Source organism: Dipteris shenzhenensis, chromosome 16 (genome assembly GCF_047967505.1).
Source record: "Dipteris shenzhenensis isolate YYH24624 ecotype China chromosome 16, Dip_SZ_1.0, whole genome shotgun sequence".
NCBI lineage: Eukaryota > Viridiplantae > Streptophyta > Polypodiopsida > Gleicheniales > Dipteridaceae > Dipteris > Dipteris shenzhenensis.
The window spans coordinates 9,571,296-9,643,384 of NC_141611.1; the positions used below are offsets into that span (position 1 = coordinate 9,571,296).

The following is a 72,089-nucleotide window of genomic DNA, read 5'->3' on the forward strand; positions in this document are numbered from 1 at the left end:
ATTACGCAAAAAGTTATCAGAGATCATCCAAAACTTTGTGGTGGACCTAGTACCATGCCTGCTGCCTTTCAAGATGAGGATTTGTTGGGGCCTGAGTCTCACACTATCAACCTTGATGATGCTATGGATAGTGACTCTAGTGCTATTGGTTCCTCTCATGCAGAGAAGAGGGCTAGGAAAGAGGGCATTGCTTTTGCTACATCCTCACCACCATCCACCACTATGTCTACTTCAAAAAAGAACCAGGGGACTTTATCAGGTGCATTGTCCACATAGTCTTAACAAAAAGAGTGGCAGCATTTGGCAAATATTGAAATTAGGAGGACTGTGATTGAATGCAATTTTGCTTTCAATGTCCTACAAACACCACAGTGGAAGAGGATGATCAAGGCATTGGCAGCTGTGGGAGCTACAGATACATGGACAGGTGTGACATATGGTGCGATGAGGACATCTGTGTTGGAGGAGGAGATAGGCAGAATTAACAAAGCTCTTGATCCTATCAAGGAGGGATGGAAGAAATTTGGTTGCAGCATTCTGTCTGATGGATGGAGTGATGTTAGGAGGAGGGGCATCATTAATATATTGGTATCCTCATGCCTTGGTACCTATTTTTTGAAAGTTGTTGATACAGGTCGAGGAGGTGCTAGCACTACAGGTGGTCATTTTTCAGCATATCCGAGTAGCTATCATCGAGATAGGGCATGAGAATGTGGTCCAAGTTTTTAGACAATGCAAGTAATTGTGTGAGGATGGGAGAGCTTGTGGAGGCAGAGTTTCCTTCCATTGTACGAACTCCTTGTGCTTCACATTGCCTAGATCTTCTCATGGAGGACATCAGTCGGCTCCCTTGGATTGCTAGTGTGATGCAGACTACTAGTACCATTGTAGCCTTCTTTAAGAAGAAGCCTAAGGCCTTGGCCATATTCAAGGAGCATAGCAACTTGGAAATTGTTCGGCCATCGAAGACACGCTTTGCATACATGCACATTGTTTTGGAGTGCCTTCTTGTAGTGCATGCAGCTCTTCAATAGACAGTGGTGTCTCGAATGTGGTTAGAGTGGCCTGACTCTACCAGGTCAGAGAGCATGACAGTACAAAGGATGTGCTTGGATCACTCACTTTGGACTGACATGGAGTCCATAGTGAAAGCTCTCCATCCTTTATTCGTTGTCTTGTGAGTGACTGATATGGAGGGAAGTACTCTTGGCTTGGTCCATCATTTCATGGAGCAGTTGTATGTTTCACTGAGTACATGTAACTCCCTCGCACCTGAGAGGTAAGGTTGGTCTATGTCCATTATATTAATAAGTAATGAATCATCACTTATCATAAATCCATTATCAGTGTTTATTATAATTTACAAATTATGTTGATATGTACTATGTAGATTGGAAGAAATAAGGTCTCTAGTGGATACGAGATGGTAGTTCATGTATAGGCCCATCCATGGGCTTGCAACACTTTTGCATCCACTGTTTAAGTCAGCTGATTTATTCAATAAGCCAGAGTTATTGGCGGATAGAGATGCCTACATAGGGAGGGTTTTTTCAGAGGATGAGCAATTGGAGCTGGACTTGGAGCTTTCTCAGTATCAGAATAGTGTGGGTGTTTCCTTCTCTAGACCCACGTCTAGAAGGAAAGAGATTTGTGTGAAGCCAGTTGAGTGGTGGGAGACATATGGCTACTCCACTCCTCGAGTGCGAAAGTTGGCTCTCCGGATTTTATCTCAAGTGAGAGCTGAGACATATATCTTTGGCATTTGCTATTCTTGGTTAGGTACTGTAAATGTAGATGATGATTGATCTTGATTCTCATTCCTTTAATCTCGATTTGTAAATGCCAATCGGGATTTGGAACCAAAAGGAATGTGCAACAGGAGCATACGAGAGGAACTGGAGCTCCTACTCTTTGATCCATACGAAAATAAGAAACAAGTTAAGCACAAGGCAACTCGAGCGCTTAGTATACTGCCGTGCAAACTTGAGACTTATAAGAAAGCTTAAAAACTTGGCAGGTCCAATGTAGGTAACATTGTTTTTACTTCAGCCCACATCTTAGGTCTCCCTCTTCCCCTCTCATGGCTTCCATTCTGAAATCTTGGTGCAACTTCAGAGACACTCTTTGGAGAGTTACACCCTCCTCTCACGAAGAAATAAACAAGCAGCCAGTTATGTGGAATGAATCCATATTGGATGAGCATGGTAGATCACTGGGTGTGTCCACTATTTGCAGTGGTCTAGATGGGAGAGGGGACCTGCTTCCACTACAAGTTCCTGGAAGTCTTTTAAACAGCTTCCAAAAGATCAAAGACTCTTATCAGTTGGCCACCTCAGAGGGAGTGCAGTCAGGATGTAATAGATAGAGGCAGCCATACCAGTAGAGTGGATAGATACATATGACTTATCGAGTCCACTTGGTTGGGAGCCTTTTTGGGGACAGGTGTTCCTTTACAAGTCATTGTGAAACCTTAAAGGTAATTATCTTCAACACAAATTCACCACCTAATCAATTGGAGAAGAAGAGCACAATCACACCACAAAAAAAACGACAGCATACTAGGTACAATCTCTCCCCCTAGATGAGTGGCTCACGCTTCCTCATCTAGAGTATTTATGATATTTCATAAAAGCACCAAGGAGCCAAAATTATCTATCTCTTCCAAAATGAGGGATTTGCTTTACATAGCCATCTTAGGCCCAAAAATGAATTATGTCCATTACAAAATACATTGCTCAAACTTGCAATAATAAAGCAAATACAAAATTGGCCCATGGCCATATATAATGCGTTGTGCGACACCTCGATTGGTACCCTCGCACTAACTCCAATCCTCGCTATGAGTTTTATCACCTATACTCAAGCTGCCAATTACATTAGTTATTAACAATCGATTGAACAAATCATCGAATCAACCAATCCCAACATAACTACGCTCAAAGCACAATAATCAAGCACAACACCAATAACACTAGTGACATCAGTATTAACATGGAATCACCCACAATACTGGCCATCTAGCATGGCAAAACACAAGCTAGTCAGGCGTCTCCAACTAACCACACAAAGTATCCATTAGGACCCTCGCCGCGTCCGGTGTGCTCCTATGGAGTACTTTGCCATAGTCACACGACTAAAATAATAATGTCCAAAGAAAGATATACCAGAAATATAATTTCCGTAACATCCCTCTTGCTTGGATTGTAACTGACCTCAGTTGCGTGTTTGATTATAGGAATTAACAAGGTCTGGAAATTTTCAAAAGAAGCATCATCTCTCGGATGATTCTTAAATTTGAGCAAGTATTTAGTATAGACATTTTCTTTTCAGGTCGAGGTCTATTGACGATCAATAATGCATTCGGGTTCTAGAATTTCTTCTTCATCAACAATCAATGGAGCCTCTTCATAAACATGATGAATAGGTAAAGGTCCTTTGAAGGGCTTTAAGAGGCTGATATGAAAATCATTATGTATTTTCCAATTATCAGGTAATTCAAGCCTATAAGCTAGATCATTGATTTTCTGAATCACCTTGAAAGGTCCATAAAAACGTGGGGACATCTGATTACTGGCCATTTTTCAACACTCTTCAATCTTTTTTTCTCAATCCGAAGAAGTACATAATCACCTTCCTTAAAAATCATGTGTTTTCATTTCTTATTAGCTTGTTTTGTGTACTTCTCTTGAGCTATTGCAATGGCTTCTTGAACCTCTTTGAGAATATTTTAATAGTCATGGGTAAATGCATCTGCTGCCTCCACTCTATGGGTCAATCATGTGATAGAAATAGGTAAAACCTTCCCATAGATAATCTCAAAGGGTGCTCTTCCAGTTGCAGAATGAGGAGTATTATTACAAGCAAACTGTAAGAGATGAATATATTTGTCCCAAGTCTTTGGTTGACTTCCCGCATAAGCTCTTATCATATCCAAAATAGTACTATTTGTAACTTCAGTTTGTCCATTCGATCCTAGATGAAAAGCTGATGAGAAATCTAACTTAGTGCCTAGATTATGAAATAATGCTGTCCAAAAATTACTGCAAAACTTAGAATCTCGATCAAACACTATAATCTTTGGCAAGCCATGATGAACAAAGATATGCTTGATGAATAAATGTGCAGCTTGTTGAGCTATTAAAATCTTCTTGCATGGGATGAAATAAGCTTGCTTACTAAAGCGATCTACTATCGTCCAGATCATATCATTTTGATTCGCTGTAGTAGGAAAACCTATTATGAAATCCATAGATATTTGTTCCCAAGGTTGCGTAGGGATAGGCAAAGGCATTAGCAATCCTGGGGTCTTTCCTTTGTAACTCTTGATCTTCTGGCAAGTGATGCATTTGGCTACAAACTTAGCCACATCTTTTCTTATAGTAGGCCAATGAAATTACCTTGCTATCACTTGTGCAATCACTCCCCTATGTCCCATATATGGTGGTTGGTGCATTTTCTCCATTATAGTTTGTCCAAAGGGTTGAGTGATGCATAATTTCTTTTGATAAAAGAGGTATCCATCATTGCATGATAGTCCAACATAGGATTCCAATTATTATTCTCTAATTTGTTCCATATATCGAAAAAGTCTGGATCCTCTTGATAAGAATTCTTCATACCTTCGAAAGGCTGGGTCTCTACAGTAGTGATGTGATTAATACTTGGCTTTCTGCTAAGAGCATCAGCAACTACATTTTCTTTTCCAGGTTGATACTGAATCATGGGCTGAAAACTTTGTATAAATGATGCCCACTTGATGTGCCTACCGGATATTAGTGGGGCTGAGTCAACAAATGCTTGATACTTTGCTGATCGGTTTTGATAAGAAATTCAACCCCCGTAAAATAATGTTTCCACATTCGTAAGGCATGCACAATAGCGGTTAATTCTTTATCATATGTGCTATAATTGCATTCCGCTGGTTTTAATTTTTGGCTCTCATATGCTATTGGATGTCCATCTTACATAAGTACGGCGCGAATTCCATATCCACTAGCATTGGTTACAACTACAAAGAATGGTCTAGAGAAATCGGGAAGTTGTAACACAGGAGCTTGTGTGAGCTTCTTTCAAAGCTATAAAAGATTTATCTTGACGCTCGGTCCATAAGAAGTGCTTAGCTTTCCTAAGAAGATTTGTCTATGCGAAATTCTTGACAACTTTATGTAAAAGCTATACAATCCCAAGAATGATCTTAATTCATGTATATCTCGGGGTTTAGGCCATGTGACTATGCACTCAATCTTCTTTGGATCTACTCAAATCCCATCGGCGGATATTATGTGACCCAAATACTCTATCTGATCTTGAAAGAAACTACTCTTTTCAGAATTTATGTACAATTTATTTTCTTTCAAGAGTGAAAAGACTAGCTTCAGATGTTCCTTATGCTCCTTAATATCTTTGCTAAACACCAGAATATCATCAAAAAATACTACCACACAATCTTGGTGTTTAAGAAAGATTCGGTTCATCATTCTACTAAAAGTAGCTGGAGCATTAGTTAGCCCAAAAGGCATAACTAGGAACTCATAATGTCCCGTTTGAGTTCTAAAGGCAGTCTTGTATATATCCTTTTCTACCATACGAACTTGATGATAGCCGAATTTGAGATCTATCTTACTGAAGACCTTGGCCCCTTTCAATTTGTCCAAGATGGACCATGCAAAGCATATCCGATGGGCACAACACTTTTTGTACACCTCAACTAGGTGGAATTGACTTACATGCAAAGTGGCACACGCATCCCATTAGTGCTTGATTGGATAACATACCTAGTAGGCTCATGTTTTTTTACGGATGTGCATGACACTAGAGCAAAAATAGTATTTATTTAATGCTTGATTGACCATGCAAAGGATAACTTGGCATGTCCATCTGATGAGTACTTGATCGGATAACTTCTCCCACCAATAAATTAAGTACTAATTAAAAATTATAATAAATGAGTAGATTATTAAAAAGAGACTAATATTTATGTAATTGTTGCTACTGCAGCTTGCTTGCGAAGGACTCTCACAAAGGAGATGGCTATAGATTTTGTTCCAGGGATGGATGTGATTTTATGTAGCAAAAGAGAAGTAGTTGCGTTTGCTACAATCCATGATAGTGATCCCAATTCAGTTTGCCACTTTCGAAGACTTGGCGAAGATAAGGTGGCAGTTACTGTATCAAAGATTCTTAGCGCACATGTTGAGCTAAAGTATAAATGTGGAGATATGGAAACACTTGGAGATGTTATGCCCTATAATACATCCAACAAATCATTTATAGCATGGGACAAAGATGAGACTTATGCAACAGACATTATCAAGAATACAAAGTGCACCACCTTGGATTTTACTATAGGGGACATTTTACAAATGAGATCATTAGATCATCAATCCTAGGGATTGGATATTTGTTATTCACTGTGATTTTGTTTAGTGCACGATAGTCTATGCGCATTCGATAGGTTCCATTTTTCTTTTTGACTAATAAGATAGGTGCTCCATAAGGAGAACTGCTGGGACTTATCAATCCTCTCTCTATCAGTTCCTCCACTTGCTTTTGAATTTCCTTTTGTTCTAGCTAGTTGACTCTATAAGGAGCTTTGTAAGGTAAAGTATTTCCCGATAGGATTTCTGTCCTATGATCTTCAGGTCAACAACATGGTAGTCCAGGCAGTAAATCCTCTAAGAAACAATCAAAAATTTGAGAAAGAAACTTTTGGTGTGTAGGCTTAGTGTTTGGCTTAGTAGCCGTTACCGTATTCACCAAAATCTTATATGTCTTCTCACGTTTTCTAATTGCTCTTTTGGCTTGTGTGTGGTTGAGTAAAGGATTGATCTCAGGTTTCATTGAGCTTTTCAGACATATTTCTTGTCTGTCCTTCTCAATCCACATCTGGTGTGAATCGCAATCTATCTTAGGATTATATTGATGCCTCCATGGCATTCCTAAGTTGATGTCCACTCCCTGTAAGGGTGCCACTAGAAAGTCTTGTCTATCCTTATAGGGTTTGATTGAAATTTCAAGATTCTTGACTTCTCTAGTGCAATTGTACTTTGTCTTGGTAAAAGCAACTTTGACCTTATAGTTAGATGGGAAAGACTCTAGGTTTAGCTTTCCTAAGGCTCTTTCCGAAATGAAATCATGTGTACTACCATCATCATGCAAAATAACAACCTCTTTGCCATTAATGAAACCTTTCATTTTTAGGAGAGCATGACCATTATACTTACCTCCCTCTTGCTTGGCTGCTTCATCGTCGATCATGTGCACTTTCGCCGTCGGGGCCTTCTTTCTGTTGGGACATTTAGTGGCTATGTGTCCCACCTTGTTGCACTTGAAACACCTTATTTCTTTCTTCAGAAAATTTCGACCGTTCGGCTTCGAAGAAGAATCTGTCTTCTGTGGAACAAAACCATTTTTAGATTTAAAGAAGGGCTTTTTATCAAATCTCTTTTTCTTATGGAAGGGTACATGCCGTTCCAAATCTTTCCCTTCCTTTGGGATCCTATTCTTCCTCTCACAATTCATTGCAAGAGAAATCACAGAGTTCAGTGAGCGAGGATGAAACATGTTAATCTCGGCTCTCAACTTAGATTTTAGACCTTCCACATACTTCTTGCGTTGATCTCGCTCATTAACTTTCTCTAAGGACTGTAACTGGATCAACGTTTGCCAAAACCTATCAGTGTATGTGGAGATTGTTTCCTTATCGAATTGCCTGAAAGTATCCCACTAATGTCTGGCTTTTGCTTTGAAATGTGAGGGAAGGAAATCTCTCTTGATGAGCTTTTGAAAGGACTTCCAAGATTTTGGTCGTCTTTTACTGTGCTTAGTGATGTTCCACCAAAGTGTAGCACTCTCCACTAAATGATTTGCAGCACATTTAATCTTATCTTTTTCAGAGAATTTCTCCCTTGAAAAATAATCATCTAGCTAACTGATCCAAGACAAGATAGTGCATGCTTCTTTCTTTCCATCAAAATTTTGAAATGAGAAAGCTTTTCTACTTATCTTACTCTCCTTTCTCGAATTATGTGCTCTCATTGTGCTTTGATTGTCCTGATAATAGGATCATCGTCGGAATCATCGTCAAATGAATGCCTCTTCCTTTTCTTACCATTGATTTTCTTTTCCAATCTCTCCCTATGCTCACGCTCATCGGCTAACTGTGCCTGAAGTGTGTCTAACTGCTCTTGGAGCATGGGTGGTTGTGGTTGATGCACCATGATAATGCGATAAATACAAATAAAGCGAAGCGGAGGGAAATAAGGATAATAAGTGTATAAGAATTAAACGGATGAGAGAAAAATGTGATTCAAGTGTATGGTAAGAAACGGATGGCGGAAGATACTAAGTGTATGAAATATAAAACAAAAGAAATCACTTATCTCACTCTTTGATCGGAGGTAGAAAAGGCTAGAGTGGGAGATATGTGACCGATGATGTCGCTCGTAGTCGTCTTTGCACTCGACCGCTCTCCAATTAATTGCACAATGATTTCGTGGTTCCAATCGCCTTCTTGATTCGAGCTTCTTCAGTTTTTGCTTTGTTCTCTTTTCTCTTTTTTTTTTTTTTGTACGCCTTTACTGGTCGGTGGAGTGGCCTCTCGCTTTTGTGTTGCAGATCACCAAAGGACAAAGTTTTCTTCTTTTTTAAAAATAAATAAATAAATATAAAGTAAATTATTTAAAGGGCCTTTGCAGAGGCTACTTCCCTAAGGGCGACGGCGCGGTGCTATAGAGTCTGCCGCTGTCTCCGACTTGTTGTCCCGGAGGGCAGAGGGCCACAGGCTTTGGGTTCGGAATTCAAGATGGCAGCTGAAGTACTGCAAGTCTGCAGACGGGGGCATGTAGAGGAAAACTCTGAGGTACAGAGGCGGCTGGCTACTTTAGTGTACTGCTTGAATGCATGTCTGCTCTGCAGGTGGACTCAGAGGCTTGGAGACGTTTTTTTTTTAAAGTTTGCACGGGTAGCGGGCTGCAACGGCTGCTAGTCTTGCAAATAGAGACTTCGATTGGCACAAACTCCCAGGGTTGCCTTGATGAGACGGCTGCCCAAGATTGTAGGTCTGCACTCTGCAGACGGGCACGTACAGAGAAGAGACTCCCGATGGTTGCTACGCAGACTGAGTTAAATAGAACCGCAGCCTCCCATGAGCGCCCTAGGCTCCTCTAACCTCCCCTTAGCTATTGCAGACTGCAGATAGGCTATCACGAGCGTCTGGAATCAGAGGAAAAAGGCTCGTGACTCAAAGTCTTGTGACGTGACACGTGGGCAGAGAGGAGTTAAAGGCTTTGGCCTTTTGTAGAGCTTTCGGCTTCCTTGGAAATTTTGAAACAAGGCACAATAGACGAGGCTTTGTTGGCCTCCAAAACACATGCACGTCCAATCTTTTTTTTGAGTTTCTTTCCCCACGAGCTCTAATTCTACACAGAAGTGAGCTCGTCCTCTTGAAATCTCCACAAGACTTCTCTTTCCAAGGTGTCTCTTTCTTCTTGAATCCCTCACGAAGGAGCTTCACTTTTTATCCTTTTCTTCCTTCACAAGAGCATCACCAAAGCTCTGATACCACTGAAACCTTAAAGGTAATTATCTTCAACACAAATTCACCACCTAATCAATTGGAGAAGAAGAGCACAATCACACCACGAAAAAAACGACAGCAGACTGGGTACAATCTCCCCCCCCTAGATGAGTGGCTCACGTTTCATCTAGAGTATTTATGATATTTTATAAAAGCACCAAGGAGCCAAAATTATCCCTCTCTTCCAAAATGAGGGATTTGCTTTACATAGCCATCTTAGGGCCCAAAAATGAATTATGTCCATTACAAAATATATTGCTCAAACTTGCAATAATAACGCAAATACAAAATTGGCCCATGGCCATATATAATGCGTTGTGCGACACCTCGATCAGTACCCTCGCACTAACTCCAATCCTCGCTATGAGTTCCATCACCTGTACTCAAGCCGCCAATTACATTAGTTATTAACAATCGATTGAACGAATCATTGAATCAACCGATCCCAACATAACCGTGCTCAAAGCACAATAATCAAGCACAACACCAATAATACTAGCGACATCAGTATTAACATGGAATCACCCACAACACCAATCATCTAGCATGGTAAAACACAAGCTAGTCAGGCGTCCCCAACTAACCACATAAAGTATCCACTAGGACCCCCGCCGCGTCCGGTGCGCTCCTAGGGAGTACTTTGCCATAGTCACACTTGACTAAAATAATAATGTCCAAAGCAAGATATACCAAAAATATAATTTTCGTAACACATTACCTTGCATGGTGCACATGAGGAGATCCTTGTCTTTGATGTTCAGTCGGGAGGCAGACTTCTCAGATCTTTAGATGATATTCGTTGCCTTCCAACCTGTTATGATTGTAGGGTACATGAAGTGGGGCACGGATTCACAGTGGTATCTTGATCTTGACCTCGTTCTCCGTGCAAACAATCAGCCACTTTGTCCCACTACGCCCCACTCCATCCGCGCGCTCCCGTACAAGCGATCCACCAATGCAATACTCCACCAATTAAATACTCCACTTCCCAACGACTATCGACACATGGCACAAATCCAATGACTATCGACATGTGGCGCACATCAACATTCTTCTTGACTCTTCCACACATGCAACCGTTAACCTTAATCTTAAAAAACTTACTCATTAATTAAACCCACACACCTAAGGCAACCCCCCACCCACACTCATTCTCCATAAATATATTAATATGGAATTTTTCTCATGGGGGGACCTACATAGATTGAGGCAATGGAAACTGTATACAAAGGGGGAATACACCAACAGAGGAGGTCCAAAATATTTTGAACATAGGGGAGGAAAAGGCCATAAATATAGCCTACAACATGCAGGTCAGGGCCCTATATAGCCTAGCCACCCAGCCCTAGAGGCTGGGCCAAACAACCCCCCCCAATAGCCTTGAGAAGGCCTCCAAATATAGCCTATCCTCACCATAAGGGTGGACACCTTGTGGGCACAACCTGTTGGAGATGGTGGCCTTCGCCCATCGAGCATGGTTAATTGAAGAATTGAAGAGGGGGCCTTGCGTACATTAACATGTGTGCTTGGAGAGAAATTATACCTTAAATCAATCTATAAATGTGGAGGCCTTCTATACATGGCCTGACTTGAAAGCCTCCTTATATCCCTAGTCGACCCTTTTGGGTACAAGGAGAGGCGTGGCTTTGGGGTGGATTGGGACATGCACCCGGCGTAGCTTATGACACATAGCATGCTCTGCCCATGCCAAGATGGTATCAGAGAAGGTTCACTGCCTGCGTGACTGTTCTGGTGGCTTTTGTGCACACATGTGGTGACACAGATAGCATTGGGCACTGTGGAGTCTGTCACAATCCACTATAGTAATTAAGCAACACGACTTAACGTTTCACAGTAACGGTGACTCTTCTCGATTTGTTCCATATGTGTGCCTCTCATGGACTATAGGTTGATCTTTGTTGGCTATGTGGACTTTGATTTGTCCCATGTGCCTTCTTGGCTGGCTCCTCCTTGCTTTGGTTGGGGGTCGCCTTTGGTTTCGTCATTGGTACCTCGGGGTTTGTCCACAGGGAGGTGTTGGAGATGGTGGCCTTCACCCCTCGCATGGTTAATTGAACAATTGAAGAGGGAGGGCTTGCGCGCATTGACACGTGTACTTGGATGAAATTATCCAATAAATCAATGTGGAGGCCTTGTATATATGGCCTAGCTTGAAAGCCTCCTTGTATCCCTAGTCAACCCTTTTGGGTACAAGGAGAGGCGTGGTTATGGAGCGAATTGGTACCTGCACCTTGTGTAGCTTATGACACTTGAGAGGCTCTGCGTCTGCCCTCACTCACTATGAGATGCATACAACTACAACACCCTCCCTTGCAGCTCATGGTGAGCAAGTCGATGAAGATGCGACCATGGACCCTCTAGCACTGGTATATTGGATTCACCTCGAAGAGAGCGCACCAAATGACCTAGATCCTCGAATGAAAATGCCACCTCGAGCAAACACGGAGCTTCCTCTAATGTGATTTCTCAAGTGAGTCTCAAAGAAGTCCCAGTGGGGTATAATGATCTGTGGTATCCACCATGACCTATATGCTCCAATGAACTTATCACAAACGAAACTCCAAACTTCGAAAGCTGGTGATGAGGGGGCACATTGGAGTTGGAGAGAAAATCACCTTTTACATAATTCTTTCTAGCGTCATAGCTACTAATGCTGGTTTAATGTGTCGTTATAATATTGGCATGGCTGCTATATGGATATTTAGTATTTGTTACTATCTACTCAAATTTACAACTCACAATGTATAATCCCAATTCAATCCGAACAACTTGCAAACATCTAATTTTGAGAACAAAATTCACAAACCATTGCATTCCCAAAAATGTTGCATTATAGATCTTGGGTTCAAACACCCTTGTTACAAAAAAAACTTTACGTAGTCTTGGGTTCAAAACACCTTGTCATTACATATATAAGTACTTACATAATCGAGGGCCCTACACGGGTGCGTCAAACACGTAAGCCAGTAGGCCGTACATGGGCGAGCAAGACATGACTTCAGCCAATGTGTATTCCAGTGCGAGCAGATGAAATTAATGGGATAAACTCAGACACACGCGGGATCGTGCTGCTGCTTGTCTCTACTCAGTCTCCATTAGGGTAAGGGGGCTGGTACTATGGAGGGCTAACTTTTTAACACTAATCCATGGCGGAAATGGCCTACCTAAAATCAGAATTCAGATTTGAAGCAATCGCGATCATCGAGTTGTAATAGGGAGCTAATTTTTATTTTCAAACTTTTCAAAAAAATTATGGAAGATAGAAATCACTGAGTGCTAGTGCTTGGGTCAAGTGAGGCCCAGTACTAAGGCACCGTGTGTCCAAAAAATGGTGAAAGGAGGGCTTGACACATCATCTTTTTCTATGAAGAGCACTGGGTGGCACCTGCCTCCCTATTGGGGGGCTTGATGACATTTTAAAGGCGCCCGCCTCTTTACTAGTCCCTTTACCCTACCACCGGTTCCTTCCGTGGCCTTCGATAGGCCCCAGCACTAGCCTTCGATTGGCCACATCTGCTTCCTGAATACTCGGCTCGTTGGCAGGAGAGTTCTCTTTGTACATCCCCTTGTTGTGCTGGTCGCTAAGTGGCTAGGTGCAGAAAGGTGCCACCATTGATTTCCATAGGACCCCTACACTAACAGTGACACTTACTTCCAATACTTTCGGCGGGCCTACAACAAGCTTGTTTCATATGCGTCTCACGCCTGCAACAAAAACCACAGACTCGTCTCTTGCTCCCGCTTCTTGGTTCTTCTCCCCTTTCCCAACTCCAATGACACATTCGGAATCCCCTGCACCAGCGACACAGTCGAAATCCCCCTCCATACACCGCGCCAGATGCTTGAGCTTCATAACGACTCCCCATCTCCCCTCCCGGCACCATCATTCTTGGCTATAAAGCCTCGTCACAACGCTGCACAGCTCCAATACCCCCCACTCCATCCCGGCGCCCCGTGCAAACGATCGGCCACTTTGTCCCACTCCGGCTCACTCCGTCCCGACGCTTCCACCAATGCCATCCTCCACCAATTAAATACTCCACTTCCCAACGACTGTCGACACGTGGTGCAAATCCAACGACTACCGACACGTCGCGCACATCAACATCCTCGACTCTTCCACACATGCAACCGTTAACCTTAGTCTTAAAAAACTTAATCATTAATTAAACCCACACACCTAAGGCTCCCCCCTACCACACTCACCGTCCACAAATATATTAATATGGGATTTTTTCTCACGGATGGACCGTGGATTGCATTTAGAAATTATCTTCAAATTAGAGGAGTGTGAAGACGTAGGCAAGGAGCTTGATACAACGAAAAATCTCATCCGGCAAAATCAATCCCCGAAGAACAAGCCCGACTCTCAAGACTAAGAGAGATATACCATTGTAAGACTAGAATAATTCAATTGTACAAAATTCACATTTTTGTTGTTCTAAAGAAGTAGACGTCTAAGAGAGACATTAAAAACTAGGATCAAAACCATAAGAATCAGCCTTGACAATGTAAACTATTACAAAATGAGGGATGCATTGCAAAGAACTTTGCTTAGCTCAGCAGCTTGCACGGGTTTTGAAAATGCATCACAACGCTTGCCAGCGGGATTAATTGTATGTGGACTCATATAATTCAAGCCACCGAACAGAAATACATATCCAGGTGGTCACGAATGAATCGAACATCCAACAAACGCTGGGATCCATCCAATAGTTAAAAGTAGCGAACGCTCATCGCTAGTGTATAATTAGAGTTGAAGTTTCAAAAATTAATGCATAGTGCAGCCTCAGCGCAAATCCTTAACCAGGATTCAAAACTTCGCCGGTTTGCTTCAAAAACTGCATATAACAGTAATCAATCTTATATCTGCGGCGAGCTTATCCAAGGATCTAATACATGAATCTGTAGTAACAGAATCGAAAACCCATGACCGCTTAGAAGGACTAGCCTTTTAGCTGCTATCAGCTCGGCCATGCTGAACTAAGTACTGACCAGAATGATTTCGACGTCAGAAGTTTGTGTGTTGGTAACTGCCTGGTGGAACAGTCTGCAAAGGACACTAGATTTACTGTCTGATGCACAAACTTATGTGGACTTGTTTGCAAGCGTAGACACGCAACCATCAAGGTGGCATTTTTTAATATATACAGCTTGAAATCTTTTGCATACAGACACATGAATACATATGTGTTAAGTGTGCATATTCACATTTGTGCATAATGTGCTCTAATGTGGTAGGGCCTTCATTAGGTTGGCAGAAGATTAATGTAGCTTGTTTCAACGTCATCCTCCCCTTGTTTCGTGTAGGAAAGTTAACATTTGGAATACAGGTTGAATTGCTTCGTGCTAGGAATGTAGGTGGAGACCCTTTATTTGGTGATGGAATGTCTAAGTTCTAATGGTGCACAAATTAGAGAAGAACAAAAACATATCCTATGAAATGCTTGTTTCATGTTGTCTTGCGCAATGTCAAAATACAAGTTTCAAGAGATCCCATCTCTTCGTTGTTATCCTTGTAATTGTTAACTTGAACTCTTAGTGTCTTCCCATTGATGCATTCTAACATTAGGATATTAGTCCTTCCAAGTGGAGGCCTTTGAAAGGCTCTCCCATGAAGGTACCTTGAAGAAATCCAGAATGTCATGATCTCTTTCAGCCTCCGAAACGAAGATTGCAAAGCCTTAGGGCGTCTATGGCACTAAGGCTACTTTTTGTAGCCTAGAAGTCTACAGTTAGCTGTCTGTACATACCTAGTCTTTGTAGTTTTTTTCTTCCTTTAATACAATTTTGGTTTTTCCGCAAAAAAAAAAAAAAAAAGCATTAGCATATTAGTCCTTTCTCCAGTTAGCATATTAGTCCTTTCTCAAAGGCCTTAAGCAATTGATCTGGAAGAAGCATAGATCTTTACACTACACCGCCTAGTCAGGCACTACTTTTTGTCAAATGCTCAAAGATGCAAAGTGGAATCTTAGTATATATCAAAGGCAGGCGTTAAAAGCTCAAAGCCATCCTTTTTAATCAAATATTGCAGGAACCACATGTCATTAAGCTAAGTTTGAAAAAGCATGGAAGACGTTTTTCTGGTGACGTTCATAAGTTGAAATTCAGACCTTCATTACGAAGAATGGTGAGCTGTGCAAGGCAATATAAGGTTGAATTGTTTTCCGCCTCTCTTTACTATGCCTTACGATACATTTATAAAAAGAAAACAAGCTAGGAACACAAATTCGTTTTGAGAAAATTGTGAGAACAGACTTGCAACATAGTACATATTTGAAAATTGCCTCTTATACCCAGTCGTAACATACAAGGCAAACAAGAGTTACCTAAATGCTTTCATATTTATACTTTTGAATGGTGTAGAAAAGAGCAAATATTAAAGCGATATACACATAACTCTGGCAATGCAAGTAAAACCCTGCTTCCCATTCATACCAATTAAATACACAGTTTATGTCAACCAGGATTCTTCAATCAATGTTTCAAGAAAAGTACATGAACAGCAACCACTACAAATTTGAAACTGATACAGAGCTTGAAGCATCAAGCTGTTTGAAGGCTCTATCACTACGCGACAAGGAAGGGCTGCAGAGCTTGTGCAATAAACAATCAACCAATGACTGTTCTATGGAAGCATATAAAGTTATTAACAGGAATAAGTGAAACCATGATCTTTCTAGAGAAGCTCTGATCATCAAGCTGCCCAAAGGCTCTGCCATCTATGAAAGGCAGAGGAAGGTGTACAATTCTACTTAAAGAATAAAGACCAGATAGTGCACCAACTCAAATTTTATCCACCGATCCAACTTAGAGCTTCATGTAGCAATCTTTCATCAACAAAGGGACGAAGAGACCACATCTGAGTGTAAGTTTGCAATCGTTCAGAATCTGTATCAAGTCCCAGATCTGCAACAACCATTTCCTTACAGTCCCAGAATAAGAAAATGATGTCAGAAATCAGCAAACTCAAGCAAGCTATGGCATCAACTCTACAGCACAAAATCAGATACAAATGTCAACTTCCATCTTTCAAGATACAGAAACTAAAAAATGAATATAGCTTGTAACCTGCATTTGGAGGTCTTTTTCCAACATACTCAAGATAACAGACATGATTATGGCGTGATCTGAAGTCTGCCGCTGTGGAAGGGTAAATCCTTCAGTATTTAGGTCCTGAATAATGCAAAGAAAAAAAAGAAGTCCATGACATTGGATGGGAGAAACATGACCAATCCCAATACACAAAAACATCTTGCAATTTCTTCTAAGCTCAGTCCTACAAAATCTATAGACAGTTTAGTTCATGCAGAAAGATTGACTTGAGATGAAGGAATGAGTATATCCAGCCAGTCAAAAGAGGGAATAATCGCTAAGATGCTTTCTTATTCTGTGAGTCATAAGAGTACATCCAGCCAGTAAACAATCAGAGATGCTTTCTTTTTCTGTGAGTCAAAAGAGATCTTTTGAAAGCTGAATACCAATAATCACTGCAAAAAATGGAAAATATTTATGCTATGGTAGCTTTTAAATTCACATTATTAAGTGGTTGCAAAGAAAGAGATGCAAATGCGACTCCTGTCCACATTGTAGTGATTTCCTTTCCTTCTTTTTTCTCTAAAAGATGGAGCTGTGTGGATGGGGGTTGGGCAAGGGGGGGGCAGCACAGAGGTAACCTGAGAGAGTGAGGTGGGGAAGCAAAGGGGTGGATGGGAACAGTCAAGGGGAGCTTCTAGAACTTCGGCAAGGGGAGGGAGCTTGCAGCTAGTAGGGAGCTCACCAAATCCACCATAGAAAAGTTTGAGCACATGCTGATGTGGTTGATGTCCCTATAAGAATTTAGTTCAGGAAGGATGGCAATCAGTGTGATGTCATTAGCATGCATGAAATCATGATTGTCAACCTTATGGGTGACTATCACAAGGTCAAAACTGCACTCTGTGTTTTCTTTCAGAGGACGACTTTGGGCATGTTCTTGGATTCACAGATATATCTCAAATCCCATTTGAGCTACTCATGACCTTGCTTCGATTAGGGGTACTCATTGTCCATAGCTGTACCCAAGGAAACTTTCTCAACTAGTTCATCCACCACTCTGTTGGACACAGATACTGGGAGGTCTCTCTGTATATGAGCATCCACAATGGGGGCATAAACATCTGCTCTCACAAATATACACACTCACACAAACATGAGCATCCATTTATACAGAGGTCTTTGTACTCAATTTCTGTTAGCACTCCAGAGGGGAAGGAAGACTCAGCTATGACAAAAGGCTACCCATAAAGGAGAAGCCTAGTCAAAAGTAGTCCATATATTCTTTTCTAAAGAGCAGTTCATGAAGTCTCTCTCAAACGAGCATTTGTATGCAAAAAAGCTTTAAAAAGGTAGTTGATAGGGCAAGGCATTGCTCCATACAGAAAGAAATATCACAATATCAGCAAGCCGCAACTTGAACTAAAACTTCAAAAGTGAAATCACTAATATGGCAAAAACGTATATTTAGATGAATCCAAGAAAATGCCCGATCTCATCTTTAGCAAAACAAATACTGCGGCTTTGATCTCATGGTAGTCACCCGCCAAATTGAATACTAGAAACTCCATCGCGCATTGAATATAAACAGATGCTCTCACCCATATGATGTCACATACACACATGTACACACATATCCACATTTTTGTTTTGAGAGATGCCTTTGTTGTGTAGGCACTTAGACCCACCAGACATCTCATGGAGAACTCTGCACATATCCACACAACCACGGAAACATGAGCATTTGTTATACAAACGTCTTCGCACTGAGTTTCCATCAACACTCCAGAGATGAAGGAGATGGCTACTCAAAAAACACTCCACACTCTCTTCATCTGAGCTAAAACTGCATGCACAGCAACACACCACTATAAATAGAAATAATTATCACACTATCAATTGGACCTAAACTTCACAAAGTGAAATTTGTATGTCCACTAATGCAATAGAAAAACATACCTAGGGACAATGCCCAAATTGAGAATTTGAAAGCAAAAGAAAATGCGGTTTCTACATCACGAAAGTGACCCACAAGGTTGAAAACCATAACTTCATCATGCATAGCATGGACTAGCTACTACGACATCCTTAGAAATGTTGAGATATGGTGCCATGTGCACATGAATTAGAGGCAAAGGTATGTGCTAAGGCATGTATTAAAGTAGCCACCCTAGGATGTGGACTACAAGATGTGGAGATGTGGATCAAGGATATCCACAAGGAGAGATGTGGATCAGAGGAACCCACATGTGTTGACTATTCAAAGGACACTCTCTATATAAGAGGCCTATCATGTATTGTTGACATAACACATTGGCAATAGATTGAGTGTTTCATACTTCCTACCTCTCTCCCATGGCTTTCCGTATTTGGTTTGATCCTTTGTGATCTTTATGCTCATTAAGTGATAGATTAGGCTAGTACGATCCGCACTTTGTCATGGTATCAGAGCTCCCTTGCCTTCCGCTGAGGCATTCCAATCCATATGAGAGAGATCGAGAGATTGTGAGCTTGAGTGTTCTCTTTCCTTGAGAGAACTTCATTCATTTCATGTGTGAGACTTCCATTCACTTCCATTGAGTGATAGAATTTCCGTCCATTTGAATAATTTTTCCATTCATTGAGTGTTCATTGAGAGACTTTGAATTCCGCTAAGAGAGAGAGTGAGAGTATTCATAAGTCTTTGAGAGAGATCTTTTAGAGAATTCTCTCCATTCCATTGTTTCTTGCAAGAAAGAGCAAGGTCTCCATCGAGAGAGAGACAGTCCTATGATTATGAGTCTTGTTCCATTCTAGTGATTCAGGAGAAAGATAGGGACTAGGGAGTGTCTTGAAGTTCTTTCTCTTCCGAGTTTTAAGAGAGAGATATCTTAGCCCAGAAGGCAAGCCCTACAACCAAAGCTAATCCAACGGACGGAATCTACTACAAGCACAAGCATAGGTGAGTCCATCTACGGGCATCTACGGAGAAGGGGTACGCCTGCTCTCCAAAGGCTTCGCCTTGGGCACCTCAAATGCAGGACTACCTACGCCTTGACGGCCGCCCAGAGCCTCCATACGACACAGCCGCTCAGCTCCGCAACCTAACTCTACAACGTGGGCTCTCCAAATTCTGTGTACTCATCTACAACTCTGCAACAGCTCCAACGCCATCGACCTCTCCAAACTTCACCGATATGGCTAACAATATTATGCTCTAGCCGAGATAGCATGACCTCGGAAAGATCGGTGGGCATTTTCTCTTAGATGACCAACTTTTGTAATAGTTAATGTGCGTAAATGAAATGGTCAAGAGAAGCAACTGCCAAGGTCCTAGGTGAGGGTGAAATGGCATTGACTAGGTAGTTCTGAGTGCTAAGGCCTAGGTGCACCCAAATGTGCAATAATGCCAAGGGGCAAGTGATTTTAAATGTGCCCCAAGAGAGGGGTAAAAAGGTGCACCAAGTGGAGAGGCTAAAATGATGACATTTGGCAAGGAGAACTATCTAGGGAAATGAGGGTCTCGTAGATAGGCATGAGGAAGAAAAAGGATTAATTATTAGAATACATGTGATCTACGAGAGTAGGCTCGGAGGAAAGAATAGATGCCATCGCCCGTGATCTGTGTCAACAAAGGAATAGAGTTTCTTTCAGTAGAAATAGAGTCTTTGTCAGTTGGTATCAGAGCCGAGGCTATGAAGGAGATGGAAGCAGGATCGTCAAATAACCTCAGCGCCAAATTGACGAACTGACTGGGGGTGCAACGTGGTGACGACGGATAATTGGCCTTCGACAAATTCGGACGGTAGTTACGACGCACGAGGCTTCTATTTCGTGGTTGGAGTTTAGGGGTCACGTAAGGCAGCAGCTGGTAGTAGGCGGAGGAAATATCTGTGGCTGTTTGTCGACGAGCTTGACGAAGATCATCGGAGTTCTCACAGACGTGCGGAAGACGATTCCAGGGTGAGCGCAAAGGTGACGCAAGGATTGAATCAACTGTTCGTGACGTGCGAAGGCCGTACGTGGCGAGACCTGGTGGACGGACATCTTCGGTGAATGTTCTGCGGGGACGACGTGGCGTGGTGTTGACGAGCACTTACGCTCAATTATACAGGCCTTCGGTCGTTCCGCCTCCTATTTTCTCCACGCAGCAATCCGTCGATGCTGGCCGTGTGAACTACCAGTTAACGCTGAGCACCGTTGGCTGTGGATGCTGCTACAAACATTGTGCCCGTAAATTCCACGCACGTGCATACTACGTTTAGGTGGAGGGGAAAAGCGAACCAGAGAGAAATACGACAGGAGTTAATCGACATTTCGAGAAGAAGATTCAGGAAGCATTTTTTTCGATACAGCTTTTACAGCTTTATATATAGTCCTGTTATTCCTGCACTGTGAAAGGAACGTTCAGAGCATTGTATATTTGAGAGTTTAGTGTGCAGGAGAAAGAAAAAAAAAAAACCAGGAAAGCAGAACAAAAAAGAAGTGTATATATATCTTTTATTTGGGTTTTAGAAAAGACTGAAAAAAAAAAAACCATTTTCCATTGTGAAACTATGGAAGCAGAAGGACAGAATTCTAGGGTGAATCCTAGTGAGTCTAGAGCACAGTCTACACAACAGATGTCACATCATACAGCACCTACTTTGATTGGTAGGATTTCGATATTAGAAGATGCTTTACAACAGATTATGAACCAGCAGCTTCAAGTGAATGCTGGTCAGAATGAGATCAGGGAGATGGTACAAGCCTTGTCGGCTAGACCGTCTAGAATTGATAAGGGCAAAGCTCCAGCAGAGCCAGAGCCCAGTATACATTCATTAGAGCGCACAAGGGTCAAAGTGCCTAATATCGCTAATTATAGACCGGAAAAGTACGCTGGTCGGATGACCGAGCGCAGCTCTGATGTGATCGAGGTTTGGTTACACAAGTGGGAAGAAGCCTTCGCCATTTGTGAAATTAGATCTGATCTAAAGAAAATCCGTGAGGCCACACACCTGTTTATTGAGGCAGCGGATAGATGGTGGATAAAGCAACAGAAGGATCAAGTTGCTCCTACCACCTGGGAAGGGTTTAAAGCTGAATTTAAGAAACACTTTCTTCCACCTGATGAAGAATCCCGAGCTTGGGATGCTTATAGAAATCTTCGTCAGAGGAGTCTGTCAGTGGCAGAGTACACTGACAAATTCAGGGAATGTGTCATGAAAATAACAGACCCTCTCCCTATGTCGGTTCAGTTAAAAGACTATATCTATGGACTGAACGACAAGATCAAAATGGAAGTTCAGGCTAAGTATGTGACTACATTAGATGAATCTATTGCAGTAGCCCTGAACTATGAGGATGCTAGAGGCAGATCTGGTGGATTTGTGCAGGCAGGGACTCAGTATGAGTACCCGAAAAAAGGGGGATTTCAGAGGAAATGGACTTCAAAGACAAGTGTCTCGCAGCCAAGTGGCCAAACCAAGCAGGTGAAGCCGGTTGAGGGAACAGTAAAAACAAGTACCACCATTGGGGTGAAAAGGAAAATAACTCCAATGGCAGCCCGGGCTTGGTCAAAGTCCTCGTTGACCCCTGAACAAAAAGAGAAAGCTAGAAAAGAAGAATTGTGCTTCGGCTGCCTTCAGCGACATCAGTGGAAAGATTGTCCACTGAATAAAGACCGTCGCACGGCTAATATGATAATATCTGAATGCGACGTGGAAATGCAAGAGAGTCCCAATGCGGAACATATGCAGATGCAATTGACGAGACCTTCTCAGAGGTTAGTACCTGTGTTGTTAAGTGTGTCTGTTACTAAGTTAGTAAGCGGTGCACCTGATAACATCCTTTCTAAGCCCGCAGCAACGGGGTATACGGTTTTCGATGAGCCCGAGTTGATTAAAATGAAAGGGCAAGTAGCCAGTCATGATGTGATTGTGTTGTTTGACTCAGCGTCAACACACAATGTAATCAACTCAAAGCTTATTAAGAGGCTCAAGTTGAAAACTAGTCCGTCTGACTATGCTTATACGGTCAGGATGGCGGACGGAAGTTCAACTGAAGTATGGGACCAAAGGGTTACCCAGTTGGAACTTCGAATTCGGACTATGTCGAGAAGCTGGACTTTGAATTGACCAGACTTGCTCACGCAGATATAGCCCTAGGCATGGCTTGGCATTTTCGGAAAAATCCAACCATTGATTGGAAGAAGCATATTTACCAGTTCAAGATGAACGGGGTAGAATATGTTTTGCGAGGTGAGAAGGATTTACCTCGAGGACCACTGATTTCAGCCATGGAAATTCGGAGGACTCCGAAAGAGTTTCTGTGTCTGTGTATAGCATCGGTAGAGTCGATTGATGATGCATCGACTAGCACTGAGGCTATCCAAGATGGAAAGATGGCCGGGTTGGCTAAAGAGATATCAGAGAAGTTCTCTCAATGTTTTAGGGATGAACTACCTTATGGGTTACCTCCAGAGCGAAAAGTTCAACATAAGATTGCACTGATCCCGGGGGCAAAACTTGTAAATAGACCTCCCTATAGAATGAGTTTTACTGAAGAAGCGGAGGTGCGTAGACAACTGGAAGAATACCTCAAGTTGGGGCAGATTCAACCAAGCTTCTCACCTTTTGCTTCGCCAGTGATATTAAAGAAGAAAAAGGATGATACGTTTCGCCTCTATATAGATTACAGAGCATTGAATAATATCACTGTTAAGCACAGGTATCCGATGGCTCGGATTGATGATTTGCTAGATGCATTACATGGAGCCGTGATTTTTAGCAAGATAGATCTGTAAACTACTCGGTGCTTTCTATCAATTCAAACAACGGATTTTGCAGAGGCATTTGAATGAGATGATTGCGAGTTGCCAAACACATATACTTGAACTTAAGAGTTTGCAATTAAGCTGGAATTAAGACTTATACAGCTTAAACACAAAGTGACATCATTGGAGAATGCAATATGATTGAGGGGCCAAGACGGCCCCCCCCCCTTATCCAGGCTCACTTTATTCTTGAAAATGGAGATACAAGACCAAGGTGCAATGCACCTTCCAAACTGATGAACTCAGTGAAAACCTAGGACCTAGATACAAGACTCAAGAGCATATGTACAAGGTAGACAACAAAAAGGAGGACTCCAAGCTCAGGTTTCAGCTCTTGGCTTGCCCAATCCACAAGGAAGAAGCCTGCAACAATCACCACTTACATCCAACATTAGAGACAAACACTAGTTTCTAGAAAGATAGTAGAAACAACATGAAATAGTGCTGTAAATGAGATAAACTTGACAGTACAGGCTCCCTTCGTGACTTGGCCCTTTTGTAGATGAAGTCCTTGATGCCTCTGAAGCTACCTTGGGTGAGGAGAGTGTGGAAATGGGGCTGGAATGAGAACAGCTTAGAAAAACAGCCTGTAGGCTAGAGAGAGAAAGCTTTTATGGAGTGATAGCTGTAGAGAGAGAGTGCCTATGCTGATCCCAAGGGAGGAGATGTAAGAGAGGAGCTGCTGCTGTTCCAGAGGTTCACAGAAAGGCAGATTTCTGCAAGGGAAATGGGCTGGAACAGTAGAGAGAGAAATTCTGCAGTAGAGAGAGAAAGACTGCAGCAGGAGAGAGAAAGGGGCTGTGGCTGCTCCAGGCTAGGTGAAGGAGAGAGGATGCTGCTGCTGTTCCAGAAGAGCTGAGAGGGGGCAGATTTTTGTAGAGGAGGGGCTGGAACTGTAGAGAGAGAATGTGCTGTTGTAGAGAGAGAAAGTGCTGCTGAGGTGAGAGAATGGCCTGGGAAGAAGCTGGCTGCACCCAAGGAGCTGGAGAGGTTCTGCTACATCATCTAAAAGGAGGGAGAAGAAAAGTGACGAAATTTTCATGTGTGGAATGAAGGGGAGAGGCCTTCTTTTATAGGCTCAGCCCCCCTCCTAGGCCTAGAGTGGAAGGTGGACACTTGTCCCAGATTTTTGGTGGGCTGCAGTCCCAAAGAGGACAGCCCACCACTTGCCCTAAATCTACCAGATTTGGGGCCAAACACTTGGCCTGCATGCCCTGCCACTTGCCATGCATGCTGCCACATGTGTGGGACAGGTGGACTGACCTGCCAGCTCAGATTCCAAGTGGCAGTCTGCCACGTGTCAGCTGCCACGTCACTCCCAAAAACCCTAAAATTTCAAAGTTGTCAGAATTTAATTCTGATCGCACACACGGGTTCCTAACAGCTTAGACTATCTATTGACGTACTCTAAGGTCATAATTGAGCCATACTGAGCTCATTTGTTTGTCGTCTTATCTTGTATCTCCATTACTCTTGGCATGCTGCCAGGCCCACACCCAAAGCTCAGGGAACATTCTCTTGAATGGTTCCTAGGTCGGTATGCAATCTGTGCATTTGATTGGTCCCATGTTTGGGTACTCAGGTGGGGTGTGGTTTCTAGATGTCCCTCTCAAAGAGAGGCCATCACTCTTGTGGGTCACTAATGCCCATAACCCCAAGCAAGGGGGTCCACCCTCAAATGCTAGACCTAGTCCCCATTGTCCGTAACTGAACAGAAGGAAAACATTTCATTTCTTAATAAGCATACTATTGAAAAACAAAAAGAAATAGTACCAAGCAAGTGGATACATGTTGAAGCAGGATGACAAGATCTTAAGTGTGGCTACCATCAAATCCGGATTAGAGTCGAGGATGTGCATAAAACCGCTTTCAGGAGCAGGTTCAGTCATTATGAGTTTTTGGTAATGCCCTTCGGACTTACCAATGCTCCAACAACCTTCGTCATACTTATGAACGATTTACTACGTCCGTATATCGGAAAGTTCGTAGTACATTTTATTGACGATATCCTAATATTTAGTAAAAGTATTACTGAGCATCGTGAACACTTAAGAGTAGTTTTCAGTACTTTGAGAAAAGCCAGTCTTTATGTAAATAAGAAGAAAACTATACTGTGTATGGTTAGGCTTGAATATTTAGGGTTCATAATTACTCCACAGGGGGTAGAAATGGATCCGAAGAAAGTGGCTGCGATACTAACTTGGCCAATCCCTCAGAGTCTGACCGCGTTGCGATCATTCTTGGGATTTGTCCAGTTTTATAGAAGGCATATCAAAGGATATTCCGAAATAGTATCGCCATTGACTGATCTAACCTCAGATAAAGTACCTTTTATTTGGGGACAGAATCAACAAGAAAGTTTTAACACCATAAAACAAGCTGTGGTCACAGGACCGGTGTTAAAAATAGTTGATCCCCAGAAACCGTTGTTCCTAGAAACCGATGCAAGTGGCATTGCGGTAGGAGCAGTTCTCCTTCAAGAGGGAAGGCCAGTAGCCTTTGAAAGCAAGAAGCTTTCTCCCTCTCAAAGAAATTGGCCAACTCATGAATTGGAGTTGTATGCTGTTATCCATGCTTTGAAAACATGGAGGCATTATCTGTAGGTTCAGAGTTTTATGTGGATGTGGATCATGATACTCTGAAACATTTTTGTAAACAACCTGACTTGAGGGGCCGCCAAGCTAGGTGGGCAGAGCTCATGCAGGAGTTTAATTTAACGACTCGGTACCGAAGAGGAAAAGACAATAAGGTTGCTGATGCGTTGTCTCGCATTATGCACAACCTGAGTTTCACGGTATTAGAGAGTGCTCTAATGACAGAGATAACAGAAACTCAAAAAGTGGACGAGTTTGTCCAGAGCTTGTGGCCTAAAGCTCATGTGTTAAACCCCGGGGAAAATGAAAAGGATGACCTGGCATCCAGAAAAGGCCAAACTTATGCACGATATACCATAAGGGATGGTATGCTAGTTAGAAATGGCAAGGTTGTAGTACCTGGTCAGAATGATCTCAGGCAGAGAGTCATTCGATAGTGCCATGATAGCCCGTGTGCGGGATATCCAGGAGTCGAGAAGACATATGATCTCGTGAAGCGAGATTTTTTTTGGCCAAAGATGAAAAAGCATATTCATGAATATGTGACGGTGTTTCTCGTGTTAGGTAAGCAAGGCCGAGCGGGTGAAGCCACCCGGACTTTTACAGCCTTTGGAAATACCACTAAGTAAGTGGGACAGCATTTCCATGGACTTTATTGTAAGGCTGCCTACGACACAAGGAGGGTATGATTCTATCCTTGTGGTGGTTGATCGTCTGACCAAGATGGCTCACTTCATTCCGACTAGAGAGTCTGTTAGTGCTCCGCAAGTGGCGGATTTGTTCATTAGACATATATTTCGTCTGCATGGATTGCCTAGATCCATAGTGTCAGATCGAGATGTCAGGTTTACCGGTCATTTTTGGACGGCGGTATTTGAGACACTAAGGATTGAGTTGGGAATGAGTAGTGGGGATCATCCTGAGACGGATGGTCAGACGGAGAGAGTCAACCAGACTTTAGAGGATATGCTGAGAGCATATGTGTCATTGAGGCAACATACGTGGGACAAGTGGTTGCCATTGTTCAAGTTTGCCTACAATGAAAGAAAACATTCCTCTACCGGGTTCAGTCCGTTTGAGCTGAACTATGGTTATAGACCAGTCAATCCAAGTATAGTTGGAGTACCTCAGAAAGTGCCTAGTGCCGCGAACTTTGTAGTTCAGATGCGGGAGATGCTAGCACTTGCGAGAGCTAATATCCGCCAGGCTATGGATAGAGCCAAGGTGTATGCGGATGAAAACCGGTCTATAAGAGTATTTAAGGAAGGAGAAAAAGTTTTTCTCAGAGTTCCTTCGCACTCGAAGTCACTGACTTCAGGAGAGTGTGCTAAGTTATCACCTCGATACTGTGGGCCGTGGTTAATTCTAAAGAGAATAGGCAGTGTAGCCTATAAATTAGAATTGCCACAGGGGTGTAAGGTGCACCCGCTTTTTCATGTTTCGCGCTTAAAGAAATTTTTGCATACAGGTGACTCACAAATCGAAGGTGTCGTTTTGTTTCAGGAGATAGAGGATATTGCAAGGCGCAAGCCAACAAGAATCCTGGACCGAGAAACAATGCAAATACGAAATCGGGAGATACCCACGGTGTTGGTTGCATGGCATGGTCAGCCTCTATCAGAAGCTACCTGGAAATCCGTATATCAGTTACGGAGAGTGTTCCCAGATTTCATCATCGAGGACGCTGATGCTTGAAGAGGGAAGGAATGTTATGCTCTAGCCGAGATAGCATGGCCTCGAAAAGATCGGTGGGCATTTTCTCTTAGATGACCAACTTTTGTAATAGTTAATGTGCGTAAATGAAATGGTCAAGAGAAGTAACTGCCAAGGTCATGAAGGAGAGGAAGTGAGTGAGAGCAAGAGGGAGTGAGAGAGTAGGAAGCTTGGAAGCTGAAGACGTAGTTGCAATAGAATAGAGTGAAAAGAGTACAACTCAAAGTGAGAAGGATAAGGTTTTGTCCTAGTGACAAAACCTTAGTAGTCACTAACCATAGTTAGTGAACTAACTGCAGTTAGGGGGAAAAACCTCTAAAAGAGGGAAAAGTGCCCCTAACTAGCTTATTATATTACATTGGTCACTGCTGAATTATATCTATAATTCTAACACCCCCCTGCAGTGCCAATGTCATGTACAAGGCTGATCAATCACCAAACGGATATAAGTTCAGGGCACTGCGAAATGCCTCAAACTTCTCACGTGGTAGCGCTTTGGTGAAAATATCTGCAACGTTGTCATGTGTGGACACAAAGATCATACTGATCTCTCCTGCATGCAACTTCTCTCTGACGTAGTGATAGTGAACCTCAATGTGCTTCGTGCGAGCATGAAACACTGGATTCTTTGCCACTGCAATGGCACTCTGACTATCAGTGAGAATTGGAGAAGGACCCTCCAAAGACAGATGAAGATTAGCAAATAAACGTCTCAGCCAGACACATTCAACTGTTGCTGTGAAAGCTGCCCTGTACTCAGCTTCACATGATGAGGTAGCCACTGTCGATTGTTTCTTGCTCAGCCATGAAATGCAAGATTTACCCAAAAAGAAACAATTGCCACTAGTGGACTGCCTAGTGTCATAATCACCAGCCCAATCTAAATCACTGTAGGCATGCATCTGCAAGTCACCCCCCCTGGGAAATAGTAAGCCAAAAGACTTGGTGCCCTGCAAATAACGGAAGATGCGCTTAACTGCCTGCCAATGCATAGTTTTGGGGCTGTGCATGTACCTGCTCACCTGAGATACTGCAAACTGAATATCAGGCCTAGTATTGCAGAGATATATGAGGCATCCAACAGCTTGACTGTAAAGTGTGGCATCAACTGATTCTCCTGCATCATGCATTGTGAGTTTCAGCCCCGGTTCCATAGGAGTAGATATGGGCTTACACTCTTGCATGTTAAATCTGTCCAAGAGTTTCTGAACATACTTGGACTGAGACATAACGGTGCCACGTCTCTCATGAGAGAATTGGATCCCCAAATAAAAGTGAAGCAGCCCCAAATCTGACATGTCAAAGTTGGTCTGCAAATCAGCTTTGAAATCTGCAATTTTTTCTTCATTGGACCCTGTGAGCAGTAAGTCATCGACATAAAGAAGGATGACTAATATTTCCCCCCCATCCATCTTGATGTAGAGGGTGCTCTCAGTAGGACTATTGTGCAGCCCCTTGCTGGTCAAAAAGGCATGTATTTTGGCATACCATGCACGAGGGGCCTGTTTCAGCCCATATAAAGCTTTATTAAGCTTGCATACTTGAAGTGCATTTGCTGTAATTTCAAAGCCCGGAGGTGGTTTGACATACACCTCTTCCAGCAAGTCCCCATTCAAGAAGGCTGTTTTTATGTCCAACTGATGAACATTCCACTCAAAATGTGCAGCCATTGCAATTACTGATCGGATGGTGGTCATCCGGGATGCAGGAGCAAAAGTCTCCTCATAATCTATGCCCTTTTTCTGAGCATAGCCTTTAGCAACCAGCCTGGCTTTATATCTGTCAATGGAGCCATCTGGCTTCCGTTTGACTTTAAATACCCATCGTGTGCCAATAGCATGTTTACCCTGTGGCAAGTCCACAACATCCCAAGTCTGATTTTTTGCAATGGACTGCAACTCATCGTGCATGGCATTCATCCAATGCACATTACCTTTTGCTTCTTCAAATGTGGCAGGCTCCTCCTCATCAAGGAGAGTACCTGCATATGCTGATTCCATTGAATTAGCACCTTCCATGTGCCTCGCTGCACTGCGAGTCCTGCCAGGTAACGGAGCATCAAGTTTACTCTCCCGGAGAGTCTGTAACAGCCAGTTTGGGACTGTTTTTGCTGCATGTATGTCTGCAATTTCTTGCTGCACCACTTGTTCCACTGCCTGTGGAGGAGGCATGACATCCTGTGGCGGAACTGAAGCAGTTGAAGGTTGCTGTAAATTCTGATTTGGATCAGAAAAATCAGCAGGGGAACCCAAAGCAATGGGTAGCAACCCTTGAAAGACATCTTCTGAAGATGAAGGCATTTGAAAATCAGCCTGAGTGTGAGCTGAATTTTCAGAAAATATCACATCTCTACTTACAATGATTTTGCGTGTAGCAGGATTGTAGAGACGATACCCCTTGCTTTCTGCACTGTATCCAACAAATATGCATTTGATGGCTTTATCTGACAATTTGTGCCTAAATTCAACTGGCACATGTGCATAGGCAAGGCATCCAAAGACTCGGAAGTGATCCACTGAAGGCTTCCTGTCATTCCAGACCTCAAAAGGAGTTTTTGTTTTTAAAGCTTTAGTGGGAGCCCTGTTCAAAATGTAATTGGCACACATCAAACCCTCTAACCAGAATTTATGAGGCATGTGTTTGCTTTTCAGCATACATCTGTCCATCTCCATGAGGGTTCTATTTTTCCTCTCAGCTTTGCCATTTTGCTGAGGGGTCAACCTGACTGTTAGCTGATGCACAATACCCTTTTGCTTGAGGAAAGCATCAAATTCTGCAGATAGGTATTCCCCACCTCTATCCGTGCGTAATGTCTGTATCTTGAGTCCGGTTTCATTTTCAACCATGGCTGAAAAGTGTTTAAACACTGTGAACACTTCAGATTTCTTTTTCAGCCCATAAACCCAAGTAAAATTGGAGTAGTCATCAATAAATGTGACAAAGTAGAGATGACCACCCAATGACGGAGTCCTCATGGGACCACAGACATCACTGTGTATAAGCTGCAATTTGCGAACAGCTTTAACTGAACCATCCTTCTTGAAGGGAAATCTATGCATTTTACCTAAAATGCACCCTTCACAGGCATGTGGAGGAGGTATCTCAAGAGGTGGCAATGCATCAACCATTGAAAATTTCTGAAGTGTCATTAAGCTGTTGTAATGCATGTGGCCATATCTGGCATGCCATAATTCTGCATTTTGCATGGCAACTGTAGGGGTAGAAATTGCCAAAGCATGAGCTGCTCTTTTCTCAAAAATATCAAGCTGAAAAAGCCCACGCAGCAGAGTACCAGATAACATTAAGGCATAATTAGCTTCCCTGTCTCGGACAGCACATTTGTCATCCTCAAAGATGACCTGAAATCCCCCTCTGTTAAGAGTGGACACTGAAAGGAGATTTTTGGTTATGCCAGGCACATATAAGACATCAGAAAGTCTGAAAATTGAGCCATCAATTGCAGTGAGCTCAACTTCTCCTGTGCCACGTACTGAATATGAGGAGTTGTTGGCACAAGTGACTTTCTTACCAACAGGAGGTGGATGCAAGGAAGTAAAAAGACACTTCCTCGAAGTGATGTGCTTGGATGCACCGCTGTCAAAATACCATGTGTTCAATGTTTCATTAACACTGAAAGCAGATGCATCTGTAGAAGAGTCAAAGCTGCAAGTCAAAAATGCATATGCATCATCACTGCAAGAGGCTGTACTATCCCGAGCATCTGGAACAGCCAACCTAGAATGAGAAATGCAAGATAAAAAGGCATAATCTTGACCAACAAAGTTGGCTGCAGCATCCCCACTGTCAGATGCACAAGGTGCTGAATCTGAAACAGCCATTCCTGAGCTGTTTTTCTTTTCTTTTGCAATCCTTTTCCTGCATTCTGCTATGTGATGACCTGGCTTTTTGCAGTAGTGACAAAAACACTTCTTTTTGGGCTTACTTGCATCACTTTTAGCCTTTTTTGAAGGCTGTCCTGACCCACTGGAAGGCTGATTTGCTGTTGTCTTTGCCTGTCCCTTTGTTTTTTATTTAAATTTTGAGAGCATGGCTTGTTCACCTGCACGTGAAGCCAAATTTTTCCTGGTCTGCTCTTCCTGAAGCAGAAGTCCTATCAACTCATGAAAAGTGAGAGGATTTGCACCCCCCCTCAATGATAAATTCAGCGAAGTGTGAAAGCTGAGATAAGACTCAGGAAGAGAATTCAGAGTGGTTGTAATCATCTCTGAATCAGGAATAATTTCATCTATGTTTAACAACTGCTCTCTGAGATCCTGTAGCTTTGTGAGGTGGACTGACATGGAGTCACCCTCCTCCATATGTGTATTGCTCAACTCTCTTTTTAAGAAAGATACTCTGGCATCATTCCGTGCTGCATACATGCTTTCCAAAATATCCCACGCTGCCCTGGAGGTCTTACACGACCGGATATGCGGAATGATTGATCTTTTCACTGAAAGAGAGATGCATGACAAGGCTAAGGCATCTCGTGAATCCCATCTCTTTTGTTCTAGATATTGACTGTAGCTGCACCAACAACTTGTCCTGCAGCTGCACCCTGTGCACGACCTCTTCCACCTCCTTGCTGAGGAGGGGTAGCAGGTGCAATATCTGCTGGTCGGATTTCATCCCCATTGACATAATCCCATAAATTGCAAGAAATCAGAATATTACGTACCATGAAACTCCAGAGGGAGTAGTTGGTACCATCCAACTTGTCTTCCTGTGAAAGACCACCGAACTGGAACTCATTCTGATTTTGATGGGCCATATCTGAGAAAGAGATTGAAGCAGATACTAAGCTGAATTCCCTTACTGGGAATAAAATGCACAACTCCCAAAAACACAGCCAAGCACGGGCTGTATATGCAACTTAGATTTCTGTACTTGACCTGTCAGAAATCTGTCCAAGCGTCAAACACTCTCCAAAACCTGCCAAAAGTGTTCCAAACACTCCAAGAAAGGCAGTATGTACTGAATACTCCAAAAAATGCTCTCCCAACACAAAAGCCCCAATTTGTGGCTAGAAATTGCAGCCAGAAAGGGGTAAAAATGCTAAAAGCCCCAAATCTGCAATTTTAAAACAAAAGCCCCAAATTTCAGACTATATCTCCAATTTTGCTCCAGATGTAGCTCCAAAATTGCACAATGCTTGCAATGGCTGTAATATCAAAATGCCCCAATTGTACTCGCAGAATACTAAGCCAAACAATGGCTGTCTGCACAATTTGTCTGTCAAAAAACACCTGCTGGTTCTTTTCGAAACAAAGCAGCTACCTGTTGTACTGAAGCGGATTCAGTACGGACAGTGAGAACAGTACGGAAATGCCGTACAGTTTGTACGGCACTGTACGGCTGGCACTGTACGACGACAGGTACGGATACTGTACGACATGTACTGTACGGTTGCGATGTACGGCGGTCGATGTACGGACACCTCTTCCGAAGTGTACGGCGCTGGTACGAATCTGTACGACGACACTGTACGGATCTGTATGGCGGTCGTCGTACGGATCTGTATGGCGAAACTGTACGGTGAGCACGTCTGTACGGCCGACGATGAGAAGATCTGTACGGCAACGTGCGTCAGGATTCCGTATAGTCGTACGGACTGTACGGACAGATTGGAGCGGGCTAGAGCTGGAGGCAAGCATTGGAACTGAAGGGAGCAAGGAGCTCAAAGCTCTTGGACCTGCTCTGATACCAAATGAAGGAGAGGGAGTGAGTGAGAGCAAGAGGGAGTGAGAGAGTAGGAAGCTTGGAAGCTGAAGACGTAGTTGCAATAGAATAGAGTGAAAAGAGTACAACTCAAAGTGAGAAGGATAAGGTTTTGTCCTAGTGACAAAACCTTAGTAGTCACTAACCATAGTTAGTGAACTAACTGCAGTTAGGGGGAAAAACCTCTAAAAGAGGGAAAAGTGCCCCTAACTAGCTTATTATATTACATTGGTCACTGCTGAATTATATCTATAATTCTAACAGGTCCTAGGTGAGGGTGAAATGGCATTGACTAGGTAGTTCTGAGTGCTAAGGCCTAGGTGCACCTAAATGTACAATAATGCCAAGGGGCAAGTGATTTTAAATGTGCCCCAAGAGAGGGGTAAAAAGGTGCACCAAGTGGAGAGGCTAAAATGATGACATTTGGCAAGAGAACTATCTAGGGAAATGAGGGTCTCGTAGATAGGCATGAGGAAGAAAAAGGATTAATTATTAGAATACATGTGATCTACGAGAGTAGGCTGGGAGGAAAGAATAGATGCCATCGCCCGTGATCTGTGTCAACAAAGGAATAGAGTTTCTTTCAGTAGAAATAGAGTCTTTGTCAAACGACCGGCTGCTCCAACGCTCACAGCCACTGACTGGTAACTCAGAGCAAACGGGCTCCCGTCTCCACAGCCACTGACTCTAGCAACGCCAACACAAAGCTTCAACAGCAACCGTGCGACCAAACAACCCAGTGCTTCCCACAAACTGCAACACCCGCAACTCATAGCGCCTCCATAACGGTTCACAAGACTCGCCGTCCGGATTGTAGCGCTAGCTCTCAAGTCTTAGACGACAGCCGTGACACAGAAGCCTCCAACCTCTAGATCTACCTACAGCTCGTAGCTCTCAGCGCCTCGACCCAATGAGCGGTTCTTCAAAGGCATACGCCCTCAACGGCCAACCTCTACAACGTAAGAATCCACGACTCCAGAGCTTTGTGTGACGTTGAAAAACGGCGCATTCACTTTGCAACAAACCTCACCGACGGAATGGCAACAGTTTAAAGCTTCAGAGTTTTTTGCAAAGTTCTCCTAAGGTTCACCACAATTTGACACGTGGCAAGATAGGCTTTTAACCTGGGTTAGCTCAAAGAAACCCTGGGTTAGAATGGTTTAGTCAATACTCTAGTCTATGCCACGTGGCAGATAAGATTGGATGTGGTTAAGTTAAACCATGGTTAAGGCTTATGGTCAGGGGTAGGATTAGTTAAGTGCCACCTAAGCACACAGCTTCTTGCCAAGCATAGTTTGCAAGTAACATGTAAATCCCTATGCCACATCATCAAGGCTCTCTCTTCTTCACAAAAGCTTCGACAAGCCGTAACGTGCAATCCAAGAGGAATTTGGACACGCTCCAAAAAGGAAAAGTGATCGTCTTTTCGAGCTCTATGCGCTTGTCAGATCAAAATCATTGTTAGCAATTAGACACTGCCAATATTGAAAGAAATCAATTGGTAAGACCTTTGCGACAAATGTTAAAGCAAAGCATGAATGCACACATCGATGTCATAAGCATGCCAGAAGTGCATGAGATGACCATAGCACAGAAAATGGCATCCACACATAAAGCATCATGCATCAAGCTACATCAAGCAAAGAAGACAACGACATCGATAACATGTATTAAGAAGCAAAAACCTTGCCACCTTCAGCCCATATGTTTGTAATCAAACCTGACCACCTGAGAGTAGCTATGAAAGCATCCAGGGGAAGTATTGACATGTAAAAACCACATTTGACCACCTTATGTAGCAATGTATGCACTAAGGGAAGGTGATGGATTTGTAACTCACATCTGACCACCTTGCAGTAGCCAATGGATCATGGCACCAAGGGAAGGAGTTGAGATATGGTGCCATGTGCACATGAATTAGAGGCAAAGGTATGTGCTAAGGCATGTATTAAAGTAGCCACCCTAGGATGTGGACTACAAGATGTGGAGATGTGGATCAAGGATATCCACAAGAAGAGATGTGGATCAGAGGAACCCACATGTGTTGACTATTCAAAGGACACTCTCTATATAAGAGGCCTATCATGTATTGTTGGAGCCCCCAGTCTGGCCGACCAGACTCACAGACTGGGTTGACCCAGTCTGTGCATTCAATGCACTGTACCACTGACCAGTACTGCAGAGCAGTGCAGAGCAGTACACTGCCAACCAGTGCAGACTATAAATAGGCCCTCTACATGCACCTACTTATGCCCTGTTCAGGCCCTGCACCAGCTTATGGACTTGTCCTAATTCAGGGCCTTTGGCTGGGCCTGTTTCAGCCCCACAGCATGCCCTTGTTGTAGGCATATAGGCAGCCCTGTGTGCTGACCAGGGTGGCTCACATGGCTACCCCAAAATTAACCTGAGAATGACAACAGTGTGCTGCCCATGTGATGGCCTGCTTGCAGGCCCACATGGCAGCTCCATTCAATCCAAGGTAATACCATATCTTAGGTACAATATGTACAACATGAGTACCAGAACGTGCAACGTATGGAAAAAAAATTTTATGTACATCAAGTATAAGCCCTTTGTAAATATATACATCAGGTATAATCCCTTTGTAGATATGTAAGGAGGGGGGGAGATATAGGGAGGCATAGAGAAAGAAAGGAAGAAAGAAAGTTTATTAAAGTCTTCGGAAGACCGATGGGTCTATGAGACTGTGAAAATCCTGATACAACGAGCTGTGGTAGTGGAGCTACAAAACGAGCGTCCATACCAATGCAAAATGCAAAATGCAACAAATGCAAAAAATGCAGAATGGCAATACTAAGTCCTAAGTACAACATAGTCATGTCGATGGTCGACTATATATCAATCTCAGCATCATCATCAATATCATCATCATCCCCAACAATAGCAAGATATCAAGATGGATGAGGCAGTGGAGGCATGAAGTCGGCGATAGAGTGCTGTCGGCCACTCAGAGGTGCGGTCCTGGCACGTCTCCTAGTCGTAGCTCTGCGTCTAACCAGGGCTACTGTGACCCCCGTCGGTCGGGCTCCGACTCTAAACAAGGAGTCGATGTCTCCAAGTGTGATCTGTGTGTCGACCCTCTGTCTAAGCTGTCGGGTCACGGGCTCCGGGTCACGGTCATGTCGAGGCCTCGTCTCGTTGGGATCCATGTGATCTAGCTGAAAGAACTCCGTGATAGAGCTCTGAGAGGGATCAACTGAGAAAGAAGTCTGCTCCTGTCTCCGTGCTCGGAGTATCTTCTCGTGTCTAAGTGCCTCATGAATGAAACCTGCCAAACACCGTTGGTCTGGGTAGGAGAGGAAATGGGCTAAAATCCCATAACTATCTCTGAAGAGGCAGTGGAAACGTCCTCGGATCTCATAGTACACAGGACACCTGCGAATGAAATGCTCCTCTGTCTCAACCTCCTGTATGTCACATAGTGTGCATATGCGCCGCTCCCTGGGTAGTCGCTCTGCTCTACCACTCTCGATGCGAAGTCTGTGTAAAGAGACCCGGAACTGCCCAAGAGAGATCCTCATCGAGTGGGGTAGGTGAATCTGTGTGTATCCTTGTGGGTCAATGAAACCCTCCGCTGTGATATAGAAGAAGTGATCTCTGTAGAAGCTAAGCTTCACTGGGAGTTCACTCGGTTCCAACCAGGTCCGAAGGGAGAGGGAGAGGGAGAGGGAGAGGGACAATGCACTAGTGACTATACAGTCCATAGAATACAATGATCAACCACAGTCAACAATCAAGCAGACTATACCATAGTCGACTATTGATGTACATACATCATACATGGAGCTACATAAAAATAATACACAGAGATTCAGCTTGAAACTAAAAGCTCAAAGTAGGAACCAATTATTAGATCGAGATTGTAAAACATACTCGAGCAACGAGTCATGGCTCGGAGGCTACCGTGTATGGGGCTGTGTGAATCATGGGAATGACTACAGCTTGGAAGGAGGATGTGTAGAGGGGACTGTGGAGGCTGAAGGAAGGGCTAACAACCAGCCTTGAGATGGGATAAGAAGGAAGGAGATGTCGAATTACACAAACAAGTGCCAAATTGATTTAAAGCACAACTTTTGGGTGGTACATTTAATAATTACAGGTATACATTTAACGGAAGGGGGACACATCTAAACAGCGCCCCTTTTAAAACTACATCTAACTAAGCCAAAACTAGACCAATTGTGACAGCAGCCACACCCTTGTGCACAAGGAAAATCTCATCCCAATTTGCATGGTGAAGAATGGGCATCATTACAAGCCTCGCCATACAAACGTGTAGTTTGTTACTTATTAATACGGATCATCTGGATACATCCATCCTTAGCCCTAAATCCTGTTCATCTGGGGTTATACCATAGTTGTTTCAGCCATCCTTAACTTCAACGGTTGATACACTCCATGCCCAAGTGAATACGTCACTAGTCTAGGTACAAGTTAACAAGGATATGGTGTTGACTAGCATAGAGCGGGTCTCTGATCATAGACACCTCATACTTTTTCAGATCCAAATGCAGTTTTTTATTTGTGGATTAAGACATTTTCTCAAAAAACATTTGAAGTATCTGATGTAACGGTGCTGATTTTCATGTAAATTTTTGTACAATATCAACTGGAACATTGCTTTTGAAATACTAACACTAGAAACTTAAACTGTCATCTTTCTTCTAAAGATAGAAATGTCTTCACAATGAGCTAAGAAAAGGGAAAACCTTTCCCACACCACAGTCACTTTGGTCCACTGATGAAGTCTCCAAATTGGCTTTGCCGACCATAAGGTCCAAATCGCTATGCATCAGACAAGTCACCTTCTCAACTATGTGTTGGAGCTCTTCTATAGATTCTTGTGCTGTTTCCAAAAATACGCAACATTCAGCTTCTCAAAAATTCCCACATCTACCAATTATTGACCCACACAGAAATGAAATTTTTGAAAAGAGGAGATTTAAAAAGCATTGTAAAATGGTGAAATCACAAGCCCTAATTGACTTACCCTGTTCAATGTGACATTGGAGATCCCTAATAAAGATGTCCACTGTTTGGAAATAAACAAGGATCTCAATATTAGTGCATATAAAATATATCCAGCAATATCTTTCTCTAGTGGAATACTCAAGCCTAAAAGATGTAAAGCAAAAAAGGATGCTTCTCTATAAAAGAAGATTGACTTCTTCCTTAGGAGAGTCCCAAGCAAAAGAGGCAATAGTTTAGTTAAAGAGCAGTTTGCAAATGAAACAAACAATGACTAGGCAAGTAATCAATAAACTCACTGTTAGCAGCGATTTGTTGATCTACATGTACATGATGGCACCCGGATTCTTTGTACTTTGCAACCCTTGAGCTAAGATTGCTTTCAAGTATATCAGCGACTACGCTTGATGACTCATGTAACGGCGGTCTCCTAAACCTTTCTGAAAAGGAAAGATCAATTATGAGTATTCCAGTATATTTATCAGCTCAACAAGAAATCAAAATAAATGCATGAGTTTTGTGGTTACCATTCTCTTAACTGGAAATAGTACTAGGTTTTTAAAAGGCATTTCCTATTGGTTACCTAGATTGGACACTGCCCCACCTTGAAGCCCCCATATGAGGAGGACAAGGGGGCAGGATCATGCTGAAGGTATGGGTGTAAGAGAGGCTGCCATGTGGACAGATCATAATGAAGCCACATGGGCAGATGTAGAAAAAGAAGCAGCTCCATTTTGCCTGCCATGTGAGCAGCGGCATAAACTCGATCATGGGCTGCATGCAGTGCTCAGCATGGAGGGCTGGGTGAGCATGACGATGAAGGGAGCCATAGAGGCTGGAAGTGGAACTGGCCCTGGAATTGGGGACTGGTAGAGAGGCCAGCAAAGGGCCAAAGGAGGGCCTTATATAGGCCCATCCTGGTTGGCCTACAAAGGACAGGTCAGCCAGGTTCATAACCAGGTTGGTGGGGCCTTGGAGTGGTGGCTGACTGAGCAGGCTGGTCGGCCAGATCTGCCATATGGTCAGGTTAGTCAGGGCTAGTTCGGACACCAGTAAGTCGAGAGGCAGACCAGCCCCTCCCCTGTAAAAGGGGCCAATTCCCCTCAAGAAACTGGCAAGCCAATGCAGCTCGGCAAGGAGAATGCAGCAGACCAGAAGAAGAAAGATTTGGAGCAGAACACTCTAGCAGCGAGCTGCAGGTGTATGCCTATTGGACGGTGCAAAGTTTGCAGCATTTTGGACTATTTTTTGGTAGAATACGTACATGGTGTTTTTAGCTTTCTGTTTGCTGTACATAAAGTATATGCTTGGTGTTTACTTATGCATGCATCATCTATGTGTGACCCTAGAGGTTGCTTAAGTTTGGGAATCCTTTCAGTTAGAGTTTAGGCTAGCAAAAGGGGTGCTTGAGTTTGAGAAAGCCTTCCACTAAACATTGCTAGCGAAAAGCTAGATCCTGTATTCTAATGTGGTATCAGATCCATGTCTGGTACATGCCTAGGTGGTATCAAAGCCAAGGAGGTGAAAAACCTTGGTTATCAAGCCTAGATAAAAGTGGCATCAGTGTTCACCTTTGACAACTGCAAGAGGAAGGCAACTTCTCATTAGCCAGATGTAAGTTTGAATTTTTTTCAAAGTCATTCTCATTGTACGAAAATTGCTTCTCGAATGCTGATCCCAAACTTTAGTGAGGCAGGGGTGTTGGGATGGGGACCAACTATCTGACTTAAAGATAAAGATTTAGAGCTACCCCATCGCACATGATATATGGGAGATTACAGGATCAAGTGAATGCCACAAGCAAAGTTATAAAGGATGTAGATCTTGTCGATGTGAACGATTGGGTGCTCAAGGATGCTGAGGGTCACTCTCATCAAGATGACGGCATATTTGTGCTTTTCCACACTCGATTGGCCGTGATGTCGTGAGAGGCCTATATGACCTTGTGGGATCTAATCAAAAAGCAACAATATGGCACCGATAGTTACACTCCAGAAACAATTGTTTATGTTGATGAAATGGTTAAAGTGAAATTTCTGAGGAGATTGATTGGCAGAGGTTGGTCAAACGGTAGATAGTTACTCGTCGGCTATGCTTCTAGTTAGAAAACTATCAAGGAGTTACAATGCATCATTAGTGACAACCCAGCTAACAGTAGAGAGATTCATTCACTCAAATTCACTACCCGTTCTACAAGTAGACCAGGGTCCATTAAGATCAAGCTAAAATTAACTTAAATATTCATTGTTATGGCATGGAGAGGATATGCACATAATAGACCAACCCATAGATGGAACTACGCTGCCTTGATTGCAAAACAAGAGAGAACTTTCCCAAATGCATATGCTCTCTTTTTATAGGGAATTGTTGGAATCTGACTTAGATAGCCTCCAATAAGGTTTAGTTAGAGGGGTAGCTTGAGGGTGAAGCTCATAGACCGCTTGTAGATCAAGCCATAAAGAAGCTTATAGAAGAAGATTGAGTGGTAGCTTGTGGAAGAAGCCATTGGAGAAGCTTGTAGAGGAAGTTTGGTGGAACTTCTATTTTCTTCTCTTATGGTTAGGATTTTTTTAATTAGCCCATGTTGTTAATCACTCCAACTTTGATCAAGAAATATCAGGAGCCAAAAAGCTCGCTTTGCTATGAAAATTATATGTACCAGAAAAAGATGCTGCATTTCTCAACATGTAGTATAGATACAACAAAAAATACTGTGAGTTTTTGCATCAGCTCTTCATTCCAAATGCATTCTTTGGTTTTCGAAAGAACTTGGTGATATTCTATCTTTTTAACCTTATGCCTTTGCGCACCATGCCCTCGAGTCATATATTATTAATCAGACTTTCAAGACACTTCAAAAGTAATTTTATCACATTTGGACAGCATATGCCTAGGCACTCCGTATTGGTAAGACACACGTTCTTAGTAGCATTACTTTTGGCAACTATTGCACTTCCTTGGTTTTCTAATAAATCAAGTGATAGTCCCAATTACTCAATGGTGTGTCTTCGCAAAATCAATCTTCAACTACTTAAATAAGAGGGATGAGCATGTTTCAGCTCATTTGGCTAGAAACATTTCTAGGCCAAAACTTCATATAGTAGTGTTTTCACCTGAGTGCGACCACTTGCTGGATTCTTCCCCTAGGTTTTTTTTTTTTTCTTTAGGAGAAAACGTCCATTCTCACTTCTGACTTAGGGTGATAGCTTATCAATGAATCATTTGCTCAATATGCCATGGTTCTTTCTGCAGTGCAATCAATGTAGATTTCTTAAACCTGAAAATAGTTCCGTTGTAGGTTGCTCCTGAAAAGACTTCAATAACATCTCGACTTTAGGAACATGCTCCTTGTCAAATGCCAAAGCTCCAATAGTTTAGGGAGAAGGCTTAGTGATAGGTGTGCTAGACTAGCGGGATGAGCTCTCGAGCTCCCACCTAAGCTAATGCCCATGGCTAATCCCGCTGCCCCCCTGCCATCTCTTCCCTCCTGCAGCCTCCTCCCCCCCGGTCATCTTCTCACCCCCACCAACTCCTCCCCCCGCCATCTCTTCCGCCCCCCCCGCCATCTCTTTCGCCCCTCCACGTCTCACAGACAATGGCCCCAGAGGTCTGTGATTAGGCGATCTTACCCCAGGACGCAGTTTGGATGGGAGTTAGGATGGGAGAGTCTAGGATTGGGATCCTGAACGTGTATGCCCCAGTGTGCAGACAGCACCGTCCGGCCTTTTGGAGGAGACTGACAAAGTGTCTTCTGAATGTTAACTCCTAGATCGTTGGAGGAGACTTCAACAACCTAAAGTTTACGGAGGACAAACATGGTGATGCCTTATTCTCTGAGATGCCAACAGTAGAGCGAAGCATCTCGGAGCAGTTCATCTTCATGATCAGTGGTAGAGACCCGTGGCAAGAGCCAGAGTTCAGCAAGATACCTAGAAGCCTCCTCTTCTCTTTCACCCAAAGGAGACATGATGGATTGCTTGAGAGGTTGGACCGTTTCTACGTTGGGGACTGGGCACAGCACAGAGGCGGCTCTACCAAGATTCTGGCAGGCACCACGATGTCAGACCACTCTCCAGCAAACTCCACCTAGAGCAATCCCGCCGAGGTCTTCCCCAAAAAGGATTCCGCATTCTAGAGGACCTCCTGCAGGATGGGAAGATTCAACAGGTTATGGCAGAGATTTGGCAACAATTAGAGGCAGCACCTTACCGAGCTTCATGGGTGACAAATGCAATCCAAAGGAGCAGTGAGGAGTTGCAGGCTCATGCCCTTAGACGGAGAAGGGCTCTTCAGGAGCAAGCGGGCACTGAGGAGAGACCTCGCCTCCATAGAGAGGCTCAAGGCGCAGGAGCCAAGATCCCAGTGGCTTAGTGGCTGGTTTGAGAGCACGCGACTTGAGCTTCAAGACACGAAGATTCGGCGAGCTGAGCTATCCTATCACTCCTACCAGGTCCGGTGGGTACAGCAAGGGGACAAGATGATGAAGCAATTCTTTCAGACCACTGGACCTCAATCAGCAAGCACGCAATTGCAACATTTACGGGATTCGCAAGGCATTATGCACACTGATCCGCTGGAGATTCTAGAGTTGACCACCGGTTTTAACAGTCAGCTCTTTCACATGGAGAGGATGAATCCAGCTTGTCTTGTGGCCCGTGAGTTAGTTTGGGACCATGTTCCAACAGTAGTCTCGCAAGATTTGTGCAGGAGTCTAGAGGAGCCTTTCACGGATGAGAAGCTTTGGGAAGCCCTCAAGGCTCTCTCGACCCAAAAGTGTCCTGGTGAGGATGGCTTGACTCCGGCCTTCTTCCAAAACTTCTGGGAGATCATCTCCATCCCTATCTGCCTAGCCTGCCAAGAGATCTTTGACACTGGCTCCCTTCCTCAGTCTCTGAGAAGGGGGTGGATTTGTTTGATCCCAAAAGGGAGAGATAGGTCAAGCATCAGGCAGTGGAGACCGATCACTTTGCTTGATACTGCATACAAGATCCTCGCCAAGGTCTTGAGTTTGCCGTTACGGCCCATCTCACTGACATCATCCACGACACACAGACCGGGTTCGTTCAAGAGCACAGCATCCTAGACAACATCTTCATGTTCTGGGAGGCAGTGGATTGGGCCAAGGAGGAGTCACAACCGTTGGCCGTCCTTCTTGGATTTTGAGAAGGCTCACGATAGGGTCGAGTGGTCTTTCCTGGAGGGTGCTATGCACAAGTTGGGTTTCTCAGACAAATGGATCAAAGGAGTTTATGCACTTTATGTGGGAAGCTCTAGTTGGATGCTTGTCGGTGGACACACGGGTGAGGCGTTTCCTCTCTCTCACTCGGTCCGCCAAGGCTGTCCCCTCGCTCCCTTTCTCTTCTTGTTTGTGGCAAAGGCTTTGGGCTACTACTTGAGATCATAGCTGTCACGGGGACGTGAAAAGTGATGTAAAGTATCTTTTTAACTCAACCTACGCTTAACCCGAGGTTAACCATGGTTAAGTGTAGTAATGGTTTGGCCGTGAGGGACTAGCTAGAGGAAGTGCACAATTCCTAGAAGTTCCTAGGGGCAAAGTCTAGGTGCACCACTAGGTCTTGGGAGCCAGGAAAGGCTTTAAAAGAGGGGCCTAAAAGTTGGGCCCAAGGACAACCAACGTTGTTCTTGGTATGGGGGATGACGTGCCCTTCCCCCACCTTCCATCTCTCTCCCCTCTTCCATCTCTCTCCCCTCACTCTCCCAGAGGTGCTGGACGTTTTCAGTTATTCTTGTGCAGTTTTTGAGCTTTTTCAAGCCTGTTTTTCAGATGTTTTAAGCATGTTCCAGCTGTTCCAAGGCTAGTACGCACCTCTAGGAAGTGCCAGAAGTCATTTTTCGACTGTCTTAAAAATTATGTACATACGTCTGTACGGCTGTACGGAGTCTGTACGACTGTGTATGGCTGCCTCCAGCAGGTGGCCGAGGTTGTCTTTTACTGTTTTGGACCGTTCTGCACGTGTTTCTGGATGCGTGGTGGCTTCTGAAGCTGTTCTCGACCAGTGCAGGCTGCAGGAGGAGCTTTCCCTGCTACTTTTGGCATGCTCTCTTAGGAGGACTCAAGCACAGATCTCGAGGCAATCATTTCGGGGAGATCTGTAGACCATCTTTCCTCTACAACTCTTTCTTCAACACTCTCCGCTCTCTACCTTCATTTCTCTCTTATCTTGATTGCTGGAAGTCACCTGCACACTGCGCGGAGCCTAGACAAAGGATAGGTGCGAGGAAGGAGCTGGTCCCTCTGCCACAAACAGCGAGAATTGGTTCCAGGTTTTGTTTTTCCTTGTTCTTTCTTGCTTTGCAGCTTTTTGCAGTACATGTGTGTTGTTTGCAATCCTTTTAGGACTCCTACAAGTTCTAGCAAGCACCCAGAGGCAAGGGTGTTCTTGTGGTAGGCCTAAGGACAGTGTGGATGCATGTGATAGCCTTGAGGCTGCCTTGAGCTCAGTTTGCCAATGGTATGGATGCCTGAATGCCTCACAGTTAGGTCAGATCAGAAGTGGATGCCTGAGTATGCCTTGTCAATTCGAATTCCAGTTGTGCACTTGGATTAGATGCCTTGAAGACAAGTAGAGGATTTGCAAAGAGGAACAGTGCAGGGGTGAAACCCCATTGTAAAGCGTTTCCATTCAAAAGCATTAAATAAATACGTAAGAGGCACCAAGGCATTTGGGGCCAGGGGGTGCTCATTGAGCAGGGGCATTCTAGCCTCCCCTTTGTTGTTATTGAAGTTTGTTTTTAAGTTTTGCTAAGTGGTTGAAGTGACTAAAGCTTGCATTGTGGCTATTTATGAAGTTTATGAGTGAGTAGAAGAAGATCACTACCCTTTTGTTTATTGAAGGCCGGTTTCAATAGGTGGCGGGCCTCATAGGGTTGAGACTCCCAATCAGAGAGGAGGAGCTGCTAGACTATGAGTTTGCAAATGACACGGCCTTGTACATAGAGGGCACCACAAGGAGATTGGAGAGAGTCAAGGGAGCCCTGGCTAAGGCCTCGGGGACGTGGATCAATTCGACAAAATCCATAGGTTTCTACATAGGCTCTAAGAAGACACAGGAGATTCGAGAGTGGGGGAGCGACTTTGGCTTCCGCTAGATTACACGGGATCAGACAGCTAGATACCTCGGATGCCAGGTGGGTATTGATATTACAACAAAGCAACAAATTGCCCCGGTCCTCGAGAGTGTTCACTGCAAGCTCCTCTACCGGAGCTCGTCCAAACTCTCTCTAGCGGGCCGTGCCTTAGTGGCAAACTAGGTACTTCTTGCCACAGCCTAGTATATCACCTCCTGCTGCATTGGGCAGCTCCGACAGTTGGTTCGGAACTTCCTTTGAGCAAGATCGGACGGCACAAGGAATACTAGAGCCCGGGTCACTTGGCAGACGATGATCATGCCGCAGGCCAGGCATTGGGAGACTTGGGTAACATTGATATGGAGATGCAAAGCAGAGCCCTCTTGGGCAAGTTGGTTGTGCGCGGCCTCACCCCAGGTGCAGAGCCTTGAAAGCTCCTCTTACAGCGAGGGCTTCTCAAGAACAGCCCGAACACCCCCCACACTGAGGGGCAGTGGCAGCATTCATACAAATGGATCTTCTCAGAGGCCCCCCTTACGAGGAAGGGTTCCCCCTTGATGAGAAGCCTCCATAGGGTCTGGCAGAGATTAGCAAGGGGTCTCATTCGTACTCAGCCTCGCCACAGAGAGGAGTCGAGCGTCAACCCCTTGTTTGGAACCCGGAGATCAGGGATCAAGATGGGCATATGCTCAGGCAGTGGATTCACATTGGTTGGGCACAGTGGGACAGTGGACCAGCCAGCTCCTTTGGCAGATGGAGCAGATTACCCATGGAAGCAGACGCGAGGCTTGGCGCCTTAGCACATTTGCGAGGGGCAGGGCAGCGGATGAGGGAGATTGACCTAGCCATCCTTGAGTCTTGGTGGGAGGGACTTCGCGGGGATCCCCTTGAGGATGATGATGTAGCGAGGCAACATACAGCCTGGTTTTTTCCGTGTAGGACCTGGAGGCCTACTTCAGGCACTCACCGAGAGAGACTCGGAAATGGATGGGAGTCTGGATGGGATTCATTGGCAGATGATCAGAGTGGTGGGACGATTGGGGAAGGAGTGGCACATTGATCCTCTCCCAAACTGCTCATTGGCCTTCCAAAACATCCACAAACTGCTGTGCTTCCATTCCTGCAGATTCCACCTCTGTTCCGGCTCCTACCAGTCCCGTACAACCATGTGTCAGCTCCGTACTGGTCCGTACACAGGCTGACACCATCCGCTTGTCCACACAGCCCTTGCTTGCTGGTTTCGCTGTGCATTTCTGTCATCTCCATGTATGGACAGCATTTGGAACCTTCTCTGCCAGATCTGCCCTCCATGGTGGATCTCCTCTCCCAGGTACTTGCCCTCTCTCTCCTGTCCACATGGCAGCCCCATGTCCCATCCAATCATTCTATGGTTGATCCCCCTTGATGCACTCCTCATATGGGGGGCTCACAGGTGGGGAGGTGACCTATCCTATTCCAGCACAGTTTGCAATTGCTCAGATGACACTCGCAGGGTATGTGCTGGGTTTCTCTAATGAATCAATACAGATTCTTTGAACCATTTCGAGGTGTGTTGTGGTTCCATCTAGTATTAGATTTCTTTAATAGCATGCTCCACGTTCCTACCATGGCACAACACAAACCACTCATGAGTAGTTGTTAGTTTCATAATTTGCATGCCCCATGAGTACTCAGCTGTCATTAAAACAGCATGAGGACTATGTCTACAGCAGTACTTGCTACAAGCAGAGAGAGACTGCATAAAAGCTAACAAGCCGTTCCAAAACATATGACATCCCCAATAGGGCACAGCTAGCTAATCTGTTGTTCCAGTGTGTGTTCCCATATCCTGCCTGGTACTTGTTTGACCTGGTGAACCTACTAGAGCTCCTGAATGTAATGCATGTGCCTTAGCCAAATGACTATTAAAAATATGAATTTCATGGATTTTTCTTGTTCATCCAATGCAAAAACACTTCCTTGTAGGAGCTGGCATCTCTCCTTTAGGTCATGCTGTCCAGTACCTCTGATCAGAGCCTTTACCAACCACCTGTCATCTCTAGTTTCAACCATTTTGAAATCCTTAGCAAACATAAAATTATCTTCTGCAAAGTCTAATCTTATCCAGCATAGCTTCAAACATTATGGTATGCGTAAATTGACTGTGCTAGATGAAAATGCCAAGTTTAGTTAGCAACTTTCGAAAGGCATCATTTGAAGGTATGGACACTTTTGAGTTGGTGTTTAGGTCATTGCCGATGCCTATAATGAACTCCATAGACTTAACCCCAGGTGCACATGAGTTCATCAGTCATCACAAGAAACCTTAGAAAAGGTTAAAGTGCAATAATGAAGAGATGGCAAGACAAGCAAGATTAGAAAGAGAAAACCAATAACTTTTAAAGAAGGAGATGCGATCCTCCTCCATTTTGACAAGGAGCATGCTTTTTTTTTTTTTTGCAAAGAAAGGAACCTTCTATTAATGCTTGAAAGACTTCATACAAAATAACAGCCCCGAAGGTGCTGAGTATGGAAAAAACTGGAAAAAGGCTGAAAGAAGAAAAAAACCGGCTTGTTCCAGAGAAAACCGGCTCACTGCCTAGGGGATCTCTGGTACAAGGGATCTCTGGTACAAGGGTTAACAACCAGGTGGGGGGACTATACAACCAGCAAATCCCTTGCGGAGTGAATATGTAAAAAACTCTTGTAGGCCAAGCCTTGCAAAAATGAGCGCGTCTCACGACAATCGCCCTAGAGCGTGGGGTCTCACGCTCCCAGGTGAAACGGAGGGTGTGGATGATATCCTGCCAGATCGCGAGGTAGCTGAGGGTGGAACTAGATGCTCACCCATCACCAGACTGCAGCGGAGCAACCCAAATGTTCCACGCCGTGATACTGGCTACTATCTCCCATACGCTGTCCTCCGAAGGAGAATGAGGATCGAGGCTATCAGGATGGACCGCCTCATGGAGCTCTATCCTCTGAATACTCTGACCCTATATCTGGTAAGATGGGAAGACCTCATTAATCTAGAACGCGTGTGCTCCCTCAGTCAACCAAGCCACCATCCCCCCCCATGTGTAGTCCCTCTGAAGGCTCTGCATACGGGTCATAATCCTAAGGGCTCCCATCCAAATCCTCACTGCGCTACAACAGCTCCAGAGGCAATGAGGGATTGTCTCCAGAAATTCAACAGAGCAACAATGACATTGCCCCTCCACCCGCATTTGCTCCAACCACGGGCCAATGGGCAAGCCTCTGTGGGCAGCCAGTTAGAAGAAGTAGGAGATCTTCCTCGGCCGCAAACTCGACCATAACCGCATCCAAAACTTGGAACGGACCTACTAGGGCACTCTCTGGGCCACCCAATGCCTCTCCCTCGAAGGGGTCCAAATCGAAGAGTCCATTTGAAGCCTCCTTCCAATCTGTGTGGTGTAGGAAAAGAAGGGCACCTCGTCCACTTGCTCGGCAAGGCCGCTCCTGGGGGGCCAAAACCACTCTCCCGGATCCCACTGGACCTCCCTCAAGGGCCTACCCTCCCAAAGCTAGAGGCGTCATCTGAGGGCATATCCTACTCTGAGATACTGAGAGGTATGCAAGGTTGGAACTGCCTGGGCCAGTGGATGGGAGCCACATGGCCAAGCAGGACAGCAAAAGCTTGGAAGAAAGGGCCCAGGAAGGCATTTACAGCCCTCACCCTCAAGTCGGCTGGTTGGGAGAGGATAAGTTGGCCAGTCTAGTCGGTTTTTTTGGCAAGGGCTTAAGCCCTATATAAGGGGCCATTTGGGGCGTCCTTTCTCATCACTTGGAGCAGCCCTCACAAGAGCAAAAAGCAGCAGCATGTAGCCATCCTTGGGCCTACATTCAAGAGGTGAAGGAGACCTACAATAGGGAGCAGACTTAGCTCAAGAGTTGCAGCCCACCTAGGCTAGCTTTCTGGATAGCAAGGTGGAAGGGATCTGTGGACATAGAGTCTACATAAGCTCAAAGCAGCATGCGGGCTCAGAGATCTAGAGGGGCTAGGCAATAGTAGGACATTTTAGTGAGATCGGAGAACCAAGATTTGGTGGGACTCCGCATCTCCTTTTGTATTGTGTCCAGTTTGTAGACAAATAGAAATATATGTGTTGCTTCTATATTTGTCTTGGATGCCGTAGTGAAACACTTCCACGTGTAATTCCTCGAATCATCTATCAATCTTCCGCTTTGCGGGATAGCCTCTGGGGGGATTTTATTTTCTAACATGGTATCAGAGACCTGACGGAAGTTCTCGGGAAGTGGAGCTTGAAGGCAAGGACCTTGCTGAAGGACGACCTTGATTCATTGCTCAAAGGAATTAGCTTCAGTGTCTCAAGGATTGTACCCATGTGAGAGGCTCAAGTTTAGACAGGCGTCTGAAGGATTGTACCAAGGTGGGAGGCTCAGGTTCAGGCAGGTGTACGACACTCTAAACCCTTTACCTTTTTCAGTTCATTATTATGGCCAACAGATATCACATCCCAAATTTTAGTGAGATGGGAATGTGAGACAGGACCAATTACACATTGTGGAAAATGAAGGTTCAAAGTTGCACACACATTTATGACTGTGAAGTACACACAGTGAGAGAAGTTTGATTCCATAGTGAAACACTTCCACATGTAATTCCTGGGCTTGTGTATCAATCTTCCGCTACACAATACCCTCTGGTAACAGACTGCCCAAACTGAAATACATGAAAAGTTCCACCACCACCATCAGCCCATGGAGATTGTTTCTTTGTGCTTACATGTGGATGAAAAACGTTTACTTTTGTAGTCGTAGGCCAAGGCGATGCAAAACTTGTGATTTGTTCCAATGGGATACCATGCTTGCAAAACCCTTCTTCAGATTCAAAGCGATGATTCATCCACAAAGTTTCGTATTTCGAGATGCTCTTAGCACCGAACATAGGCTTCCCACATTTGAATTCCCCTCTTGCAAATGAAGGGATTAGGCAAAGGTGGCCATATGGTTTAAGTCTTTGGATTCTCTATATATACATACGAATATACACACATTTGCAATGATATGACAATGTGAGATCATGATTAACCCAAGGTTTCTTGCTTTCATTAGATGAATATCACCAAATTGTTCAACGGAAGGCAGACGAGTACCTACTTCCTTTTGGAAACCAAAAAGAAGCTTGGCACTAGATGTTTGCATCTCTTCCAAGCGTAAAGTTCTGAACGCAAAAAACAAACAAGGCAGACGAGTACCTACTTCCTGTTGGAAACCAAAAAGAAGCTTGGCACTAGATGTTTGCATCTCTTCCAAGCGTAAAGTTCTGAGCGCAAAAAACAAACAATTAGCAAACATCTTAAAACAAAAGCAAGGGAAGAAAAGCCTGGGACAACCTGAGGACAAAGAGCTCGAACAAGCGGGCAGCTTCCCGACTACTCTGCATGTCATCAGTTGTTGCACTCTACCAAGACAAAACCTGTAAAATTCATTTGAATTTATAAGCTACGAGTGGCATGACCCGTCTACGACGGATTAAAGACCCGCTCCGCTTAGTTTCGAAGTTGGGATCATTAGTTGCCTTTAACTTTGAGGAATTAAATTTGAGGCTTTATTTATAGCTTTAAGAGAATTTCAAATTGTATCTCGATTAAGAGTGTTTAGTTAAGAGAAATAATTTTTTTGGCATTGCATCTCTCTCTCTCTCTCTCTCTCTCTCTCTCTCTCACTCACACACACACACACACACACACAAAGAGAATGGCTATATTTACAAATCTCAACATTGTTATGCTTTTTAATAAATTTTCTAATCAAATCCAAATGAATCCCTAAGAGTGCCTTTATTGAGAATGTGATCTAAATTAATTGAATTAATTCACCGACTATAATCAATCATCACATTAATTAACATAGATTGATTGTTAATTTGAAGGTATAAATACAACATATATTATTTATTTCACACATGAAATATAGCTTCAAATAAATAAATGTGTGTGTATTTATTTTCTCAAGGACTCTTGTATAAGGCATAGTCGATTACCTTTTGCTTCCTTGGTATTGCTTGTTAAGAAAAAGGATGGATCCTTCAAGCTATTTATTGATTACATGATCTTCACAAGATCATTTTCAAAAACAGATTCCCTATCTTATGTGTGGATGAACCTCAATAAGACATATGGAAAGGTTAAAAGGAGTGTTAGGTGGAAAAGTTTATGGAAGGAGTGTAATTGAAAGGTGCCAATAAAACAAAGATTGTGCTCTAGATTTCGTTGGTCTGACCTAAACCCTCCCTATTTCTTGGCAAGGAGTACCTGGTTCACCACTAGTGCACCTGCGGATGCGTCAATTTTACGAGCAAAAACCTATGTATAGGTTTATCCGAGCGTGTTTTTCAAGAGATTTAAAAAAATGTATTTCTTTAAGAAACATGGTTTTTACACTTTTATTTTCACTAGAACTAGATGCCTTTATCATAAAAATATACAGAGTAGTCACTCATTCATTTTTACACAACATAATTTTCTTATTTAGAGACATCCCTTTGTACCCCTGTTATTACCTTAAAAAAGTGTTGATTCCTTTAAGAAACATCCCTCATAATCACTCTCAATGTAATAATACTATGCATAGATAATTACTTATTAACACATTTATATCATATGGCACTTGGGCTTATATATCACTCTCATAAAATACATGTAATATTTAATACTATATATGTAAGATTTTTCAAAATATAACTCCATAGATGTGCTCAAAGGGGGTGTTCCGATCAATTTGAGTGGTTGAATGACTATATTTGGACATTGGATATGAAAGTTATGTCACTTTTAAAAGTGCTGGCGAAACTACCTTAGGAGACCTGCTTCAAAGGGGTTTTGCTGGCGAAACTACCTGGATGGCTTGCTTCAATGAGTTTTCTTTGAAGAAACCCTTTCATGAAGATAGGTTGAGAGAGGGTTTTCAATGTCACCCCCTATTAAGTAAAAGTTGTAAGAAGGATCATAAGGGAATTTTCATAGAGAAGTCTACTCTACATGTGGGTTTCTTCAAAAGCCACCCCATTATGCTCTCACCACTCCTAAAGATTCACCTAAAGATTTTTATATAAAATAGGCATTGCTATAATACTTTGCATATTTCTAAGTGAAACTATGTTTTCTTCTGATCGATTTTTGCCATATTTATTCATAGTTGGAAGCTTTTTTTTTCCTTCGCTCGGACGCTCGGAAGATTTCGCTCAAAAAATGCTCGTCCCCGTGCACCTGCCAGTGAGAGCTTGGCAGAGCTCCAATATAAGGGTTTACATCGAACACTCTCCAAAACCGGGCTGAAATGCTGCTCTGCCAAAATGTCGATGCCTACCTGACAGCCCAAGTATCTAGCCATCTCTCCATTCGGAATCCACCGAAAGCCGAAATCTGCTCCCCAACCTTGGACCTCCTTGCTCACCTTTGTACCTTGTGAAGAAGACAACGGATTTGGTCCAATTTATGCGAGCTTCAGAGGCCTCGCAATAAATGGACAACGCTCCTTTAAGCCTCTATAGGCTAGAGGTAGAGCCGTCAACATAGAGCACAATATCATCTGCTAACTCTGAATCTAGGAGCTCTTCCTCTTGCTGGATCGGCAAGGCCAAGTGCCTGCGAACGCAAAAAATAGCCCAAGGCTTCTGCCACAAAAGGAAGAGGTAAGGGGCCAATGTGCAGCCCTGTCTCACTGAACGGTAAAGCAGAAAGACCTCTCCTGTATGGCCCCCAATGATCACCTGGCTAGAGCTGCTTGCATAAAGAGCTGGAATCCCTCTGTTACGCTCTAGCCGAGGTAGCATGACCTCGGAAGAATCAGTCGACATTTCCCTTATAGGATCTATCTTTGTAATATATGTGTTTGCGCTTTATGTAAATGATCGGGAGGGATTAATGTCAAGGTCCTAGGTGAGGGTTGATAGCACCAGACTAGATAGATCTGAGACCAAGGGCCTAGTGCAAAGATTGTGCCTAGGGGCAAGGAATTAAATGCATCCCAAGAGAGGGGTGAAATGTTGCATTAGGAAGGCCCTATATGGATGACATGTGGCATCTAGATCTATCTAGGGATTTGGGGTCTGTCAAGGCTAGTGAGAGAAGATAAGGATTGGGATTTTTACGTGATTTTGTGTACAGCTCTATCTCTCTCTCTTGGAAGTCTTGGCAGAATTGGCTGGGTGGAAAATCAAGGTGCTACTCCCGTGATCTGTGAAGAGAGAATAGCAGAGGTTGGTGACAATTGGTATCAGAGCCAGGTTGTGTAGGGGAAGGCTTGGGTTCTGTAGGCTCCTTGGTTTGATCGTCCTCATGATCATTGGCTTCTTTTTCGTCCAACGAATTTGGAGAGCTGAGTCGGACTTGAGAGATGCACGAAACAACGCGTTTCAATTGCAAAAGTATTACGACGACGCACTGAACGAAGCAGCTGATTGACGGAACAAGTACGATGCGGATATAAAGAAGTGTGCTGAGCTACGAACGAGCCTACGCAAGCAAGTATTGAATGACAGGAAGGTCCTTCGACGTGGGCAGTCTGTGATTGACTGCGGATCAGCGGAAGGTCTGGCACAGAAACGTGACGAACGGTAGCTGGTGACGGAGCAATCGCGGCGCTCACGTGGACCCACGATTGGGCTATGCAGAACGACGGAGCGCAGGAACGTGGGGGCCTACGAATTGGCGAACGCAGGCTTTTGAATTGAGGCTTGAGCCTGGGGGTCCCGTAGGTGGGTGGAACCGCTGGTAATTCGGCGACGCCCACGAACAAGGACTGTGGCGCTCTCGCAGCGGCCCGTGAGCAGTAACAGGTTGATGGCGGGCTGGTCGACGTGCAGTGACGGGTTGACCGTTGCGTGAGCAGGCATCTATCCGAAGGTCGTGTGAGTCCGTGATGGACCTGGAGCGAACCACCAGGGAGCAGCTCTTTTTCTTCCTGCGCAAAATTTCGATTTACAGTTCATTTATTTCTATACAACAGAAGGGAATCTAAAGTGAAAAAAATAAAATTTTTGTGGACTGCCTTTCAGATTGAGCCTGTGCGCTCAAGTCAGATTAATGCAGGAATTTCCCTAGTACAGGGAAAGTGGTTTGGGGTATATTGTGATATATGCTTGTGTCAAATACTTGGTCAGTATAGTCGTCAGATTGCAGGTATTCCCTAGTATAGGGGATTGTGTCAGTTTGTAAGTACAGTGTTTTAGGGGTGTTTTTTTTTTTTTTTTTATAAACCCCCAAACCAAAACACCTACTGAACAAATGGAAGCAGAAGAAGGGGCTTCCAGGAGGGACCCTGGTGAATCAGGAGTCCGGCCGACCCAGCAGGGATCGCGCCCAGTAGCTCACACTTTATCTGGCAAGATTGCATTGCTAGAAGATGCCTTGCAACAGTTGTTAGCGCAGCAATTACAAGCCAATGCAGGGCAATCTGAACTTAGGAGAGTGCTACAAAGTATGTCTGCCAGACCTTCTCGAGAGGAGAAGGGAAAGGCTCCAATGGAACTGGAGTCTAGTGTCCATACGGTCGAGCCTAGGAAGGCTAAAGTGCCAAATATTGCTAATTACAGACCGGAAAAGTATTCTGGTCGGATGAACGACCGTAGCTCCGATGTCATTGAGACCTGGCTGCACAAATGGGACGAGGCGTTCGCCATTTGTGAGATCAGAAATGACATCAAAAAGATCCGCGAGGCCACCCATATGTTTAGTGAGGCTGCGGATCGGTGGTGGATTAAACAACAAAAAGATGGCATAGCATCCACTACCTGGGAGGGGTTTAAAAGAGAGTTCAGGAAACACTTCTTACCTCCTGACGAGGCATCCCGAGCTTGGGATCAATATAGGAACCTGCGTCAGAGAAATTTATCAGTGGCAGAATACACTGATAAGTTTCGAGAGAGTGTAATGAAGGTTGACGAACCCCTGCCTCAATCAATCCAAGTGAAAGATTTCATATTTGGATTGAATGATCGAATAAAAATGGAAGTTCGGGCTAAGTACTCGAACACGCTAGATGATGCAATAGCTATAGCCCTGAACTACGAGGATGCCAAGGGCAGCAAGCCAAGTGGGTTTGCACAGGTCAGAACCCAGTATGGGTATCCGAAGAAATCTGGGTTTAAGAAGAAGTGGACTAGTAGAGGGAGTGGTTCGCAGCCGAGTGGTCAAGCCAAGCAGGCGAGACCGGCTGAAACTCCTAAACCAAGTACCACCATTGGAGTGAAGAGAAAAGTAACTCCAATGGCAGCCCGGGCTTGGTCTAAGTCTCCCTTGAACCCGGAACAAAGGGAAAAAGCGAGGAGAGAAGGCTTATGCTTTGGTTGCCTTCAACCTCATCAGTGGAGAGATTGTCCACGTAATAAAGATCGTCGGATGGCTGAGATGGTGATCTCAGAGTGCGACGTGGAGATGCGGGGAAGTCCCAGAGCGGAAGAGATGCAGATTCAACTAGCGGGATCTTCTCAGAGGTTAGTACCTTGTTTGTTTTGTGTGTCTGTTACTAAGTTAGAGACGAGTGCACCTGATAACATCCTATCTAAGCCCGCAGCAACGGGGTATACAGCCTTCAATGATACGGAGTTAATCAAAATGAAAGGGCAAGTGGCCAGTCATGATGTCATTGTGTTGTTTGACTCAGCATCAACTCACAATGTGATTAACTCCAAGCTCGTGAAGAGACTGAAATTAAAGACAAGTCCATCTGACTATGCGTATACAGTCAGGATGGCTGATGGAAGTTCAACTGAAGTATGGGACCAAAGGGTTACCCAGTTGGAGCTTCGGATTCAGGACTATACTGAGAAGCTTGATTTTGAAATAACCAAGCTTGCTCATGCGGATATAGCCCTGGGAATGGCGTGGCATTCTAGGAAGAATCCAACCATTGATTGGAAAAAGCACGTATATCAATTCAAGATGAATGATGTGCTTTATGTCTTGCGAGGTGAAAGAGATATACCTCAGGGACCGTTGGTTTCCGTGATGGAAATCAGAAAGGCTCAAGTAGAGTCTTTATACCTTTGCACAGCATCGGTAGAGTCGGTAGATGAGTCTTCGGCTAGCACTGATGTTACGCAAAGTGATGAGATGGCCAAGCTGGCTAATCTTATAACAGAGGAGTTCTCTGAATGTTTTAGGGATGAACTACCTTATGGGTTACCTCTAGAGCGGAAAGTTCAGCATAAGATTGAACTGATCCCGGGGGCAGAACCTATAAATAGACCTCCCTATAGAATGAGTTTTACTGAAGAAGCGGAGGTGCGTAGGCAACTGGAAGAATACCTCAAGTTGGGACAGATTCAACCAAGTTTCTCACCTTTTGCTTCACCAATGATATTAAAGAGGAAAAAGGATGATACGTTTCGCCTCTGTATAGATTACAGAGCATTGAATAATATCACTGTTAAGCACAGGTATCCGATGGCTCGGATTGATGATTTGCTAGATGCATTACATGGAGCCGTGATTTTCAGCAAGATAGATCTTAAGTGCGGCTATCATCAGATCCGGATTAGGGCCGAGGATGTGCATAAAACCGCTTTTAGAAGCAGGTTTGGTCATTATGAGTTTTTGGTAATGCCCTTCGGACTTACCAATGCTCCAGCGACCTTCGTCATGCTTATGAACGATTTACTACGTCCGTATATCGGAAAGTTCGTAGTACATTTCATTGACGATATCTTGATATTCAGTAAAAGTGTTACTGAGCATTGTGAACACTTAAGGATAGTGTTCAGTACTTTGAGGAAAGCCAGTCTTTACGTGAATAAAAAGAAAACTATACTGTGTATGGTTAGGCTTGAGTATTTAGGGTTCATAATTACTCCACAGGGGGTAGAAATGGATCCGAAGAAAGTGGCTGCGATACTAACTTGGCCAATCCCTCAGAGTCTGACCGCGTTGCGATCATTCTTGGGATTTGTACAGTTTTATAGAAGGCATATCAAAGGATATTCCGAAATAGTATCGCCATTGACTGATCTGACCTCAGATAAAGTACCTTTTATTTGGGGACAGAATCAACAAGAAAGTTTTAACACCATAAAACAAGCTGTGGTCTCAGGACCGGTGTTAAAGATAGTTGATCCCCAGAAACCGTTGTTCCTAGAAACCGATGCAAGTGGCATTGCGGTAGGAGCAGTCCTCCTTCAAGAGGGAAGGCCAGTAGTGTTATGCTCTAGCCGAGATAGCATGACCTCGGATAGATCGGTGGGCATTTTCTCTTAGATGACCAACTTTTGTAATAATTAATGTGCGTAATTAAATGGTCAAGAGAAGTAACTGCCAAGGTCCTAGGTGAGGGCGTAATGGCATTGACTAGATAGTTCTAATAGGGCTAGGGCCTAGGTGCATCTAATGTGTAAATTGCCAAGGGGCAATTGTTTTAAAAGGGAACTCCAAGAGAGGGGTGAAAAAGGATGCATCTAAGTAAGGGCTTAAAATGTGACATGTGGCCAGGAACTATCTAGGGAGATTGGGGTCTCAGGAATAAGGATGGAAAAAAATAACGAAGAAATGTACGTGACAGGACGAATCTTATCCTGAGAGTTGGCTGGGAGGAATATAAACTTGCCATCGGCCGTGAGCGTAAAAAGTCAGTGCGCAGGTACACTATTAGACAGGTACTGCAGACGAAATCTAGGGAGAAATTTGTTACACTTGGTATCAGAGCGCAGCAAGGGGGAGATCGACGAGTAGGAGATGCAGATTAACGTAAGGCAGAAAGAATGGTCGATCATACGGGTTGCAGTTAGAACCGGTATCGCGAATTGAGAAGGGGCAAAGTGATCGCGATTTCAAGCGACTGGGGGAACTGAGCGTGAAGAGTGACTTGTCCGTGACTACAGCAGTTGGGTGCTTCATCGTGCGGCATATACTCTGAGCGCCGATGCAAGGCTTTGGATAGCGTGGTGGTTCGCCGGTCAGACGCGACTTCTGAAATTGTGGCTGGAATTTTCGAAGGGGCACCTTATCGCAGGGCTGCTGATAAGGTCTGCGTATCGTCATCTCCACGCAAGTGACGAAAATTACGAACGGAGCAGGTTGATATTTTATTGCGATAGTGTGGCGTCGTTGACGAAACCAGGCGCAGCTTCTAGAATAGACCAGCGTAGGAACGTGATACGGAATTGAGCGGCGTGCACGATCGACGGCGAATCAGATGAAGACATGGGATAATCGGTAGCAGGACCTACTGTAATTCGGAGATATCTGATAAAATCGGAACTGACGAAAAGCCCAGGGAGCATCTTTTCCGTTCGTTTGAGTTTATCGTTTACGCAGAGTGGAAATCAAAAAACTGTATATATATTTTACTTTGGAGGTTGGCGTGTAGAGTTTTTTTTTAGAAAAAAAAAACCAGAAAAAGGAGGCAGTATATATTTTCCTTTTTTTTTTTTTTTTTTAAAGAAAAGAAAAGAAATTTCCCTTTCAACAAAATGGAAGCAGAAGGGCAGAGTTCAAGGGTGAATCCTAGTGAGTCTAGAGCTCAATCTACACAACAGATGTCACATCACGCAGCACCTACTTTGATTGGTAGGATTTCAATATTAGAGGATCCTTTGCAACAGATTATGAACCAGCAGCTTCAAGTGAATGCTGGTCAAAATGAGATTAGGGAGATGGTGCAAGCCTTGTCGGCTAGACCGTCTAGGATTGACAAGGGCAAAGCTCCAGCAGAGCCAGAGCCCAGTGAACATTCCTTAGAGCGCGCTAGGGTCAAAGTGCCCAATATTGCTAATTATAGACCGGAGAAGTACGCTGGTCGGATGACCGAGCGCAGCTCTGATGTGATCGAGGTTTGGTTGCACAAGTGGGAAGAAGCCTTCGCCATTTGTGAGATTAAATCCGATCTAAAGAAAATACGCGAGGCCACACACCTGTTTATTGAGGCAGCGGATAGATGGTGGATAAAGCAACAGAAGGATCAAGTTGCTCCAACCACCTGGGAAGGGTTCAAACTTGAATTCAAGAAACACTTTCTCCCACCTGATGAAGAATCCCGAGCTTGGGATGCTTATAGAAGTCTTCGTCAGAGGAGCTTGTCAGTGGCAGAGTACACTGACAAATTTAGGGAATGTGTTATGAAAATAACAGACCCTCTCCCTTTGTCGGTTCAGTTAAAAGACTATATCTATGGACTGAACGACAAGATAAAAATGGAAGTTCGGGCTAAATATGTGACTACATTAGATGAATCTATAGCAGTAGCCCTGAACTATGAGGATGCCAGAGGTAGGTCTGGTGGATTTGTGCAGGCAGGGACTCAGTATGAGCACCCGAGGAAAGGGGGATTTCAGAGGAAATGGGTTTCAAAGACAAGTGTCTCGCAGCCAAGTGGCCAAACCAAGCAGGTGAAGCCGGTTGAGGGACCAGCAAAAACAAGTACCACCGTTGGGGTGAAAAGGAAAATAACTCCAATGGCAGCCCGGGCTTGGTCAAAGTCCTCATTGACCCCTGAACAAAAAGAGAAAGCTAGGAAAGAAGGATTGTGCTTCGGCTGCCTTCAGCGACATCAGTGGAAGGATTGTCCACTGAACAAAGATCGTCGCACGGCTAATATGATAATATCTGAATGCGACGTAGAAATGCAGGAGAGTCCCAATGCGGAACATATGCAGATGCAACTGGCGGGACCTTCTCAGAGGTTAGTACCTTGTTTGTTGTGTGTATCTGTTGCTAAGTTAGTGACGAGTGCACCTGATAACATCCTATCTAAGCCCGCAGCAATGGGGTATACAGCCTTCAACGAGACGGAGTTGATTAAAATGAAAGGGCAAGTGGGCAATCATGATGTCATTGTGTTGTTTGACTCAGCGTCAACTCACAATGTGATTAACTCCAAGCTCGTGAAGAGGCTGAAATTAAAGACAAGTCCATCTGACTATGCGTACACAGTCAGGATGGCAGACGGAAGTTCAACTGAAGTATGGGACCAAAGGGTTACCCAGTTGGAGCTTCGGATTCAGGACTATACTGAGAAGCTGGATTTTGAAATGACCAAGCTTGCTCATGCGGATATAGCCCTGGGAATGGCGTGGCATTCTAGGAAGAATCCAGCCATTGATTGGAAAAAGCACGTATATCAATTCAAGATGAATGATGTGCTTTATGTCTTGCGAGGTGAAAGAGATATACCTCAGGGACCGTTGGTTTCCGTGATGGAAATCAGAAAGGCTCAAGTAGAGTTTTTGTACCTTTGCACCGCATCGGTAGAGCCGGTGGATGAGTCTTCGGCTAGCACTGATGTTACGCAAAGTGGTGAGATGGCCAAGCTGGCTAATCTTATAACAGAGGAGTTCTCTGAATGTTTTAGGGATGAACTACCTTATGGGTTACCTCCAGAGCGGAAAGTTCAGCATAAGATTGAACTGATCCCGAGGGCAGAACCTGTAAATAGACCTCCCTATAGAATGAGTTTTACTGAAGAAGCGGAGGTGCGTAGGCAACTGGAAGAATACCTCAAGCTGGGGCAGATTCAACCAAGTTTCTCACCTTTTGCTTCACCAGTGATATTAAAGAGGAAAAAGGATGATACGTTTCGCCTCTGTATAGATTACAGAGCATTAAATAATATCACTGTTAAGCACAGGTATCCGATGGCTCGGATTGATGATTTGCTAGATGCATTACATGGAGCCGTGATTTTCAGCAAGATAGATCTTAAGTGCGGCTATCATCAGATCCGGATTAGAGCCGAGGATGTGCATAAAACCGCTTTTAGAAGCAGGTTTGGTCATTATGAGTTTTTGGTAATGCCCTTCGGACTTACCAATGCTCCAGCGACCTTCGTCATGCTTATGAATGATTTACTACGTCCGTATATCGGAAAGTTCGTAGTACATTTTATTGACGATATTTTGATATTCAGTAAAAGTATTACTGAGCATTGTGAACACTTAAGGATAGTGTTCAGTACTTTGAGGAAAGCCAGTCTTTACGTGAATAAAAAGAAAACTATACTGTGTATGGTTAGGCTTGAGTACTTAGGGTTCATAATTACTCCACAAGGGGTAGAAATGGATCCGAAGAAAGTGGCTGCGATACTAACTTGGCCAATCCCTCAGAGTCTGACCGCGTTGCGATCATTCTTGGGATTTGTCCAGTTTTATAGAAGGCATATCAAAGGATATTCCGAAATAGTATCGCCATTGACTGATCTGACCTCAGATAAAGTACCTTTTATTTGGGGACAGAATCAACAAGAAAGTTTTAACACCATAAAACAAGCTGTGGTCTCAGGACCGGTGTTAAAAATAGTTGATCCCCAGAAACCGTTGTTCCTAGAAACCGATGCAAGTGGCATTGCGGTAGGAGCAGTCCTCCTTCAAGAGGGAAGGCCAGTAGCCTTCGAAAGCAAGAAGCTTTCTCCCTCTCAAAGGAATTGGCCAACTCATGAATTGGAGTTGTATGCAGTTATCCATGCTTTGAAAACATGGAGGCATTATCTGTATGGTTCAGAGTTTTATGTGGATGTAGATCATGATACTCTGAAACATTTTTGTAAACAGCCTGACTTGAGGGGCCGCCAAGCTAGGTGGGCAGAGCTCATGCAGGAATTTAATTTAACAATTCGGTACCGAAGAGGAAAAGACAATAAGGTAGCTGATGCGTTGTCTCGCATTATGCACAACCTGAGTTTCACGGTATTAGAGAGTGCTCTAATGACCGAGATTAGAGAAACTCAGAAGGTGGACGAGTTTGTCCAGAGCTTATGGCCTAAGGCTCATGTGTTAAAACCCGGGCAAAATGAAAAGGATGACCTGGCATCCAGAAAAGGCCAAACTTATGCAAGATATACCATAAGGGATGGTATGCTAGTTAGAAATGGCAAGGTTGTAGTACCTGGTCAGAATGATCTCAGGCAGAGAGTCATTCGACAATGCCATGATAGCCCGTGTGCGGGACATCCAGGAGTCGAGAAGACATATGATCTCGTGAAGCGAGATTTCTTTTGGCCAAAGATGAAAAAGCATATTCATGAAGTAAGGCCGAGCGGGTGAAGCCACCCGGACTTTTACAGCCCTTGGAAATACCACTAAGTAAGTGGGAGAGCATTTCCATGGACTTTATTGTAGGACTACCTGCAACACAAGGAGGGTATAATTCTATCCTTGTGGTGGTTGATCGTCTAACCAAGATGGCTCACTTCATTCCGACTAGAGAGTCTATTAGTGCCCCGCAAGTAGCGGATTTGTTTATTAGACATATATTTCGTCTGCATGGATTGCCTAGATCCATAGTGTCAGACAGAGATGTCAGGTTTACCGGTCATTTTTGGACAGCGGTATTTGAGACACTAAGGACTGAGTTGGGAATGAGTAGTGGGGATCATCCTGAGACGGATGGTCAGACGGAGAGAGTCAACCAAACTTTAGAGGATATGCTGAGAGCATATGTGTCATTGAGGCAACATACATGGGACAAGTGGTTGCCATTGTTGGAGTTTGCCTACAATGATAGGAAACATTCATCTATTGGGTTCAGTCCGTTTGAGCTGAACTATGGTTATAGACCAGCCAATCCGACTATAGTTGGAGTACCTCAGAAAGTGCCTAGTGCCGCGAACTTTGTAGTTCAGATGCGGGAGATGCTAGCACTTGCGAGAGCTAATATCCGCCAGGCTATGGATAGAGCCAAGGTGTATGCGGATGAAAATCGGTCTATAAGAGTATTTGAAGAAGGAGAAAAAGTTTTTCTCAGAATTCCTTCACACTCGAAGTCGTTGACTTCAGGAGAGTGTGCTAAGTTATCACCTCGATACTGTGGGCCGTGGTTAATTCTAAAAAGAATAGGCAGTGTAGCCTATAAATTAGAATTGCCACAGGGGTGTAAGGTGCACCCGGTTTTTCATGTTTCGCGCTTAAAGAAATTTTTGCATACAGGTGACTCACTAATCGAAGGTGTGGTTTTGTTTCAGGAGATAGAGGATATTGCAAGGCGCAAACCAACAAGAATCCTGGACCGAGGAACAATGCAAATACGAAATCGGAAGATACCCACGGTGTTGGTTGCATGGCATGGTCAGCCTCTATCGGAAGCTACCTGGGAATCCGTATACCAGTTGCGGAGAGCATTCCCAGATTTCATCATCGAGGACGCTGATGCTTGAAGAGGGAAGGAATGTTATGCTCTAGCCGAGATAGCATGACCTCGGATAGATCGGTGGGCATTTTCTCTTAGATGACCAACTTTTGTAATAATTAATGTGCGTAATTAAATGGTCAAGAGAAGTAACTGCCAAGGTCCTAGGTGAGGGCGTAATGGCATTGACTAGATAGTTCTAATAGGGCTAGGGCCTAGGTGCATCTAATGTGTAAATTGCCAAGGGGCAATTGTTTTAAAAGGGAACTCCAAGAGAGGGGTGAAAAAGGATGCATCTAAATAAGGGCTTAAAATGTGACATGTGGCCAGGAACTATCTAGGGAGATTGGGGTCTCAGGGATAAGGATGGAAAAAAATAACGAAGAAATGTACGTGACAGGACGAATCTTATCCTGAGAGTTGGCTGGGAGGAATATAAACTTGCCATCGGCCATGAGCGTAAAAAGTCAGTGCGCAGGTACACTATTAGACAGGTACTGCAGACGAAATCTAGGGAGAAATTTGTTACAAGTAGCCTTTGAAAGCAAGAAGCTTTCTCCCTCTCAAAGGAATTGGCCAACTCATGAATTGGAGTTGTATGCTGTTATCCATGCTTTGAAAACATGGAGGCATTATCTGTATGGTTCAGAGTTTTATGTGGATGTGGATCATGATACTCTGAAACATTTCTGTAAACAGCCTGACTTGAGGGGCCGCCAAGCTAGGTGGGCAGAGCTCATGCAGGAGTTTAATCTAACGATTCGGCACCGAAGAGGAAAAGACAATAAGGTAGCTGATGCGTTGTCTCGCATTATGCACAACCTGAGTTTCACGGTATTAGAGAGTGCTCTAATGACCAAGATCAGAGAAACTCAAAAGGTGGACGAGTTTGTCCAGAGCTTATGACCTAAGGCTCATGTGTTAAAACCCGGGGAAAATGAAAAGGATGACCTGGCATCCAGAAAAGGCCAAACTTATGCAAGATATACCGTAAGGGATGGTATGCTAGTTAGAAATGGCAAGGTTGTAGTACCTGGTCAGAATGATCTCATGCAGAGAGTTATTCGACAATGCCATGATAGCCCGTGTGCGGGACACCCAAGTGTCGAGAAGACATATGATCTCGTGAAGCGAGATTTCTTTTGGCCAAAGATGAAAAAGCATATTCATGAATATGTGACACGGTGTTTCTCGTGTCAGGTAAGTAAGGCCGAGCGGGTGAAGCCACCCGGACTTTTACAGCCCTTGGAAATACCACTAAGTAAGTGGGAGAGCATTTCCATGGATTTTATTGTAGGACTACCTGCAACGCAAGGAGGGTATAACTCTATCCTTGTGGTGGTTGATCGTCTAACCAAGATGGCTCACTTCATTTCGACTAGAGAGTCTATTAGTGCCCCGCAAGTAGCGGAGTTGTTTATTAGATATATATTTCGTCTGCATGGATTGCCTAGATCCATAGTGTCAGACAGAGATGTCAGGTTTACCGGTCACTTTTGGACAGCGGTATTTGAGACACTAAGGACTGTGTTGGGAATGAGTAGTGGGGATCATCCTGAAACGGATGGTCAAACGGAGAGAGTCAACCAGACTTTAGAGGATATGCTGAGGGCATATGTGTCATTGAGGCAACATACATGGGACAAGTGGTTACCATTGTTGGAGTTTGCCTACAATGATAGGAAACATTCATCTACTGGGTTCAGTCCGTTTGAGCTGAACTATGGTTATAGGCCAGCCAATCCAACTATAGTTGGAGTACCTCAGAAAGTGCCTAGTGCCGCGAACTTTGTAGTTCAGATGCGGGAGATGCTAGCACTTGCGAGAGCTAACATCCGCCAGGCTATGGATAGAGCCAAGGTGTATGCGGATGAAAATCGGTCTATAAGAGTATTTGAAGAAGGAGAAAAAGTTTTTCTCAGAATTCCTTCGCACTCGAAGTCGTTGACTTCAGGAGAGTGTGCTAAGTTATCACCTCGATACTGTGGGCCGTGGTTAATTCTAAAGAGAATAGGCAATGTAGCCTATAAATTAGAATTGCCACAGGGGTGTAAGGTGCACCCGGTTTTTCATGTTTCACGTGTAAAGAAATTTTTACATACCAGTGACTCACTAATCGAAGGTGTGGTTTTGTTTCAGGAGATAGAGGATATTGCAAGGCGCAAACCAACAAGAATCCTGGACCGAGTAACAATGCAAATACGAAATCGGAAGATACCCACGGTGTTGGTTGCATGGCATGGTCAGCCTCTATCCGAAGCTACCTGGGAATCCGTATATCAGTTGCGGAGAGTGTTCCCAGACTTTATCATCGAGGACGCTGATGTCTGAAGAGGGAAGGATTGTTACGCTCTAGCCGAGGTAGCATGACCTCGGAAGAATCAGTCGACATTTCCCTTATAGGATCTATCTTTGTAATATATGTGTTTGCGCTTTATGTAAATGATCGGGAGGGATTAATGTCAAGGTCCTAGGTGAGGGTTGATAGCACCAGACTAGATAGATCTGAGACCAAGGGCCTAGTGCAAAGATTGTGCCTAGGGGCAAGGAATTAAATGCATCCCAAGAGAGGGGTGAAATGTTGCATTAGGAAGGCCCTATATGGATGACATGTGGCATCTAGATCTATCTAGGGATTTGGGGTCTGTCAAGGCTAGTGAGAGAAGATAAGGATTGGGATTTTTACGTGATTTTGTGTACAGCTCTATCTCTCTCTCTTGGAAGTCTTGGCAGAATTGGCTGGGTGGAAAATCAAGGTGCTACTCCCGTGATCTGTGAAGAGAGAATAGCAGAGGTTGGTGACACCCTCTGATCCATCTCTCTGAAAAGTCGAGTCTCTGCATAGTCCCCTCCAGGAAGGACCAACACGTGGCAATCTCCTAGCTCTCCCTCCACTCCACCTCCTATTGCCAAAGATATTTCCATCCAACCACCAGAAGAACACAATACAAAAGAGAGGCTTAGAGTCCCACCAATACATGGTCCTCTGACCTTACCAAAATGCTGTACTACTATCTAGCTGTCACCTCCAGATCCCTAAGACTGTGTGCTCCAATGAGCTTATGTAGACACTTTGTCCGTGATCCCTTCCACCTTGCTATCTAGCTAGCCAGCCTGGGTGGGCAGCACCTTGAGCTAAGCCTGCAGCCCTTGTATGTCGCCTTCAGCTCCTATGTAAAGGCCCAAGGATGGTCTTATTGCTGCTCCTTCTTGGTCTTGGATTGCTGCTCCTTCCTGCTCTTGGATTGCTGCTCCAAGTGATGCCTTATGAGCCCCAGAAGGGGCCCTTTTATAAGGGCTAAGGCCCCCAAAAACCAACCAACCCAGTAGGAGGAAATGGGCCAACCCAGCAGCTCCCCTTATTGGCCAACCCAATAGACAGGACCCAGGGCCAGCCCTTTTACTGCTGCTCCTGGCCACCTGGATGCCCAGCATATCTGCCCTATCCCAGGGCCTATTGCAAGCATGCCACTTGCCCATAGCCCTCCCCTATCTGCTCCATCTTCCCCGCCATCTGTCTAGGGCTTTTCCTGCCCTGAACCCTGGTCCAATGCAAGCCCTAAGGGTTTGCCAGAAACCTATAGATCTGCACCACATATGCGCCCACCGCCACCTTTCTGGCCTAGATCCGCCTTTTGTCACGTAAGGTGGACCTCTGTACAGTTTTCTCCAAGCATCCGCACCAAGCTGTACCCATGCTGACAGCATCGTGGTCTTTCTCAGACCCTTTGCACACCCTGTTGTTGTCCAACTTGGTGCCAGGAACTCATTTCTTGTGCTGCCCACATGGCAACCCATGTGCTGCCTATGTGGCAGCCCCCTTGCTGCTGTGAGGTGCTGCCCATGTGGCAACCCCCTCTTTCCTTTTCTCTCTAGGCATGCTGCCCAGAATGGCATCCAATCAGATGCCCATGTGGCAGCTTTGGCCCTAGGTCCACCTCCCCCATGCTCTCCTCATTTGGGGACTTACAGATGGGGAGGTGACCTGCCCATTGCCAACCTAAATGTATTCCCAATAGGGCTGAATACAACTGAATAAATAAGTAATGTATCGTGGGATGAACCTCACTATAGATGAGTGGAAGAGGGCTGCTTTGATGCAGACCCTAATGCTGCTGCTGTCCGCAATGAAGGGGCCTGGAAGAAGTCCTACAGGCGCCAAGGATGAACCAGATTTGCTGCTCCTAATCCTAGCCTTTTCTCAGCCGTAAAACACTACCATTGGTGCACTCTTCAGCCCTGGAAGTGAATGACGAATGAGGCCAAGGGGGCTACCTATTATAGGCCCCCTTGGTCCCTAGAAATGACCGACCCCCTGGCCAGATCTGTCCTGACCAAGCTGGTCGGGCTGCTCCAATCACCAACTGCCCCGTTGTTGCTGATGTGGTTGCTGTGCACTATTGCAGTGCTGTCTGTATGATTGTCTGTTGTCATGACTACCTCTGTGGCAGCCGACTTGGCGGCCTATGTGGCAGCTAATGTGGTTGCTTGCATGGCACCGTGAGCTGGCTGTAACCAGCATTGCCACGGGCTCTGCAAATGCTTCCATGACTCTTTGTCCCTCTCCTTTCCTCACTACTTCCATCACTCTCTCTCCTTCTCTCTTTCTCTCTACATCTCCCACTCTTTCAAGGTGCACCCACAGATCACTGCATCCAAAGCGCCACCCTCATGTTGCATGCATTCAAAATGGGCTTAGAGAGAGACTGTCAATGCATTCCAAGAGAGTGAACATTTCGAGAAGGCAGCTCCTCAAGCACACGCCTGCCATAAAAGAGCATCGGCTAGCACGATAATATTTTGCAGGCAGCTCTCTCTCGCAACTACCAGTGGCAATCTCCTAGCTCTCCCTCCACTCCACCTCCTATTGCCAAAGATATTTCCGTCCAACCACCAAAAGGACACAATACAAAAGAGAGGCTTGGAGTCCCACCAATACATGGTCTTTTAACCTTACCAAAATGTTGTACTATCTAGCTATCACCTCCAAATCCCTAAGACTACGTGCTCCACTGAGCTTATGTACACTCTTTGTTCGTGATCCCTTCAACCTTGCTATCCGCTGCCCATTGCCAAAGGCGCACCCACAGATCACTGCATCCAAAGGGCCAACCTTATGTTGCATGCATTCAAAATAGGCTGATATATATATATATATATAGAGAGAGAGAGAGAGAGAGAGATTGTCAATGCATTCCAAGAGAGAGAACATTTCGAGAAGGCAGCTCCTCAAGCACACACCTGGCATAAAAGAGCATCGGCTAGCACGATAATAATTTGTAGACAGCTCTCTCTCACAACTACCACAGGTTTGATTCTATACAAAATGAATTTACTCCGAAGCCTATTAAAAATGAATATATTCGCTCCTGGATCTATACAAAATGAATATACTCCCCAGTCTATACAAAGCATATATACCCCTAGCTATCGGGTCTATACAAAATCCATACACTCGTGGGGGCCTATACAAAAATGAATTTAGTCCTAGCTCTAGAGTGAATATACTCGTCTCTGCTATAAACAACCACCTGTGGCATCCATGGTCTAGTAGGCCCGTATGTATAATGCGACCTTAAGAGGAGAGGAGATCACATCGAGGAGTAGAAGTTGCAAACGTAAAGTACACCATTAACAAAACAATAATGCTCAAATGCATACAGAGAAAGACTACCTGTTGCAAAGGGACATAGAAGACAAACCTTGTATTTGCCTACGACCATGCAATACTGGTTCTTCATCTGCAAGACCATCTACACAGCATAAGTGACTTGAAGTTCTGCTTTGCCACAATTACTTTCTTGCACTTCTATCTATATTTCACCAATGAATTGTTGCAAGGCATTTTTGCCCCAGATCCTACTGAGCTGATAGTCGCCCCCATGCTGCATCTATTCACCATCTTCTTGGGCCTGTTTTGGCCCTGATCTTCGGCCCATGGTCTGCTCCTACCAACCTTCTGCTTACTGTTTCACATCGATACCAGTGCTAGATCTTGCCCTAGATCTGCCCGCACCAGCCTCATACATGCTGCTGCAGACACCTGCAACTACAAATCCATGCACTCCTGGAATATACCAGCTCTTCCAAGCCATCCAATCTCAACTTCACTGTCCATGCAGTCTTGCACAGGCCTCCATGCTCTAGTCAACATGTTCCAAGCTCCAGATCTTGCCCAGAACTACTGTGAACTGTTCCACCTTGTCATGTATTTGCTCCGTACGGAATCACTCCACCAAGATCTCCACTCATGGCCGGGTAAGTCTTTGATTGTGCTGCCCATGGGACAGCCCCATGTTCCTTTTCTTGATTGCTTGTATGCTGCACACATGGCAGCCTAGATGCTGCCCATGTGGCTGCCTCCATCTTCTGAGTTTGCTACCCACATGACAGCCAATAAGCTACCCATGTGGTAGCCCTAACCCTAGGTCCACCTCCCCCATGCTCTCCTCATATGGAGGCTTACAGATGGGGAGGACTTTTCCAACACCTCCCCTTACCGACACATCTCGTCCCGATCCCAACTCATCTATGAAGATTCTCAAGCAACTCCCATGTCATAGCCCCTTCGAACAATGTAGTGTCTATATTACTTCCTGGTCTTTCAACCAGTGGCTCCTGCTCCACCAAGTCCGGTCCCGCGCAAGCAAACCAACTTGGTACACAGGTCCATCTTTGGCAGCACCAGATGGCACCATCTCCTACCCGCCTTCAAACTTCAGCACTCTAGGCACCGGCATCCTCCCGATGTCCCCTACATAAAAGGGGAACAGCTTGAGTTTCTCCAAACACCATGCTCTCAGGGTCTGTTAGGTCCGCAACTAAACAACATACTCGAGAAATCAAATCCCAAGCATAAATCCATATTACCTCGACCATGAGCTTGCACTGAGCTCCCAACTTCCATGTGTAGTGCCATCATGCCCCCTCCTACGTCAAGGCATCCATCTGTCTCTGAATCCATAGGTCCTAGGCCATACCAGCTAGCACCTGGATGACTCCAAGCACTCATCACTATCCTTCACTTTGACAAAAGATTTCAACTTCTCATCCGACCACATCTCAAGGTCAGACATCCTCACCAAGACACCAAGGTCTTGGTGTCACAATTTCTTTCTTGCACTTCTATCGATAATTCATCAATGACCTGTTGGGCATTTCTGCCCCAAATCCTGTTGACCTGACTATCGCCGCCATGCTGCATCTGTTTGCCATCTACCTGGGCCTGTTTCAGCCTTCATCTCTGGCCCATGGTCTGCTCCTACCAGGCACCTATCAGCTCCAGCCTTCTACCTATTGTTTTGCATCTGTTCCAACCCTAGATCTTGCCCTAGATATACCATACCAGCCTCATACATGCTGCTGCAGACACCTGTCATGAAGGTGCCTACAGATCCATGAACTCCTAGGGTGTATCAGCTCTTCCAAGCCATCCAATCTCGACCTGACTGCTCCAAGCTGTCCATGCAGTCTCGCACAGGCCTCCTTGCTCCAGCCGACATGTTGCAGGCTCCAGATCTTGCCCAAAATTGTTGCAAACTGTTCCACCTTGTCACATGTCTACTCCGTACAAAATCTCTTCACCAGGAGCTCCACTAATGACCAGGTAAGTCTCTGATTGTGCTGTCCACATGGCAGCCTATGTGCTGCCCACGGGGCAGCCCCATGTTCCTTTTCTTGATTGCTTATATGCAGCCCACATAGCAGCCTAGATGCTACCCATGTGGCAGCCCCCAATTCTTTGTTTCCCTCTGAGTTTGCTACCCACATGAAAGCCAATGAACTGCCCATGTGGCAGCCCTAACCCTGAGTCCACCTCCCCAATGCTCTCCTCATATGGGGGCTTACAGACAAGGAGGTGACTTTTGCAACACCCTCCAAGCTAATGAATTTGGAGGAGAAACCATATCAACACATAGGGGCCAAATGGAAAGCCAACTTCATCCATTACAAACCGGATCAGGTTAAAAAGAATGAAAGGAAAAAGAACAACCCAAAAATGAAGCTCAGACTTGGTAAACCATCCTCGTTTTAGGGATTGTCGAAGCCACGTTCCAATTGGTCTTGCTAAAGATTTGATGGGAAAACCCAATAGGAAAGGCTATGTCTGGTCAATAAGAAGCAAGGTGTCCTTAGACCTTTGCAAAATCAAGCCCACGATCGAAGCTTAGGATTGTAGAGAGAAAAGCTTGGCCCAAAGAAAAAGCGAACAATGAGTAATACAAGATTTATCGTCTTGGCGTCAAATTCGTCATCTTTGCCTTAGCAAGTTCTTTCTTCCTCACCTCAATCGACAACCTAGACGCCCTTCTCCTTCCCTTCCCATCTGCTTTCCTCTTGTCTTGCCTCCCCGCTCTGCTCCTTGAAGCGTACTATAAAAGTTTCGACTTTCAAAAGTCTCCCCCACTGGAGCTTTGAATCGAGGAGCATGATCACGACCTAGAAGGCAAATTAAACAGCTTAAGCTGATTTTTGTGCATTCTAAA

General features: G+C 44.4%; 1 protein-coding gene across 2 annotated transcripts; it reads right to left on the reverse strand.

Annotated features, from left to right (window-relative positions):
• Positions 1 to 16,027: 16,027 nt before the first annotated feature.
• On the reverse strand, positions 16,028 to 50,972 carry LOC147892521 (FAD-binding protein). 2 transcript variants are annotated; one of them, XM_087387464.1, is made up of 7 exons: positions 50,887 to 50,972; positions 50,749 to 50,816; positions 38,740 to 38,880; positions 38,463 to 38,504; positions 38,182 to 38,318; positions 16,670 to 16,774; positions 16,028 to 16,523 (listed from the first exon to the last, which is right to left on the reverse strand). In XM_087387464.1, exons 1-7 carry the CDS (start codon positions 50,934 to 50,936, stop codon positions 16,392 to 16,394), a joined length of 675 nt encoding a protein of 224 aa, XP_087243590.1. In that variant the 5' UTR covers positions 50,937 to 50,972; the 3' UTR covers positions 16,028 to 16,391. The 2 variants fall into 2 exon arrangements, with proteins under 2 accessions (XP_087243590.1, XP_087243591.1); XM_087387465.1 differs by having other exon boundaries at positions 38,740 to 38,876; positions 50,753 to 50,816; positions 50,887 to 50,966.
• Between the last annotated feature and the right edge of the window lie 21,117 nt (positions 50,973 to 72,089).

What these genes read in the sequence shown, in the direction of transcription:
- LOC147892521 (XM_087387464.1), bottom strand. Translation starts at nt 50,936, where the DNA reads ATGCAGAGTAGTCGGGAAGCTGCCCGCTTGTTCGAGCTCTTTGTCCTC. An exon ending in TTCGAGCTCTTTGTCCTCAG is followed by an intron (nt 50,817 to 50,886) that starts GTTGTCCCAGGC and finishes TTTTGCGCTCAG; the next exon opens with AACTTTACGCTTGGAAGAGA. An exon ending in TCAACAAATCGCTGCTAACA is followed by an intron (nt 38,505 to 38,739) that starts GTGAGTTTATTG and finishes ATTTCCAAACAG; the next exon opens with TGGACATCTTTATTAGGGAT.